Source organism: Mirounga angustirostris, unplaced genomic scaffold (genome assembly GCF_029215605.1).
Source record: "Mirounga angustirostris isolate CCGP_5_RB_7025 unplaced genomic scaffold, mMirAng1.0.hap1 SCAF_1, whole genome shotgun sequence".
NCBI lineage: Eukaryota > Metazoa > Chordata > Mammalia > Carnivora > Phocidae > Mirounga > Mirounga angustirostris.
Genome location: NW_026991709.1, coordinates 7,838,923 through 7,911,011, shown reverse-complemented (window position 1 = coordinate 7,911,011; position 72,089 = coordinate 7,838,923). Strand labels below are relative to the sequence as shown.

The 72,089-nt window shown below is 43.2% G+C and overlaps 1 protein-coding gene and 1 pseudogene across 2 annotated transcripts; both read right to left on the bottom strand.

Moving 5' to 3' along the window:
* Positions 1-25,871: 25,871 nt before the first annotated feature.
* On the bottom strand, positions 25,872-30,242 carry LOC123842814 (splicing factor, proline- and glutamine-rich-like; annotated as a pseudogene). The gene is made up of 3 exons (XR_010407091.1): positions 30,103-30,242; positions 27,655-28,712; positions 25,872-27,608 (listed from the first exon to the last, which is right to left on the bottom strand). The product of XR_010407091.1 is annotated as a splicing factor, proline- and glutamine-rich-like (transcript).
* A 14,904-nt stretch (positions 30,243-45,146) lies between these two features.
* Positions 45,147-47,152, bottom strand: LOC123842168 (RNA-binding protein EWS-like). The gene is given in 3 exon segments (XM_054506741.2): positions 45,147-46,614; positions 46,617-46,976; positions 46,979-47,152. Coding segments are annotated over 3 exon segments (1,824 nt in total). The 5' UTR covers positions 47,133-47,152; the 3' UTR covers positions 45,147-45,304.
* Between the last annotated feature and the right edge of the window lie 24,937 nt (positions 47,153-72,089).

Genomic DNA, 72,089 nt, shown 5'->3' with positions numbered 1-72,089 from the left:
AATCTGGGAGAAGAGGTGGCTGCATTGGATATCTGCAGAGTGTTCCAAAACCCATGATTCCTCCAAATGGTGCAGATGCACACAGACACCAAGCCATCAGTTGGCTCTTTTTGTGACACATCAAGGAGTGAACAAAACGACAGATGATTTAGAAATCCTAACTGGTGAACAGAGCTTGTTATAAGACAACATGAGGAGAAATACTGTGACCTTGTCCTTCACAGAAGGAAGAACAACCTTAACTATTAGTCTGATTTAAAGTTGAGACCTAGAGGTTGAGCTCAGCTCTACCACCCACCAGCTGTGGCTTTCCGAAAGGAGCTGGTGGAGATCTACACAGATAGCTCACTTTGTAGATGGAGCAAATATAGAAGGTCTCCCGGCTGGACCACAGTGGGGTGGGACCACCCGTGCCGGGACTCGAGCCAGTTCGTTCTCCCACCCTGCTGATTCCTCTCACCGGAAGGGCTGGGGAGGCCATAGAGTGGAGTGGAGTTGAAACTCCTGCTTGATTGTGCCCACTGTGATTTTTAGGGTTAAACAGTAGCAGGGCAGTAGTAAACAAAATGCTTTTGAAGGTTAAAAGTGAAAAAGGCAACAAAGTACTTATTGGATCCCATGGAAACTAACACGTAAGATACTGACCCACTAGTTTCTTCCTCTGCCCCATTACCAAACAAAATGAATGTAGTTGGGCTGGCAGCAACCTGTGTTTGAAAAACCAAATTCAAACAGACAAGTGAGCAAGTAGACAGATTATGTTACCTTGATCCTTGAACCAGCCTGGATCTGCGGACTATCCAGCTCTTTCCTCATCTGTGAAATGGGCAGAAAAAAGTATTGCCCTCCTATGGCTTTTGTGAGGTACACAAAGAGAGCTCTTAGAGCATCGCATGGTGCATAACGAGTGCTCATTGTGTGGTTGTTGTTACGAAGTGGAAATCTCTTTGCATCTCTCACACGTACCAGAGCCTCTTACTTAAAGGATTTCTAGCCACACTTTATTCATTTATTACATTTGTTTACGTGTCATGCTGTAAAAGTAGTATTTGCTCTCAGTGAAAAATTTAGAAAACATAAATGTAAAAGAATCATGTATGAGCACTGTTTTTGTTGCATTTTAATCTTTTAAAAATGCATACATTGTTATTTTTATAAAATTGGGATCATACAACTGTTTTGTATGCCTATTTTTAAATTTAATATAATATGTCATGTATCTTATATACATATAGTATATGTAATAAAATTTCTCTAGATCGTTAGGTATCTTTTGAAAACAAGAATGATTTCAAGCACACACAGGGAGAGCGCCGTGTGAGGATACAGGCGGAGATTGGGGTGATGCTTCTACAAGCCAATAGATGCCCAAGATTGCCACCAAACCCCCAGAAGCTGGGAGAGAGAGTGGAACAGATTCTCCCTCACGGCCCTGAGGAGGAACCAACCCTGACGACACCACACTTTGATCTCGACTTGCAGCCTCCAGAACTATTCCAATTCAAGGATAAGAGAACATCCCAAGATGGCTTGAACTCCATCATGATGGGGCTTGCTAAGGGCGGAATGGATGAGGCATTGTCAGTGACTTCAGCTCTCGTCCATCACACATTCACTTTCCAAAGCACACCAACCAAGAAGGCAGATACTAAGTAGGCTTGTTCTTTATCTTCTGTCTTCTTGACAACCGAAACTGTTTTTACAACTAGAAGATCAACCAAGCAAGCAAGCAAGCAAACAAACAAAACCAAGAATGGCCAGAGATCGGGAAGGTAACATCTGGATAATTTGGAAAACTTGATGGGGTTTTTGTGGCAGGGACCAGTTGCATTTGTTTTTACATGGAAAGGTGACTGTATTTTAAATTCCATACCCTCCGTTTTTTCTGCCTCTTCTGATGCGAATTAATAGCCATGTATGGCGTGTTGTCTTTCTGAACTTTTTAGTGTTTTCCATTGGTCTATCCTATAGAGGTTTTGCATATTTTGGGGCAGATTTCTGAATACTTGATATTTTCATTGATAATTGATTTATTTAAATTATTTTACTTTGTTTTTCCTTTTTTAATTTAAATTTAATTAGCCAACAGATAGTACAACATTAGTTTCTGATGTAGAGTTCAATAATTCATCAGTTTCATATAACACCCAGTGCTCATAACATCACATGCCCTACTTAATGCCCACCCCCCATTTACCCCATCACTCCATCCACCTCCAGCAACCCTCAGTTTATTTCCTATAGTTAAGAGTCTGTGATGGTTTTCCTTCTTCTCTGTGACTTCCCATTCAGTTTTCTCTCCCTTCCCCTCTGGTCCTCTGTGTTGTTTCTTATATTCCACATATGAGTGAAACCATACGATAATTGTCTTTCTCTCATTGACTTATTTCGCTTAGCATAATACCCTCCAGTTCCATCCCTGGTGATGTAAATGGTAAGCTATCATCCTTTTTGATGGCGGAGTAATATTCCATGGTGTACAGATACCACATCTTCTTTATCCATTCATCTGTTGGGCATTTGGGCTCTTTCTACAGTTTGGCTATTGTGGGCATTCCTGCAATAAATATTGGGGTGTATGTGCCCCTTCGGATCGCTATATTTGTATCTTTGGGGTAAGTACCTAGTAATGCAATTGCTGAGTCAGAGGGTAGCTCTATTTTTAACTTCTTAAGGAACCTCCATACTGTTTTCCAGATTGGCTGCCCCAGCTTGCATTCCCACCAACAGTGTAGGAGGGTTCCCCTTTCTCTGCATCCTTGCCAACATCTGCCATTTCCTGACTTGTTAATTTTAGCTCTTCTGACTGGTGTGAGGTGGTATCTCATTGAGGTTTTGATTTGGATTTCCCTGATTCTGAGTGATGTGGAGCATTTTTTCATGTGTCTGTTAGCCATTTGTATGTCTTCTTTTGAGAAATGTCTATTCATGTCTTCTGCTGATTTCTTCACTGGATTATTTGGTTTTTTGGGTGCTGAGTTTGACAAGTTCTTTATAGATTTTGGATATTAGCCCTTTATCTGATAAGTTACTTGCAAATATCTCCTTCTATCCCATAGGTTGCCTTTTGGTTTTGCTGACTGTTTCCTTTGCCGTGCAAAAGCTTTTTATCTTGATGGAGTCCCAATACTTCATTTTTGCTTTTGTTTCCCTGCCTTTGGAGATGTGTCTAGCAAGAGTTGCTGCAACCGAGGTCTACGAGATTGTTGCTGTGTTCTCCTCTAAGATTTTGATGGATTCCTGTCTCACATTTAGGTCTCTCGTCCATTTTGAGCTTATCTTTGTGTATGATGTAAGGAAATGGTCCAGTGTCATTCTTCTACATGTGGCTGTCCAATTATCCCAACGTCATTTGTTGAAGAGACTGCTTTTCTTTGGGATTTTCTTTCCTGCTTTGTCGAAAATTAGTTGACAACAGAGTTGAGGGTCCATTTCTGGGTTCTCAATACTGTTCCATTGATCTCTGTCTGTTTTTGTGTCAGTACCATGCTGTCCTGATGATTGCGGCTTTGTAATAGAGCTTGGAGTCCAGAATTGTGATGCCACCAGCTTTGGTTCTCTTTTTCAACATTCCTCTGGCTCTTCTGTATCTTTTCTGGTCCATACAAATTTTGGGATTATTTGCTCCAGCTCTGTGAAAAATGTCAATGGCATTTTGATAGAGATTGCATTGAATGTGTAGATTGCTCTGGGTAGCGTAAGACATTTTAACTAATATGTCTTCTTCAAATCCGTGAACATGTAATATTTTTCCATTTCTTTGTGTCTTCCTCAATTTCTTTCATAAGTGTTCTTTAGTTTTTCGAGTATAGATCCTTTTCCTCTTTGGTTAGGTTTATTCCTAGGTATCTTATGGGTTTTGGTGCAACTGTAAATGGGATCGATTCCTTAATTTTTCCTTCTTCTGTCTCATTGTTAGTGTATAGAAATGCAACTGATTTTTTAAAAAATCATATTGATCACTTTATTTAATATCAATCTATGTTCAGCAAAGGCTGGATAGCAAAACATTTAGGTTTACTTGCAGCTTCCTTTTTTTAAAAAATTATGTTATGTTAATCACCATACATTACATCATCAGTTTTTGATGTAGTGTTCCATGATTCATCGTTTGCGTATAACACCCAGTGCTCCATTCAGTACATGCCCTCTTTAATACCCATCACCAGGCTACCTCATCCCCCCACCCCCTCCCCTCTAGAACTCTCACTTTGTTTCTCAGAGTCCATAGTCTCTCATGGTTCATCTCCCCCTCCGATTTCCCCCCTTCATTTTTCCCTTCCTGCTACCTTCTTCTCCTTCTCCTTCTTTCTCCTTCTCCTTCTCCTTCTTTCTCCTTCTTCCTCTTCTTCTTCTTCTTCTTCTTTTTAACATATAATGTATTATTTGTTTCAGAGGTACAGGTCTGTGATTCAACAGTCTTATACAATTCACAGCGCTCACCATAGCACATACCCAACTGATTTCTGTGCATTGATTTCATATCCTGTCACGTTGCTGAATTCCTATATGAGTTCTAGCAATTTGGCGGTGGAGTCTTTTGGGTTTTCTACACAGAGTATCACGTCATCCGTGGAGAGTGAGTGTTTGACGTCTTCTTTGCCAATTCAGATGCCTTTTATTATTTTGTTGTTGTTGTTGTCTGACTGCTGAGCCTAGGACTTCTAGTACTATGTTGAACAACAGTGGTGAGAGTGGACGTCCCTGCTGTGTTCTTGACCTTAGGGGAAAAGCTCTCAGTTTTTCCCCATTGAGAATGATATTCTCAGTGGTCTTTTCATAGATGGTTTTTATGATACTGAGGTATGTTCCCTCTATCCCTACACTGTGAGGAGTGTTAATCAAGAACGAATGCTGTACTTTGCCAAATGCTTCTGCATCTATTGAGAGGATCATATGGTTCTTATCCTTTCTTTTATTAAAGGGATGCATCAGGTTGATTGATTTGTAGATGATGAACCACCTTTGCATCCCAGGAATAAATTCCACCTGGTTGTGTGAATAATCCTTTTAATGTACTGTTGGATCCTATTGACTAGTATTTTGGTCAGAATTTTTGCACCCATTTTCTTTTTTAAAAAAATTTTTTATTGTTATGTTAATCACCATACATTACATCATTAGTTTTAGATGAAGTGTTCCATGATTCATTGTTTGTGCATAACACCCAGTGTCCATGCAGAACGTGCCCTCTTTAATACCCATCACCAGGCTAACCCATCCTCCCACGCCCCTCCCCCCCAGAACCCTCAGTTTGTTTTTCAGAGTCCATCGTCTCTCATGGTTCGTCTCCCCCTCCGATTTGCCCCCTTCATTCTTCCCCTCCTGCTATCTTCTTCTTCTTCTTTTTTTTTCTTAAGATATATTGCATTATTTGTTTCAGAGGTACAGATCTGTGATTCAACAGTCTTGCATCCATTTTCATCAGGGATGTTGGTCTGAAATTCTTTTCATTGGGGTCTCTGTCTGATTTGGGGATCAAGGTAATGCTGGCCTTATAGAACGAGTTTGGAAGTTTTCCTTCCATTTCTGTCTTTTGAAACTGCTTCAGAAAAATAGGTATTAATTCTTCTTTAAATGTCTGGTCGATCGCTTCTCGGCCTTTTGGCTAAGATCAAGTGTGTAAATGTCTGGTCGAATTCCCTTGTGAGCCCATCGGCACTGGACTCCAGAAAGCTAACTGCACAAACTTGCCTTGCTAACTGAGACTAGACTGTTTCCGGCCCTGGTTTGGCCTGTGCTGTGCCTTCTGCCAGAAAATCCCCTGTATCAGCCAACTTCCCCCACTCCTATCCCATCATCATCTAAGGATCCTTGCTACTCCATGTCTGGCCCCAACATAGAGCTCACATGGAGGCCATGCTGAGTTTCAGCTCCACAACCTGAGGAATCTGAATCGTTCTGTGACAAGGTCTCCAAGGATTCCTATGCTCTTTAAACTGTGAAAGCACCATCGGGAACTCCTGCTCATCGATCAGTATTCAGCTCAGAGGACTCCTCCTCCGGAGAGTCCCCCTGCCCTGCCACCCCACCCCAGCCTGCAGCAGGGACAGGTAGAGAGGCGGGATGGCCCAGCAATGAGAGCACATGCCACCTTCAGGAGCACTTCCAGTCCCCGAGCCTCTCTCTCCTGCTGCCTGTGACTCTGTGGGAGGACACGTAGTATTTGCCGTGGTTCCCACCGGTAGCAGCGTCGGCTCCATCAGGTAGGACGTGCGTCCCCTTGGAAATCCTCCCCCTGCACTCCAGCCCCTCCCGAAGCTGCCCCTGGGGTCCCTGTTGTGGGAGCAGCTGGGAGGTGAGACCACCTGCTCACGAGGGCCGTCAGGGACGGTGGAAACCTGGCGGAAGCCCGAATGGACAGGCCTACTCCACGCCGCACTCCTCAGAAAGCGGGCTCCCCACTGCGTGCAATGGGTCCATGCCTTGCTGACTCTCCTCAGGGCCCCACGCAGAGATTTCTCTAAGGCTTCCTTGAGGACGCCCAGACAACACACAGCGATCTTCCAGAAGGTGGGAGTCTTTCTTCCTGCCTCTCCTCTGACCCCCCAACTGCCCCAACACAGCCCCGATCTGTCCTCCCCCTCTATCTCCATGATGACCACCCCAGTGCCAGCCCCCAGTGCTCCATGCAGACCCCATGAGCCCCCTCCCAGAATCCAGCCCCGTCTCCCCTCCCCTCGTTCCCTTGTCCCCAAAGCCACGCAGATTTGTGCAGAACACACATCACACCCGTGCCCAGCCTCCAGCCCCTGTCTCCAGGTCTACACCCGCCCCGGGTGTCTCTACCCTGCTCGAAGGAGAGCTCTGTGTAGGGGCCCTGCTGCCTGCCCCCTTCCCTCTCACCTGTGCCTGGTTTCCCCAGCCCCGGCAGCACAGCCCTGCCTCGGCCTTTACACTCCTGTGCTCCCTGCCTGGAACATTCTGCCCCCTGCTCTCCCAGACTACCTCCTGTGACCTTCATCTCAGCCTGAACGTCCCCTCTGGGTGTGGGCCCTGACCCCGGTAGCCGTCCCCCTATTCAAAATCTCTGCAGAGCAGAGATGGCTATTCCTTGTCCCCTTGTTCTTGATTCCCTGGCCTTGCCCCTCACTAGGACGGAAGCTCTGGGGGTCCACAGGCCTCACTGGGTTGTTGTTTACATCACTGCACCCCACCAACCAGAACAGCACCAAAGACATCTTAGAAGCTACAGAGATACTCACTACATATGTGGGTGGGAATGAAGGCAAATAACACACACAGGCACACTTTGGATCAAATAGAGTCACGGGTGCGTGTCCTTCTCCAAATTGCTCCCGAACCCCTTTCTGTCTGCTCTGTGCCCAAGGCTTACTCGCCTGCCTGCTCTCCAGGCCCTCTGGGGGCTGCCCTGCACCAGCAGTCCATGGAGGCCCAGGTGGCAGAGGGGGGCACTTTGCAGTGGGACAGCCCCCCACTGGGCTCAGCAGATGCCACTTCCCTGTCTTCCCTCAGGCCGGGGGTGGGACCGCCTCCCCCTGTGGCTGGAGGCTGGGAGCCCCCTCCTTGGTCCTGCCCTCCTCCCTGCTGCAGCTGGGGACTGTCCCCTGGCCTCCTCCTCCGCACCGTGTGGGAGAAGCGCTCCTGCCTGGGATCGTCCCTGGTCCATCAGGCACCCTGTCCTCTGTGCAGAAGATCAAGGAGCCTGTCCTCTCTTTACACATTGCACACACACGTTTTTTCTTTTCAGTAATTTATTTATCTCCAAGCAATTAATAAAATTGTCAATTCTGTTTTTACATTTTCAGGTACTCACAAAGCAACTACAATAGTCTAGATTTGCATCCTGGGGCGTGTGCGTGTGCACGCGTCCACGTGCATGGGAGTGTATGCTTGTCATCGGGAGAAAACTTTGTATTTTGACTGCTTAGAATACATAAGTGTTAAACAATAAATAGTATCTTAAACAAAACAACAAAGATTAAGAAAAAAATCACGGAACAAGGAAGAAATGGTTGCAGATTCTTAAGCTTTCCTATCTATAAATTTAAGATTAAACTCATCCCATGAATTTAGGACTAAAATAAGAATTAAGGACTAAAATATGAATTCATAAAACAACTACAGTGGTCTAGATTTGCATCCTGGGGTGTGTGCGTGTGCACGCGTCCACGTGCATGGGAGTGTATGCTTGTCATCGGGAGAAAACTTTGTATTTTGACTGCGTAAAATTCATAAATGTTAAACAACAAACAGTATTTTAAACAAAACAACAAAGATTAAGAAGAAAAAAAATTGCAGAACAAGGAAGAAATGCTTGCAAATTCCTAAGTTTTCCTATCTATAAATTTAAGACTAAACTAATGCAATGAATTTTGAACTAAAATATGAATTCAGGACTAAAATATGAATTTAGAACTAAAATTTGGATTTACGACTAAAATTTGAATTTAGGACTAAAATATGAATTCAGAACTAAAATATGAACTTAGGACTAAATTGTGAATTTAGGACTAAAATTTGAATTTAAGCTAAAATTTGAATTTAGGACTAAAATTTGAATTTACGACTAAAATATGAGTTTTAGGACTAAAATTTGAATTTAGGACTACACTAACTATTTCATACAGCTTGAGTGAGATGTTGTTTTGTTTAAGTTTTTTTTCTCTCTCTCTTTTTTTAAGGCAATCACATAAATACTGAGTTATTTCTGCGGAACTGTAACCCTAGTCCTAGAGCACAGAAATGGTCTTGTTTGAAAGTCTCTATCTATGTCCACGATAGAGATGTCTTCAGTCCCAGTGGCATTAATTTAAATCCGACCACCATACCGACAGCAGAGAGTTCTAAAGCGTCCGGCGGGGAAGCTGTGTATTCACGACAATGTGGACGAAGCTCTAGCTACACAGTCCGCGATGGGCTTCCACCGCTATCCTGCGGAGAGTCACTGTGGCGTCAGTTCCGAAAGAGGAGCCGTTTCCCTAGAGAGAGAGCCATCAGACGTTCTTCACGGAGCTCCGCGCAGATGCTGGGCCGGGCTTTGGCTGCCCAGAGCCCAGCTGCCCTGAGCCCGGTCACCCTTGCAGGCGACTCCGGCTCCCGGGGCCCTCACGGTGGGCCTTCCATACCCCCTGGGGACCCGATGACCCCAGGGACCCCCTGACACTTCCCAGCCTGCGTGGGCTGTGGGCGGAGCAGCAGGACCAAGAGGGTCCCTCAGGACAGGCCGGCAGCTGGACTCCACACCGGCTAGCATCCGCCTCAAGCGCTCATTCTCTTTCCTTAGCCCCTGGAACTCCCTCTCTCTGGGCGAAGCTCCCACCCAGCTCTTTGTGGCTCTGTCCTGATGGAAGAGGACCAGCTTGCGATAGTAGGAGGTGGTTCTCTCCAGCTCCTTGCCCAGGTCTCGGGCCAACTTCTTGTAGAGGTTGTGAATCTGGCACGTGAAGTTCATCTCTCTGTACGCGTTGGCCAGTTTCTTCTTCATTTCCAAGCACTGAGCTTCCGCTTGAAAGACTTTTCGGCGAAGTTGCAGGATGTATTGGTCCTGTTCATCCAGGGGGTTCTGAAGTTTCAGCTTCAGCGGCTGAATCTCCCTGTCCAGCTGTGAAGTTTCCTTCTGCAAAGAGGCTTCCTGGGTTTGTCGTGTCAGCTCCACGATCTCTTGCCTTTCTGCCCACAGTCGTCTGGCTCTTTGTTGCTGTTCCCCTTTGGGACTTGGAGGGGACCCAGGGCAGCCAGCATCCTCAGGGACGCCCTTCAGATCCACTGCTGCCCGATGGGCGGGCTGATCGCCATTCCCTGCTCCCCTCTTTGGCTGGACTCCCCGGGTCCCGGCACCGGCGTGCTCTGCAGGGAGGTCAGGCGGGGGGACGGCCTGCAGCCCGGGTCCGGCCCTGGACGGGGACTGGCTGGCTTGATCTTTCGGGACCGGCTCCACGCATGCCTTCGACGGCTCCAGCCTTTCTTCCCCCTCCTTCTCCTGCCCTTTCTGCCTCCATCTCGAAACTTCTTGGTTGAGCGGTTCGGGTCCTTCTGGAAAAGGAGTGTTTTCCCTCCGATCCTTCGTTCTTTTCGTCAGAAGCTGTTCTCCGTCCTTCTCTGATGTTCTGAGGATGGGTTTTTCCCCAGGGACCTGGGGCAGGTCGGGAGGCTGGCCCAGTTCCTTCAGTGCCTTCCTCAGAAAGTTGACAGTGTCCCTAAGCACCAGCCTGCCCAGGTCTGTGTTCATTGCCGACAAGCACAGGGCTTGTAACGAGGGAGGACTGGCCACCACCACGGGCGGCCTGAGGGTGGCCTCGGCTTGTGTGGTTGGGCCACTCTCCTCACGGCGGGCTCCACACACTCCGTGGCGGGCAGAGCCCCTGTGGCCCAGCGCCTTCGCGCCTCTTCGAGTGAGTCGTCTCTTCACTAGGAGAACCAGCAGCAGAGTCCATAGGAGCACCGCCAAGGGAAACACGGGGAGACTCAGGCTGTGTCCCCAGCTTCCCGAAATCAGCAGCAGCGCCCCCCACAGCTGCACCAACACCTGGCAAGTGGATCCGGCGGCCGAGGGGGGGCCCTCCATGGCTGCGTCGGGCTCCCCAGCTCTGTCTCCAAGTGCCAGAGTCCTGTGGCCGCAACTGACCACTCAGAAGCCTGTGGAGAGTTCCACCTATGAGGTCAACGGTGCCCGGCAACCAGGGCAGAGCAGTTGGGCCGGGGGAGGGGAGGCCAGCCAGGTTCTTTTAAAAAATTTTTTAATTTTAATTCAATTAGCAAACATATAGTACATCATTAGTTTCAGATGTAGAGTTCAGCTATCATTAGTTGCATATAACACCCAGTGCTCATCACATCAGGTGCCCTCCTAAATGCCCATCACCCATTTATCTAACCCCCAACCCCACATCCCCTCCAGGATCCCTCAGTTTGTTTCCTATAGTTAAGCATCTCTTGGTTTGTCTCCCTCTCTGATTTCTTTCCTTTCAGTTTTCCCTTCCTTTTATGATCGTCTGCACTGTTTCTTATATTCCACCTATGAGTGAAAGCATATGATAATTGTCTTTCTCTGACTGACTTATTTCATTCAGCATAATACCCTCTAGTTGCGTCCACGTTGATGTAAATATTAGTGATAATTTATTTAAATTTCATTTTGAAACTCTTTGTCACTGGTATACAGAAATACCATATGTATCTCTATATCTACACTATATATAGAAATATATCCAAAGAAGACATAGGAATGGCTAACTGACACATGAAAAAATGTTCAACATCATTAGCCATCAGGGAAATTCAAGTCAATACCACATTGAGATACCACCTTATACCAGTTAGAATGGCAAGAATTGACAAGGCAAGAAACAACCAATGTTGGAGAGGATGTGGTGAAAGGGGAACCCTCTTACCCTGTTGGTGGGAATACAAGTTGGTACAGCCACTTTGGAAAACAGTGTGGAGGTTCCTCAAAAAGTTAAAAATACAGCTACCCTAGGACCCAGCAATTGCACTACTGGGTATTTACCCTAAAGACACAGATGTAGTGAAAAGAAGGGCCATATGCACCCCAATGTTCATAGCAGCAATGTCCGCAATAGCCAAACTGTGGAAAGAGCCGAGATGCCCTTCAACAGATGAATGGATAAAGAAGATGTGGTCCATATAGACAATGGAATATCACTCAGCCATCAGAAAGGGTGAATACCCACCGTTTGCATTGACATGGATGGAACTGGAGGGGATTATGCTGATTTAAATAAATGAAGCATAGGAAGACAATTATCATATGGTTTCACTTATTTGTGGAACATAAGGAATAGGATAGAGGAATCCAGGGTGATTAGGAGAGAGAAGGGAAAAATGAAGGGGGGGGCGAATCACAGGGGGAGATGGATCTTGGGAGACTATGGACTCTGTGAAACAAATCGAGGGTTTTAGCGGGGTGAGGGGTGGAGGGATGGGTTAGCCTGGTGATGGGTATGAAGGAGAGCATGTATGCATGGAGCACTGAGTGTTATACGCAAACAATGAATCATGGAACACTACATCAAAAACTAACGAAGTACTGTATGGTGACATAACATAATAAAAAAATAAAAATAGAAGCACACAGACACAAAAAATACACTCACATATATATTTCTAATAAATTTTTAAAGTATTACTAATTCTATTAAATTGTCTATAGACTTATTTGGATTTTTACTTGTATTATTTTATTATCTGTGATTAATGAGGGTTTTGCTTTTTACTGTACCTTTCTTAAAGTTTCATTTCTTTGTATTCCTTTGATATAATGTATCATATCCCATTGCTGAATAGAAATTGTGACAGAAATTGCTAAACAGAAATTGTGCATACTTGTGTTTTTTTTTTTTTTTTTCTGGATCCCAAAGCAAGGTTTTCAATGAAGTGACATTCAGTGTTTCATAGATACACTTATCAGAAAAAAAGATGCTTTCCTCTTTTCCTAATTTCCTGTGAGTTTTTTGTTAAATGACCTGGTACTACATTCATTGATTTTTTTTTTCTGCATCTGCTGAGATGGCTGTACTTTTTAAACTATTAATGTGATTGATTATATTAGTTGATATTCTATTGTTAAACCAAACTGTCATTCCTCAAATAAACCAATTTGTTCATGATGTGTTAAAAAAATTAGCAAGATTTCCATTGTTGAATAACATTCCGGTCTATAGATTAGCGCTTCTCAAATTTGTGTGTGCCTACAAACCCTCTGGATCTTATTAACACAGACTTGCCAACTCACTAGTTTGGGTCTGGTACCTCAGATTCTGCATGTGATTGTGATGCTGGTCCATGGACCACACTTTGAGAAGCAAGACTATAAACACTACATAATTAATGTAAACAAGCACTTAACTGATAGGTACGTCAATTAAAATTTTTTTTTTTTACTTTTTAAAATAATTCTCTGATGAGCCTTGAATTTAAATATTTTCCTCATTTCCTGGATATTGAATTGGTAGGTAAAAGACTCTTAAAACTTATTGTTAAATGCTTCTGATAAAGGATGTGTACATTGTGGTCCCACCTTCAATATTAAGATCTCCTCTACCTGGCAACTGAAAAGCTTCTAGAAACTGACTATGAATCCTTCTGTTTGTAAGTCCCCATGATATTAGTTTTCTACTGATGCATAACAAATGATCACAAACTTATCAGTTTAAAACAACATCCATTTATTAGCTTGCACTCTGTAGGTCAGAGTTCAGTACACCGTGGATAGACTTTCTGTTCAGAGTCTCACAAGGTCAAAATCAAGGTGCTGGCAGGGCTGGGCTCCTAACTGGAGGATCTGGACAGGAATTTGCTTTCAAGCTCCTTCAGGTTGCTGTCAGACTTGATTTCTTGGGACTTTGGGGCTGGGGTCACCATTCCGCTGCTGGTTGCCAGATGGAGACTGTCCTTAACTCCTGTAGGCTACCTGCATTCCTTCTCAGGCAGCCCCCTCTCCATCTTCAAAACAGTCATGATTATTGAGCCCTTCCAACTTGTACTACCAGCTGGAGAACACTCACTGCCTTTAAGGGCTTGTGGGGTTACACTGGGCCACCCCTGGGTAATCCAGGGTGATCATCCAATTTTAAGCTCCACTGTGCCTGGTAATATGACATGATGTTATGACGTGATCATCTCATCATATTCACAGATTCTGGGGAGTAGGAGAAGACATCATTGGAGGGACCCATTTAGAAAGTCTGCCTACTATTCCATCCAAAGAAAAATGTGTTATTTACTCCTCACTTTTCCTGTTTTAAACCAGTTCTAATTCCTCAGTCATAACCTTATGCCTCTGCATTCTAACATTTTCGACCCTGTTTTTGCTTTTGTATTTATCTGACATGTCGGAGTTCATGATGTTCTTAAGGCACTAAGAATAAGAATGGAAACCCAGCAAACAGATTATAAATTAAAAATTGCTTTGATAACCAGGACTGTTACTGCTCTGAACATTTGTTAATAAAGTCTTTCAGCGGGAGCAAATTGATGAGCTTTTGCTTTGAGGTTTAAATTGTTCTACTTAATCTTGAAGGTTCATTAAAATGAAAGTGTATGCGTCGGATGGAAGATCATTTCCCCAGCATGCCCAGGATCTGCTCTGTTCCAGGCAAAGAATACTTCCAGATTTTTGATAACTAAATCCAGAACAGTGAGCTTATTGATGTAATTACCCCCAAATCATCTTAGCACCCAAGGAAACATTGTCTGTTCGGGTTCCGGCCATGCTGTCTTTATCATGAGATGAACCTGTCTCAACATCCCCAACTGGAGGCTGCCTCACCACATGCCACACACTGTAGAAAAATGTTCTTCATCGGTGACAAAGCTTCTTCCAAGTGTAAGAGCATAAAAAATATTTTTGAAGTAATTCTAGTGGTCAATGCATCTGTTTTGGCTCCTAGGAGGGGAGAAGCTTCTCAGTAAAAGGGTGTCTATTTTACCATAACATCACTAAGTCAGAATTATTATTGAAAGAAACTTTGTTCGTTTGGTAGATAAAAAATGGTATTTCAATTTGAGTGAGGCTGAAAATATTTTAGGCTAGTTATTCATTTATGTTTCCAGTTCTGATCCTGTTCTTGTCTGATTTTCACTGAGTAGTAACCACTTCATGGATTCAAAGTATCACCATTTTATCTGTGATATTTCTGATATACATCTTGTTCTTTTAACAGTTTGTTTATTTTTGGACATATGGACAATTCAAACTCTTATGAGATAATTTTTTTTTCTAATTTGAATTCTCTCATCATTTTTTAAAGATTTATTTATTTTATTTGAGAGAGAGAGTGGGGGGGGACGGGCTGAGGGAGAAGGAAAGAGAATCCTAAGCAGACTCCCCGCTAAGCATGGAGCCCAACATGGGGCTCAATCCCATGGCCCTGACATCATGACCTGAGCCGAAATCGAGTCAGACACTTAACAGACTGAACCACTGAGGCACCCTTCTCCTCATTTTATTTCAAGCTCAGAAGTTTACTTTTTTATTTTAAGATCAGATACATTTTTTTCCCCCAGGCTAGTCATTTTTGACTTTTCATGACCAGGAATTTCTTTTGGAGTATAGTGTGAGGTTGGGACTGTACATTTTTTTTCCCTCTAAATACTTAATTACTTATTCTAAACTAGTTCATCAAATAATTATTTTTCTTTCTGCAATGACTTTTCTGCCATATTATATAATATACCGGATTCTCACTTACACATTCAAGGCAATACAAAAGTATAAGTATTTGAGGGAAGATAAAGATGACAAGGATGAGGGGTGCCTGGGTGGCTCAGTTGGTTAAGCATCTGCCTTTGGCTCAGGTCATGATCCCAGGGTCCTGGGATGGAGCCCCACGTTGGGCTCTCTGCTCAGTGGGGAGCCTGCCTCTCCCTCTCCCTTTGCCTGGCACTCTGCCTACTTGTGCTCTCTGTCAAATAAATAAATAAAATCTTAAGAAAAAGATGACAAGGATGTGTTTTGGGAGTAATACCTGGCTCTAGGTTTTAACTGCCTGTTGTTCTCCCCTTGGTCATTGTTGCAAACCCATTCCTGCTCTGTAAACAATGCAAAGCAAAAGCCAGACTCACTGGGTACCTTGGGATTCTGCCCTCATCCTCCTTAAGGCCTGTGTTGGGCTTAGTCAGTGATCTCTGATCAGTGAGTCTGTTTGGGGGGCCTCAGAGCAGTGCTGGGGAAGGGAGAAGGAGGGTTATCTGCTGCAGCCATGAGCTGCCCTCAGTGGTCTTGAGGGATTCCATCCTGCTTACAAACACCCCCAAATCTGTACCAGGAAACCCCGTGGATGAAGAGATTTAGGCCACTTGGCGGGTTTCGCTTACTTGTAGTTGGGGTCTCACATCCATCCCCATGCCCCTCCCCATGCCCCTCCACACCTATTCAAGAACTCCTTTCAGCTATGCACGTTACTCATTTTGAGAAGAGTTCTGATAAATTCACTTGTCTTCATTTCTCTTCTTTCCAGAGAGTTTTGCCTCCAATGCCCTCAGGGATGGGAGGTGCACATGGCTCCCCAGCTGGCCCAGCACCTCACATGGCCCCGTGGAGGACGCAGCTCACCTGGCCAGGTTATATCCCCTCAAAGGTCATACAGCTGCTGGAAACAGGCAGCGCCACGGAAGACAGCAGGAACCCTACGTGAGCCTGGAGCTCACAGCTCTTAAAATAAAAGCTGGATTTAGGAACACCATAAATCAAAACTTTACATTCTCTGTCATTCTTTAATGGGGCAGAACTGTGTTTTCAGAATTTGTGTGACTCCAAGCAGAACAGTTCCTACATTTTGACATCCCAAATCTCTATTAGGGCAATAGAAGTCTTGACATATTCCTCATATGCTCCTGCTTTTTTTTTTCATAGGTGTTTTTGCTTCCAGATTTACTAAATACTAAAGTTGGATTTCCTTGCTTTTAAGTTTGTATTTTTTAAATAATTATAGATCCACAGGAAGTTGTGAAGATAGTGTGAGAGATTCCACGTACCACTCATCCAGGTTCCCTCAATGCTTACATTTTAGGTAACTGCTGTTCAATATCAAATCCAGGAAACTGACATCGGTACTCTGGGTGAAGTTTTTTGTCATCTTTCATATGTGTAGGTTCCTGTAACCACCATCACAGTCAAGGTACAGAACCATTCCATCCACACAGAAACCTCCCTCATGCTATCCCTTTATTGGTATGCCTCATTCCCTTCCCCTGTCTCTAACCCCTCTGAACACTAGTCTATTCTTCACCTCTGTGATCTTGTCATTTCAAGAATGTTATGCAAGTGAAATCATACAGAATATGACCTTTTGAGATTGGCTTTGTTCACTCAGCATCCTGCCCTTGAGATCCATCCAAGTTGCTACATGTATCTGTATTGTACTCCTTTTAATTGCTCAGGAGTGTTCCATGCGGTGGTCATACCACAGTCTATTTAACCATTCATCTATTCGGGGACATTTGGGTGGTTTCCAGTTTTGGGCTATAACAAATAAAACTGTTATGAAAATTCAAGTACAGCCTTTTGTGTGGACATAACTCTTCATTTCTCTGGCATAAATGCCCAGAGGTTCTACTGCTGGGTTGTAGGGGAAGTCTAGGTTGAGATTCTTTAATACACTGCCAAATTATTTCCCAGAATGGTCATACCATTCTATACGCTCACCTGCAGTGTATGACAGATCCAGTTTCTCCATATCCTCACCAGAACCTGGTATTGTCACTGCTTTTTCTTTTGGCTCTTCTGGCAGGTGTGTGGTGATATCTCGTCATGGTCTACTTTGAATTTCTCTGAGAGCTAGTGATATAGAACATTTTTGTCATGTGCTTATTTGCCATCTGCGCAGTATCTTCGGTGAAATGTCTTTTCATGTCTTTTGCCTATTTTCTAATTAGATTGTTCCCCCTTTTTAATGCTGAGTTTTGAGAGTTCTTTATATATTCCTTTGTCATGTATGTGGTTTGCAATTTTTTTCTCACAGACCGCAGCTTGTCTTGCTGTCATTTTAATGGGGCCTTTCACAGAGTAAAAAGTTTGAATTTTAATGTGATTAAATTTATTGATTTGTCCTCTAGACATCAGGTTTAGAACTCTTTGTGTATGAGTAGGTCATGAAGGTTTTGTACTCTTATTCTCTAAAAGTTTTATCATTTCATGTTTTACCTTTAAACCGGTGGTCCATTTTGAGTTAGTTTTTGCATACGGTGTGAGCTTTAGTTGGGGTTAATTTTCCTTTGCCCACAGATACCTGAGTTGCTTCAGCACCATTTGTTGAAAAGACCATCCTTCCCCCCACTTAATTGCTTTTGCAACTGTACCAAAAGTTTTGAGTTTTGCCTCTTAGAGAGCACACAGACCAAATTCAGATATGGTGAAACCATTAGTTCTGTGGTCTGAAATATCCCATCTGGGGACAAGCCATGGCTGGGACTCAGTGGTTGTGTTGTATTTACTCTTGTTGGTGCTCAGTGTGTCAGGGAGAGAACCTAACATCAAGGACAAGTTGTTATCAATACAAGCTGAATACAATGGCAATTTAGCTGAATACAATAGGCAATTTACTGGCAGGCAGAGCGGAGAGAGATAGAGAGAGGAAGAGAGAGAATTACAGTTTGTAGACGGGAGAAAGCCTTCTTACCGAGATGTGCTGGCTGAGAGGCAAGTGGCCTAGGAGGTCGTCAAACAGCCGGCTTGGGAATGCTTGGTAGGTTCAAAGAAATGCTCCTGCATCATGAGCCAGTCTTCAAGATGCAGTTTAAAACCAGTGAGCCTTTTTCTTCCTTAACAATGCTTATACTCCTGATTCGGAAACAGTAGAACTATAGTTCGAAAATGCTTCTCACCCAAAGATCTCCCCAGAGAGGTGACAAAAACAGGTAACTCCAATCTTTATTGCATAATGTATGAACTGATGTCAAAACTCACCAGCAGGATGCAGTTTATTTGCTTGAGTGATGGGACCACGGATTTTCTGGGTAATACGTTGCAGCTATGGTAACATGAACTTCCACTTGGGAAATCACTCCTTCAAATAAGGCTGTAGTGGGTTCCCTTTCTGCTTGACTTCTGCTCCTTTGCATACATACTCTGCTCTGCACTTGGGGACACAGGACCACTTCTTAGGGGCAGTGAAGGGCCTGCTTACTTTCTGTTGAGGGACTTGACAGAGTGTAAAACAGAATGGCTCTTGTGTCCTCTGGGGTCTGGAGCACAGCCAGCTCCATGGCAACCACCACCAACCTCTTGCTCAGACCCAGACTGGATGTTTAAAACAGGCTCTCAGCACTAGTCTACCTGGCTGAGAAATTAAAAATGCTTATGACCTGACAGGTGGTCAATTCAAGGACCCGAGTGCAATTTAATTCCCCAAGAAAGAAAAGCTGGGAAATGAGGGGAAGAATATCCACTGGAGGGGAATACATTTGAAAGACCGTGAAGGAGAAAAGCAAATCATGAAAACAACTGCTTCGTCTGATCCTCGGGGGCCCAGCTCACTGTCATGGGCACACGGACGGGGTCCTGTGCTTGCCTGTCATGGATAATTTGTGAATTCACCCAGGATCTCCAGCAGCTTTTATGTGTTTACCATATTTATTGAGTTCACTCCAAGGGCCTACTAACAGACAGTAGACCATAAGGTGAAGGGATATCAGTGTGAATAGGAAAGACCAAGTTAGACTTCCTTTTTTGTGGTAAAATACACATAACATGAAATTTACCATCTTAACAACTTTTCAGTTACTGTTCAATAGTGTTGAATACATCCACACCATTGTGCAACTGTCATCACCATCCATTTCCAGAGCTTTTCTCCTCTTGTGAAATTAAAACTCCATACCTACGAAGCACTCATGCCCCTATGTCCCCTCTCCCAGATCCCTGGCAACCACTATTATAATTCCTGTCTTTATGGTTTTGACTACTCTAGGGACCTCATATGAATGGAATCATCAGTATTTGTCTATTTGGGCCTGGCTGATTTCACTTAACATAACGTCCTTGAGGCTCATCCACGTTGTAGCAGATGTCAGTACCTCCTTCTCTTTAAAGGCGGAATAATATTCCGTTGTATGTATAGACCACATTTTGCTTATCCATTCATCTGTTGATGGACACTTGGGATGCTTCCGCATTTTTGCTATTGTGAAAAATTCTCCTAAAAATATGGGTGTACAAATATCTGAGACACTATTTTCAATTCTCTTAAGTATAGACCCAGAAAAGGAATTGCTTGGTCACATGGTATTTCTATTTTTAATTTTTTGAGGAACTGCCATACTCTTTTGCATAGTGGCTGCACCATTTCACATTCCTGCCAACAGTTCACGAGGGGTTCAGTTTTCCCACATCTTTGCCAACACTCGTTGTCATGAAAGAAAGAAGCTGCCCAGAAGGTGGGCGCTGTTGTTGCTATTACCTCTTAGCCAATTACCACTATACTATATATATTAGTATATCAATGGTATACATTATACTAGCCTTGTAGATGAGAGAAATATAAAAAGATAGGTCATTTACAAATAAATTAGGGAAGTTAGTTTATATGTGTAATGACTGGTAAATGAATCAATGTCTCCACAGGGAAATTTTCTCTCGGTGTCCTGCAGTGCTTGTCTTCGACATTGTCAACCAACCCTCTGGGCACAGAAATCAATGACATCCAAAATACCGTCACCAGCAAGAAGAATAAGTACAAGTAACAAGCGGGCTAGCCATCTGCCAGGCTTTGTGCTAAGCGTTGCACAGGATGATCTCAATTGATTCCCACAAGAGATAGGTCTTATAATGAACCCATTCTTATATAAGGAAACAGGCAAAGAAATGAAATATGCCCAAGATCACAAAGGGGGAGCCAAAATTTGAACCCCATTTTTCTGATTTCATTGCCTCGTCTTAACTATAGGACTCTGCTATCTTGCAGTGATTCATATTCATGCAGGATTGGAAGATGGGACATCTGTGAGAATCCTGACAATCCCATATGATCAGAGCAGTCCCTATGCAAATATGGAAAGGGGAGAAGATTTTCAGTATCAACAGCTACAAAAAAGATGAGAGGTTGAAATGATAAGCATTTTTCAAGTGAGTCTACTATAAATTGGCTGCTATATATGCTAGACAGCATATGGGAAAGTGTTTTGTAAACTATAAATCACTGCACAATGTTATGTTTACATACATGTTGCATTGTCGATATTGATTCTGCTATAAAACCTAGAAATGGTCTATGGGAAGTGTTTTGTAAATCACAAATCACTACACAACATCACATGTGTACAGGCAGATCTCATTTTGTCAAGCTTCATTTCACTGCAGATATTGTGTTTTGTATAGTTTGAAGGTTTGTGGCAACCCTGCATTGAGCCAAGTCTGTTGGTGCTATTTTTCCAAAAGCATTTGCTCACTTTGTGTCTCTGTGTCACATTTTGCTAATTCTTGTACTATTTCAAACTTTTTCATCATTATTATATTCATTATGGTAATCATTGATGTTACTATGGTAATTGTTTTGGGGCACCACAGACCACACCCGTATAAAGTGGTGAACTTAATATTTAATGTTGTGTGTGTCCTGACTCCTCCAACTAGCCATTCCCCCATCTCTCTCCCTCTCCTTCAGCCTTCTTATTCCCTAAGACACAACAATATTGAAATTGGGCCAATTAAAGACCCTACAATGGCCACTAGTGTTCAGGTGAAAGGAAGAATCACACATCTTTTACTTCTAATCAATAGCTAAAAATAATTAAACTCAGTGAGGAAAGCATGTGGAAAGCTGAAGCCTAAAGCTAGGTCTTTTTGCTTCTATAGGGTTAAGCCAAGTTGTGAATATAGAGGAGAAATTCTTGAAGGAAATGAAAAGTGAACACACAAATAACAAGAAAGAAAAATAGCCTGATTGCTGATATGGAGAAAGTTTGCGTGGTCTGGATAGAAGATCAAACCTACTACATTCCCTTAAGGCAGAGCTCAATCCAGAGCAGGGCTCGATCTCTTTCAATTTCATGAAGTCTGAGTGAGGTGAGGAAGCTGCAGAATCAAAGTCTAAAGCTAGCAGAGGTGGGTTCATGAGGTGTAAGGAAGACAGCTGTGTCCAAAACATAAAAGTGCAAGGTGAGGCAGCAAGTGCAGATATAGAAGCTGCAAAGCAAGTTATCCAGAGATCCAGCTAAGATAGTTCATGAAGATGGCTACACTGAACGACAGATTTTCAGTGGAGACAAAACAGCCTTCTATTGGAAGAGTCATCTAGGAGTTCCATAGCTGGAGAGGAGAAGTCAAAGCCTGGGTTCAAAGCCTCAAAACACAGGCTGACTCTCTGGTTAGGGGCTAAGGCAACTGGTGACGTTAAGTTGAAGCCAATGCATATTGATCATTCCAAAAATCCTAGGGCCCTTAAAAATTTATGCAAAATCTACTCTGCCTGTGCTCTATAAATGGAACAACAAAGCCTAGGTTAGAGCTCAACTGTTTGCAACATGGTTTACTGAATATTTTAAGCCCACTGTTGAGACCTACTAAGGCCCCTGGTCACCCAAGAGCTCTGATGGAGATCGACAACGAGATGAATGTTGTTTTCACATCAGCTAATGCAACATCCATTCTGCAGCCCATGGATCAAGGGGTAATTTCGACTTTCAAGTCTTATTATTTAAGAAATACATTTCATAAGGCAATAGCTGCCATAGATTCTTATGATGGATCCGGGCAAAGTAGACTGAAAAACTTCTGGAAAAGATTTACATTCTAGATGCCATTATGAACATACATGATTCTTGGGAAGAGGTCAAATATCAAAATTCACAGGAATTTGGAGAAAATTGATTCCCACCCTCATGGATGACTTTGAGGGGTTCAAGATTTCAGTAGGGTAAGTCACTGCAGATATGGTAGAACCAGCAAGAGAACTAGAATCAGCAGTGGAGTCTGAAGATTGGGGACTGAATTGCTGCCATCTCATTATAATACTTGACCAGATGAGGAGTCACTTCTTATGGATGAGCAAAGAAAGTGGTTTCCTGAGATGGAATCTACCGTTGGTGGAGGTGCTGTGAAGATTGTTGAAATGACAATGAAGGATTTAGAATATTACATAAAATTAGTTGATAAAGCAGCTGTAGGGATCGAGAGGATGGACTCCAATTTTCAAAGAAATTCTGTGGGTAAAATGCTATCAAACTGTGTGGGCTACAGAGAAATCATTTGTGAAAGGAAGAGTCAATTGATGGGCAAACTTCACTGTTGTGTTGTTTTAAGAAATTGCCACGGCCACCCCAGCTTTCATCAACCACCACCGTGAGCAGTCAGCAGCTGTCAACATTGGAGCCAGACCCTCCACCAGCAAAAAGAGTATGACTTCCTGAAAGCTCAGATGATGGTTGGGATTTTAAATTAAGGTATGTATGTTATTTTTAGACATAAAGCTATTGCACTTAATAGGGTACAGGGTAGTGTAAACATAGCTTGTATATACACTAGGTAACAAAAAAAATTTTATTTGACTTGCTCTGTTGTGGTATATGCTTTACTGTGGTATATGCTTTATTGGGGTGGTCTAGAACTGAATCCGCAATATCTCCAAGGTATTCCTGTACATGCCTGCTCCAGTGATAGATATTCTTAGAAGGAGGAGGAATTTGGACCAATTCTCCTGGTTCTTGGCTAGAGTCCACACCATGTGTTTGGAGCATGGAACTCACAGCTTACTTGCTCAGGCTTAGAGGAAGTGGAACATATTATAAGAGGGTCTTTGGATTAGTGAGGAAACTAAACCCAGATCATATGAAGAAGAATAAAAGACTCACTGAGGCTGATATCTGCTTTCACACAGCTAGAGCTTCCTCAAGGAAAGAAAATCAGGCTGTTACCCGTGACCGCAGAGTTAGAGCCAGAATTAATGGGTGCAGGATGGAGGTGGATTTTGCTCCACAGAAGGGGGAATGAAGAGCCTGGCCTTGCCCTAGTCAGAAAGGGCAGTATGAGAGGCACAATGTTCAGCCATAGGCTGGATGAGTAAGTGGCAGAGGGTGGTTGAGGGTGATGGCACATAGACCCTTGAAGTCCACTGCCAAACTTAGAGCCTTTGTTGGCTATTGGGCAAACCCACCCAATTAACTAGTTTATCTGAAGCTTTGTCGATTCATCGATGAAATCTCAATCCCTAACTCAAAAGACACATTCTTATATATTTTTAGACAAGTAAACTCTTGTAATATAATCTTAGATATCTCCAAGGTATGTCCTAAGTTGATAGGTGAAGCCAGGTAACTGCAGACCTTGAGTGGCCTGTGATGATCTGTAAGTGTTTCTCTAGAATCTCTTCACAGACTATAATTAGACTGGAAAGTCACTGGCCCTTACTTCCAGAGCCTTCTGAGAAGACTGTACACTTTCTAGATCAATTTCTGTGGTCTGCTGATGTCAGAGTCAAGCCAGCCAGTGGAACTGCCATGAACTCTCTCCTTTTTCACTTTGGGGAATGGTGGTAGCAGTGGTTGTTACTGTAATCAGAATGTTGAAGACACAAGGGACAATTTCACTGGTTTTCCCTGTACCTCTTCAACTTTGCTTGTTTCCCCTTGCCCTTGGAGGAAAACTCAGGCCATTGCATATTTCTGGTCAATCTGAGGTATTAAAAAACCCCACAGTCATTTTTAGTCCAGTGTCAATTTTGTACTTAGAAGGATGAGTCCCATGTAAGAGTCTCTGTGTCCACCCTCCATTCAAGGTTCAGGTTTTTATGTAGGGGGTCTTAGTGAGCAGGAAATTTTCAAACTGGGAGGCGAGGGGGTTGGATGGATTCTCTTCTCTAGGATTCTCCTTCCTCATTTCTGAAACATTTGGCATGGCCCCCCCTGGACCATGGAGAGTGAGGAGAGAAGAGTGATTAAGGAGGTAGGAATAATCATCCTCACCAGGTGCTGCTGGAGGCTGGCAACATGCCCTCTGGGCCTGTGCAATTTGTGCAAAGCTAGTGCCTTTCTCTAGCAAGCTGCTTTGTTCAGAGATTGCTTCTTGTGGAGCAATTCCCTTGGTGCAGGTGCAGTCCATTCCTTCTTAGGGCTCATCACGGACTCTTCCCGTAGACCCCAGGAGCCCTCAGTTCCTGTGATCTCCTTCTGCCAATGGCAGTTTGCCAAGGCATCCCAACCAAACAGCATCATGGTCTTCTGCAGAGGCAGATGGACCCTACCTGAAGTTTGTTTCAAAATGTTCAGACTGATGGTGCCACACACATACTGAGAGACTATGGAAAGGTGTAGAGCTCATGTAATGGAGGTCTTTGGGCAGCAGGGCAGGCCTCTTGAGTAGCCCCAAGTGGCTTGAGAGAGTAAGGGAAGGAGACCAACCAGGGCTTTTAACATGGGGGCAAGTGTTCCCACCAGCAGAGGAAGTCCCCAGCCTTTCTAGGAGCATGTTCACACAAGGGTACAGGGGGAAGAGGAGGGTGAGGACTGAGAGCCATCAATATTCAGACGGGAAACATGGAGTCAGTTTCCTCATTACAAACAGGCTCTGCATCAGCTCATCCTGGTCCAAATCAGTGTACAGGATTCCCTCATGCACACATCTTTCCTCCTTGAACTTGGTGGGTAAGTCATGGTAGTGTGGATCTTTATTTATTTAAGAGTTATTTATTTATTTATTTATTTAGAAAGTGTGAGCAGGGGGAGGGGCAGAGGGAAAGGGAGAGAGAGAATCTCAAGCAGACTCCTCACTGAACATAGAGCCTGACCCGGGGCTTGATCTCATGACCTGAGCTGAAATCACGGGTTGGATGCTTAACCAACTGAGCCACTCAGGCGCCCCTAAAAGAAAGTCTTTTTATTAAGAGTTTACAGAAATCCAGATTAAGAAAAGCTGGAAGCTGAACATGAGTTGGTGACCTTCCAGAATGATTCAGGTCTCAGGCAATGAAGAAGTAAGAAAGGAAACCAGGCTGTGGATTCAAAATATGTTGTGGAGGTAGGTTACCCACATCTTCTTAGATTTCTCACTACCCAGGGCTTCTTGGCTTTCCTCCATCTGTTGTCAATCAGTTCAAATTTTGTGTTTATATGATGAGAAACAGAAATATATGCAGTGTAGAAAGAGCTTTGGAGAGTTGGTGGACTGTGCTATTTGTCCCAATAAAAGGTTTTCTGAAGATGGTAACTAGGCAGGACCCACAGTATGATCAGGATTGCATGACTGAGCTGGGAGTGAGTAGCTCATTTTGTATGCCTCCATCCTTATCTGCCAGCTCCCATAAAAAATGTCCTCTCCCAACTCCATTATTCCCATCTTCTGCTGGACTGATTTTTACCTTTATTCTCAACACCTTCATTTGTTTTGTCTTGCAAGCTTAATTAAAGTTTAAGGTGGGCAGACATTACTGGAGACAGAGTGATCTCTTTTTTTTTTTTCATGTTTAACAATCTTTAATTCAAATGTGAAAGTTCAATACAAGCCATTTGTAGGGCTTGGGACTTGTTCTTTTAAAAACAAGAATGGAGGAATGCAACAGAATGAGCTTTCCACTTTTTCTTCAGAAACTTTCAAGGAAAGGATAGATCATAGGGCCATAAAGAGCCATTTAGTCATACCCACTTTCTCCCCCTACCAATAGTCTTTCACCCATTCCATAATCTTAATACACATTCCTGAAGGAAGATTTACAGTTCAGCTTGCTTACATAACCATTTAAAAATACTTAGCACCAGCTTGCTTCCTCTAATGCCAAACAAATCAAATCATGAAACTACTTCAATATGCATTTCTTCTTTTCAAAACAAGGGGGTACTTATTTGTAGAAAGCAATACTTAGCCTACAGATCCATTCCCCAGAAATGGCATGTGCCATTCGAAGGCCTAGACACGCTCAGGCTTTCAAAGTGGAATACCTGGCCTAATGTGCATAGAAGCATGAATGGCGAAGTTGAAGATCAATATTATAACTATTTTTTCTATTTATTTGCAGCACAGAAAAAAAAAATGGCACACTTTGGAAATTCAGTGGCACAAGGTACTCTGCCATAACTTGAGGGACATTATACAGTTAAAAAAAAAAAAAAGGAAATAAAAAGGAAAAAAATCCCCCTGTTTGAAACACTGCATTACATAACTTTACCTGCCCAAACAGACCATTTACAAATATTAGGTCAATAAACTGCTAACATCCATAAAAAGGTAGCTTTCTTACTAAAATGCAAGAATTTAAAAGATTGGTATCTAAACAAGAAAAGACAAAAACAAACTGGAATGAAAACCTAGACATCACATCTAAAATCGGGGCTTTTTGTTTGGGGCTTCATACTTTTCTCTCCCTCTACCATATCCTGCTGGAGTTCCAGGCCCCATTCCTCTAGGACCCTGTCCACCCACAGGTCCCGCACCTCCCTGCCCAAAGCGCTCAGTACGCATGTCGCTTCCCATCATGGAACCACTCATGGTTGCTGGTGGGATTCCAGGATTAGCTTCATAACCTATGCCCACCACCCCACCCAGAGGTGGAAATTTCTGGCCTCCTGAACCTTAGGGATCTCCCATGTTCATTGCTCCTCCACCACCCATTCTCATGTCTCTTTCTCTTGGATCCATGCAGCCCATCCGGCTATAACTTTCCTCTCTTTGGCGTCTCATTTGCTCTTCCATTTCACGCTGACGAATCATCATCTCTTCTTCCCTTCTACGTCGTTCTTCTTCTTGCCTTGGTTGCATCTCTTTACGTTTCTGCATTTCTTGATTGTGAAGTTCTTCCATGCATCTTCATTCTTGCTGACGTCTCATCAGATCTTGACGCAAAAGATTTGCCTGATGCTCATGATAGGCATCTTCCATTTCACTTTCCAATTTGTCTTTTGCATCTTTCATGTTTTTTTCAACTTGTTCCCTTTGCTGTTTTTCCATTTCATCCAGGGATTTCCATCGCGGAGAGTATTCGTACTGAAATGTGCCATGCTGGGCAAAACGAGGAGGCGTTTCTCTCTCCTGTTGATACATTGGATTCTTCTGTGCAAGTTTTTCAGGAAGGCCATCTTCATCATCTAGTTGTTCAAGTGGTTCCACAATGACTGGACGAGGAGTTGTTGTCAGGAAGAAACACCTTCGCTGCATCTTTCAAAGGCTTTTCTTGCTGCTGGTTTAGAAGCCAATTCCACAATGCCTTTCCCTGTAGATCCACAATGCCTTTCCCTGTAGATCCACAATGCTTTTCCCTGTAGATCTGCCCCGATCATCCACAATCACAGCAGCCCTTTCAATAGGACCCAGTTGGCTAAAGGCTTCTTCCAACGGTTCACTGGAAACACAAGGTGAAAGATTTCGAAGGGAGAGGGCAGCGGCTTGTGTGGCAAAGCGAGCCCGAAGCTGCCTACCTCTCCTGGGTGTATCAGCAAGTGCAGCTTTGGCAGTTTCAGCCAATGCCCAGATTCAAGTTTAATGAGCCCAAATCCTTGGCCTTGGTCGATAAAAGCTGCTCCTGGTTCTCATATTTCGCAGACAGTCTTTTGAATTCCTCCTCTGTGGTGCCAGCAGGTGGATTCCCAACAAACAGCCGCCCGCGCTGCGTGGAGGTTTTCTCTCCAGGCCTCCCCGAGAGAGACGAGGTGGCGTCCAACCCCCCGGAGTCGCTGAGCTTCTCGTCTGTCGCTGCGGCCGCCGGCCCGCCGGCTGGGGGCCCCGCTGGTGCTGCCGGGGGGCGGGCGGGTGGCGCTGCCGGCCTCCGCGGGGCTCCCCGCCGCCAGGAGCGCTGCGGCCCGGCCCGCCGCCCGGCTTCGGCCCGCCGCCCGGCTTCGGGCGCCTGGCATTCTGCCGCCTTTCGGGCCTCGGGGCCCGGGCCCCCTGCGGGGGGAGGTGGCGGGCCCCCGGCCTGAGGCGGGGTGCTGGGGACCCCGCTGCTCGGCGGCGCCCAGGTGACAGCGGGCGGCGGGGGCGGGGTGGGGCCAGGCCCCGTCGGGGCGCCCGAGGTCGGAGGAGTAGCAGGCGGTGCGGAGCCCGAGGCCGGCGGGGCGCTGCCCACTCCGGCCGCCGGGCCGGGGCCCGAGGAACGACGGGCTTGGGCGAGGCCTGGGGCGGCGGCGGGATCGGGGGCGCGGGGCCACCCTGGCCCGGGCCGGGACCCACGGGTCCGCGCTTCTGATTGAGGCCCGCGCCGGGTGGCGGGGAGCGAAGTCGCGGAGGCCGCCGCGGGTCCCGAGACAGGTCTGTGATCACGGGGCGGTCGAGGCAGACCCGGGGAAGACGCTCGGGGACCCTGGAGGCCCCCTTGCTTCACACGAGGTGGCGGGTGGCACAGGCCAGAGTGATCTCTTTTTAATGACATGTTGCAGTTGGAACCCAGCCTCTTAGGAAGTGCAAACCTGGGAGGAATTTGGTCTGACTCCTTCCACTTGGTGGGGTGACTCCAGGGCCAATTTAGATTTTGCTGAAATTATAGGAACATTTTAGAAAACTTATGCTTTCCATGCGCAAGTGCAAAGGATGCACACAAATACGAGCATCAGGATGAGGGAGTCCTTGACCATCTGCGTTCCCCCAAAGAAGCATCCATCTCTGGGAATATAATGGATATTGTTGAAGATGGAATGCTGGTAACTGTGTTGGGGAAAGGTCTGGGAACTTCTTTTTTTTAAGATTTTATTTATTTATTGAGATAGAGTGGGGAGGGGGTGCTGAGGGAGAGGGAGAGAGAATCCCATGCAGACTCCACACTGAGCTCAGAGCCCTGCAGGGTTCAGTCTCATGACCCTGAGATCATGACCTGAGCTGAAATCAGGAGCTGGAGGCTTAACTGCCCCAGGTCTGGGAACTTCTGATTATTTTCAAACACAATGACTTAGAACATGACAGTTTTTTTCTTTGTCATTTTTATTACAGTAGACATTGTGTAATGAAGTTTTCACTGTAGAGAAATTAGAAAACATTAAAGTATCAAAATAACATGCCCCAATTCTACCACTCATCAATGACCATTATAAGTCATTTGGTTTCTATTTCTATGCAATTAGTTAAAATAGGATCACATTCTGCACTTTTTCATCTGTTTAGTTCACTGATGAAAATATCATAGGACAGTCTTTTTAAAATAATTAATAATTCCATATTTATCAACCGAGCACCTATTATGTACTCAGCATGTGAGATACTGGGCACAGAATGGGGGGACAGATGTGCTCTCCCCAAACTTAGTTTAGCAGAGGAGATAGTCATTCATGAAGGACCATGCCGTATGTTGTGACAAACTGTGATCATTATGTGCAGGAAGCACAGAGGGTATGATAAGAGGCTGGTGTAATTGGGAGGGTCAAAGAGGTTCCCTGTGAGGAAGGGAATGTTGTGGGACAGCGAGCTGGTCAAGACAGTGGTAATCCCCCACTTATCTTCACACCTCCGGTGCTGTGTCACCGACCTTGCTACAGTCTCAGTAGAGTTAGAAAGCCCCCTTCTCTCTCTCCTGCTCCCTTTACTCCTCTTTATTGAGGGAGGAGCCTTGAGATCCATGAGTCGGGCTCCAAGCCTTCTTCACTGTGCGGTCCAGACTCCCTGTTCATGTGCCCCTGAATCTCTGTCCTATTATGCATTCTTCTCTTTTAGACATAGCTCCAGTGTCAGGTCCTTTTTCAACAGGGGAGAGGAGAGGGGTTTTCTGCTCTCATTACCACTTGCAGGAGGCTACGATAAGCTTCTTCAATAAAATATGTGGTATAATAGTGAGGCCCTTTGATTGCAGGTGAGAGGAACATTCTTCCAACAGAGCCAGAGTCAGATTCATGCAGCAGTGACCAGCTGACTCTGCCATGTTAGCCTAATCTCGTAAGTGAGAGGTGGGCTTGGTTTCAGGCCCTCCAGTGCATGTCTGAATAGCACTTTTGGGGAAACCTGGCTCATTCTCTTACTAGATGTGTAACTTGAGCAGGTTGATGAAACTTTGCCAATCTCAGTTTTCTCACTGATGAAGTAGAGATGCTGACTCTGTTGTTGGTTTCTGTTGTTTTGTCTGCTAGGTGTCTCTTTCTCTGGGGAATGGTCCAACGCCATCTGGTGCTGGAGGGGCTGCCGTTCACCAGCCCCACATCTCTGTCCACAGGGCTGGACATGGAACTCAGACCTGGCCAACAATAGTGACGCACTCTCTTGACCACAGAGAGCAGCTGAAAGCTGGGAAAGTGACTTGAGTGAGGTCAATTGGAATCCTTCTCTGGGGTCTTATTTATTCTAACGACAGAGGCCAACCCTGTCTTTCTCCTTGCATCAAGAACTAAAGGGAGCTGCTGAAGCCATGTTTCCTATTACATAGGGGAAACCCTGTCTGGAGTAGGAGAGAATAAACCAAAGAGAGCCAAACGTAAGTGGGGGGAGGAGAGGGAAGAGAGGGGGAGGGGTACCAGGGTCATATCACTCCAGGAGAGACCCTCTCCCTTGTCATCATTCCCAAGGCCACAATTACCTCCAGACTTCCCTCTTAATGTGTTTCTTCAAATTTTCTTTTTTGTTGGTATTAGTTTTGGTTGGGTTTCTAGCACTGGAAACTAGAACTAAAGAAAGTCCTGGCTAGATAAAATATCTGCTTTATAGAGTTGTGAGCATTAAATTAATTGCTGTATTTGTTAAGTGCTTAATTAGCACAGTATCTGAAGAACGGCAAGGACTTAACAACTTATGGTTAATAGTATTGGTGGGACTTGTCTTCTTCCTTGAACCTGAGCAGTAAAGTGTCATCTGTGGCTTTCAGCAGCATCAGCATCATCTGGGAGCCTGTTAGAAATGCTAAATCTTGGTCCTTGTATGTGATCTTCTCAATCAGAATGTGCATTTGGCAAGGTCCACACCTGACTTGTCTACAAAATACACTCTAGAAAGCACTGGCCTGGTCATGGTGATGACTTTTTAGATATACCACCAAAGGTGTGATCCATGTAATAAAGAATCAATAAGCTGGACTTTATTAAATTGAGAACTTCAGTCTGTGAAAGGTAGTATCAGGTTAGAAGACAAGCCACAGACTGGGGAGAAGATATTTGCAAAGACATATCTGACTGTTATCCAAAACATACAAAGAACCCTTGGAGTAAAAAAGACAAGAAATAACAAGTGTTGGCAAGGATAGGGAGAAAAAGGAACCCTCGTGCACTGCTGGTGGGAAAGCAAGCTGGTGCAGCCACAGTGCAGAACAGTATGAAAGCTCCTCAAAAAATTAAAAATAGAATTGTCATATGATCAAAATTTTTTGCCATAAATTCCACTACTCGGTATTTACCCAAAGAAAATTAAAACACTAATTCAAAAAGATATATGTACCCCTGTGTTTACTGCAGCATTGTTTACAATAACCAAGATATGGAAACAACCCAATAGATGAAAGGATAAAGAAGATGTGGTGCATATATACAATGGAATATTACTCAGCCATAAAAAAAGAATGAGATCTTGTCACTTACACAACATGGATGGACCTAGAGGGTATTTGCTAAGTGAAATAAGTCAGACAAAGACAAATACCATATGATTTTATTCATGTGTATTTTGATTTAAGAAACAAAACAAACAGAAAAAAGAGACAAACAAACAAACAAACAAACGAAAACCAGACTCTTAAATACAAAGAATAAACTGATGGTTGCCAGACGTGAGGTTTGTGTGCTTGTGGGGGCGATGGGCAAAATAGATAAAGGGGATTAATAGCACACTTACTGTGAGGAGCACTGAACAATGTACAGAATTGTTGAATCAATATATTGTACACCTCAGACTAATATAACACTGTACTTCCATTAAAAAACTTTTTAAAATAAAAAAATGACATTCTTTTCTGGAAAAAAATGACATCTTGCTCTCTTTTATGTACATACATATGTGTGTATGTATATATGTATATATATATATACATACACACATGTATATTTCAAAAATGAAAAAATTTTAAAGTTCAACAATAAGAAAACAAATGACTTGATTAAAAAATGGGGCCAAAGATCTTAACAGATATTTCACCAAAGTAAATCTGCAGATGGCAAATATGTATATGAAAAGATGCTCCACATCATATGCCTTCAGGGAAATGGAAGTTAAGACAATAGTGAAAGGGAGCACCTGCGTGGCTCAGTCAACTGAGTGAGTGACTTCGGCTCAAGTCATGATCTTGGGGTCCTGGGATGGAGCCCCACATTGGGCTTCCCACTCAGCAGGGAGTCTGCTTGTCCCTGTATCCCCTCTTCCCCCTCCCCTCACTCATGCCCTCTCTCTCTCAAAAAATAAATAGAATCTTAAAAAAAAAGACAATAGTGAGATACCACTATATGCTTATTAGAATGACAGAACGCTGTCAACACCAAATGCTGTTGAGGATGTGGAGTAAGAGGAACTCTCACTCTTTGGGGTGGGAATGCGAAATGATATAGCCACTCTGGAAGACAGTTGGTGGTGATTCTTTTGTTGTTCGTTTTGTTTTTATAACACTAAACATACTGTTACTATAGGATCCAGCATTCTTTTTTTAAATTAACATATAATGTATTATTTGTTTCAGGGGTACAGGTCTGTGGTTCATCAGTCTTACACGATTCACAGTGTTCACCATAGCACATACCCTCCCCAATGTCCATCACCCAGCCGCCCCATCCCTCCCACCCCCCTCCACTCCAGCAACCCTCAGTTTGTTTCCTGAGATTAAGAGTCTCTTTTGGTATGTCTCCCTCTCTGGTTTCATCTTGTTTCATTTTTCCCTCCCTTCCCCTATGAGCCTCTGTCTTGTTTCTCAAATTCCTCATATCAGTGAGATCGTACGATAATTGTCATTCTCTAATTGACTTATTTGGCTTAGCATAATATGCTCTAGTTCCATCCACATTGTTACAAATGGCAAGATTTCATTTTTTGATGGCTGCATAATATTACATTGTATATACATCACAAATCTTCTTTATCCATTCATCTGTTGATGGACATCTAGGCTCTTTCCATAGTTTGGCTATTGTGGACATTCCTGCTATAAACATTGAGGTGCATGTGCCCCTTCGGATCACTACATTTGTATCTTTGGGGTAAATACCTAGTAGTGCAATTGCTGGGTCAATACGGTAGCTCTCTTTTCAACTTTTTTTTTCCATGCAGAACATGCCCTCTTTAATACCCATCACCAGGCTAACCCATCCCCTCACTTCCTCCCCTCTAGAACCCTCAGTTTGTTTCTCAGAGTCCATAGTCTCTCATGGTTCGTCTCCCACTCTGATTTTCCCCCCTTCATTCTTCTCCTCCTGCTATCTTCTTCTTCTCTCTCTTTTTTTTTTAAACATGTAATGTATTATTTGTTTCAGAGGTACAGGTCTGTGATTCAACACTCTTACACAATTCACAGTGCTCACCATACTACTTACCCTCCCCAGTGTCTATCATCCAGCCACCCCATCCCTCCCACCGCCCACCACTCCAGCAACCCTCAGTTTATTTCCTGAGATTAAGAATTCGTCATATCAGTGAGGTCATATGATACATGTCTTTCCCTGAATGACTTATTTCGCTCAGCATAATAAGCTCCAGTTCCATCCACATCGTAGCAAATGGCAAGATTTCATTCTTTTTGATGGCTGCATAATATTCCATTGTGTGTGTGTGTGTGTATATATATATATATATATATATCCATACCACATCTTCTTTATCCATTCATCTGTCAATGGACATCTTGGCTCTTTCCAGTTTGACTATTGTGGACATTGCTGCTATAAACATTGGGGTGCACGTACCCCTTCGGATCCCTACATTTGTATCTTTGGGGTAAATAACCAGTAGTGCAATTGCTGGGTCCTAGGGTAGCTCTATTTTCAACTTTTTGAGGAACCTCCATACTGTTTTCCAGAGTGGCTGCACCAGCTTGCATTCCCACCAACAGTGTAGGAGGGTTCCCCTTTCTCCGCATCCCCGCCAACATCTGTCATTTCCTGACTTGTTAATTTTAGCCATTCTGACTGGTGTGAGGTGATATCTCATTGAGGTTTTGATTTGGATTTCCCTGATGCCGAGTGATGTTGAGCACTTTTTCATGAGTCTGTTGGCCATTTGGATGTCTTCTTTGCAGAAATGTCTGTTCATGTCTTCTGATTGATAAACCCCTGGCCAGACTTAATCGAAAAGAAAAAAGAAAGGACCCAAATATATAAAATCATGAATGAAAGAGGAGAGATCACAACCAACACTAAGAAATACAAACAATTATAGGATCCAGAATTCTTGTTCCTTGGTAATTATCCAAAGGAGTTGACGACTTCGGTCTACAAAGACCTATACATGGATGTTTATAGCAGCTTTATTTATAATCACCAACACTTGGAAGCAACCAAGATGTCCTTCAGGAGGGGAATGGATTAGTAAGCTGGGCTACATCCAGACAATGGAATATTATTCAGCATTAAAAAGAAGTGAGCAGGGGTGCCTGGCTGGCTCAGTTGGTTAAGCGACTGCCTTCAGCTCAGGTCATGATCCTGGAGTCCCGGGATCGAGTCCCACATCGGGCTCCTTGCTCAGCAGGGAGTCTGCTTCTCCCTCTGACCCTCTTCCCTCTCATGCTCTCTATCTCTCATTCTCTCTCTCTCAATTAAATAAATAAAATCTTTAAAAAAAAAAAAAAGAAGTGAGCCATCAAGCCATGCAAACAGACAGAGGAAACTTCAATGCATATTGATAAGTGAAAGAAGCCAACCTGAAAAAGCCATATACTTTATGATTCCTAATATGCGGCACTGTGGGAAAGGCAAATCTATGGCGACAGTAAAAAGATCAGTGGCTGCCAGGGGTTAGCGGAGTGGGGAGAGATGGAGAGGTGGAGCACAGAGGATTTTTAGGGTGCTAAAAAATACCCTGTAAGATACTAAATGATGGATACATGTCATTACACATTTTGTAAAACCCATAAAATGTACAACACCAAGAGTGAACTCTAATGTAAACTATAGACTTGGGGAGATTATGATGTTTCAATGTGGATTCATCAATTGTAACAAATATACCGTTCTGGAGGGGCTTGTGGATACTGGGAAAATCTGTGCATGTGTGGGAGCAGGAGGTAGGTGGGAAATCTCTGTTTTGCTGTGAACTCAAAAGTTCTCTAAAAAAATGAAGTTTTAAAAGAAAGCACTGTGTGGACACCAGAAGCACAAGAAACAAAAGTAAAACCAGACAAATTAGACCAAAATCAAACTTCCGTGCATCAAAGGACACATTCCACAGAATGAAACGCAATCTAAGTATGAAACAAAATATCTACAAATCATATGCCTGATAATATATAAATGACTACAACCCAACAACAAAAAGACTCCAAATAACCCAGTTAAAGGATAGGCAAAGGATTTGAACAGACATTTCTCCAAAGATGATATACAAATGGCAATAAGCACATGAAAAGATGCTGATATCACTGAACATAAAGAAAATGCAAATCCAAACAACAATGAGGTATCACCTCGAACTCAATAGGATGGCTACTATCAAGACGAAACAAAACACAACAAACCCCAGAGAATAATGAATGTTGGAGATGATGTGGTAAAATTGGAAGCCCTGGACAAGGTTGGTGGGAATGTAAAATGGTGAAGCGTCTGTGGGAAACTGTCTGTCAGATCTTCAAAAAATTAAACAGAGTTACCATAGGATCTAGCAATTCTACTTTTAAATAAGTACTTAAATGAACTGAACACAGGAACGCAAATAGATGTGTGTCCACGTGTGTTTATGGCAGCACTATTCACAATAGGCAAGAGATAGAAGCAACCATGGATGGATGAATGAATGGATAAACAAAATGTGGTCTATCCATATAATGGAATGTTATTCAGCCTAAAAAGGAAGGAAGTGCTGACATATGATTGAGTGGATGAACCTTGATGACATGGTGCCGAATGAAATAAGCCCGTCACCAAAGGACAAATACTGATTCCACGCAAATGAGGTACTAGAATAATCAAATCATAGAGACAGAAAGTAGAGTGGTGGTTGCCAGGGGTGAGGGGAGGGGGTTAGAGTGAGGAGTTGCTGTTTAATTGGTACAGTTTTAGTTTTACAAGTTGAAAAATTTCTGGAGATTGGTTGCACAACAGTGTGAATATACTTAACACTACTGAATTGTACATTTAGAAATGGTTAAGATGGTGAATTTTATGTTCAGCATTTTTTACCCCTTAAAAGTCAGACCAAGGGCAAAAATAAAAACTAAAGAGCATTGGCCTGGTTGACTGGCAATTCTCTGATGGAAGGGTATGAGGCAAAGAGATGTCACAAGCGATTGTCCTACTAACTCCAAACAGAGACACTAAGATGTGTGCCCCAGAAGTCAGGAAGTCAGTGAGGTAGGACAAAGGTTTCACAACAAGTGGAAAGAGTTGGCAGTGAGAATATCACTAGCAAAGAATTTCTGACTAGCAGCCTTCGTCTGTCGCCTGGCTTTCACGGAACTCCAAAAAGACTGTGCATAGTTGAAGTTTGACTTGGCTCTTCCATAACTGTTGCCTTGCTCTTTGTAGTAAATCTAGTCGGAATTCTTTTCTAACCTAATAAGGGCAAGTTAGTTTCTGGACCGAATGTAGCCCTCAGAATACAGAAGGGCCTTGTTCTGGAAAAATTCATTTCTAGACCAGTGGAGTGAAAGTTTGAACTGATTTGTAATTTGAAAACAATCCTAGAAATGGTCTTTAAGTTATCGGTTCTTATTATACAGATCTTAGGAAAGTATCAATGTTCTGAAAGTTCTCAACACCAGCTTCATTCACAGCCAGTGGCTGCTTTTAATAGATAGAATTTTCTGTGGTTCAGTCAAAGAGATTAGAAAAAGAATTCCAGACCTGAGACTCTTCCTTCCTTCCAGGATTCTGGTCAATGTAGTATATACACAAAGGGTGCTTTCCAAATGGAGACCAAAATATTATATTAAGGGCTAGACAAGTGCCTGGAGCCCACTCAAATGTGTGGCTTCTGGGAAACTTTGATGAGGACACAGGTTTAACCTGTGCTTAGAGTAGGGGTTTTGGGGGAGACTGGAAAATGGCTCCCTAAGAGACATCTGTGTCCTGATTTCTGGAACCTGTGAATGGGACCTTATATGGCAGAAAAACGTCCTTGCAGATGCCATTAAATTAAGGATCCTGAGACAGGCAGATTCGCCTGGATTATCCAGGAAGGTCCTAAATGCCATCACATGCATTCTCTATAAGAAGGAGGTAGAGCAAGGTTGGACGAGTCACAGAGGAGAAGGTGACCTGAAGACAGGGCCGAGAGAGAGATTCAAAGATGCTGGCCTTGTAATTGCTGTGATGTGGCCACAAGTCAGGGAATGCTGACGGCCGCCAGAGGGTGGAAGAAGCTAGGAACAGACTCTCCCCTAAAACCCCTGGCGCACAGCCCTGCTGACAGCTTGATTATGGCCCAGTGGATCCTGATTTCAGACTTCTGGCCTCCAGAACTGAGAGAATAATTTCAGTTGTTTTGAGCCATCCAGTTTGAAACAAAAATGAATACATTTGTAACTGTTGAAACTAAATAAGGTCCCTATGCTGTGTGGATCCATCCTCGGCACTCTGGTGCACACGCCTGGATACAGGCATTGCCAGAAGGTTAGCTTCAAGGAGACAGGAGCGAGGGCAACAGGCAAACAGAAGGCCTCCTCGGCATGAGGAGAAGAACCCTGCCTTTGAGGCACCGTGACTCTGCCCACTAGTGAATACGGCTCTATGAACTCCATATTTCCACTCCAGCTCCCTTGGGGAGGGACGAGCCAGTAGAGCAGAAAAGTAACAAGGGACTGAAATTGTTGCTTACAAAACAACCCATCCCTGCCCCACCGCCTCCCATGTACACATTACGGGGAAAGGGAGCTTGGGCCACAAGTGGTGCTCCTTCTCCGCCTCCACCCCCCATTTCCGCAGCTGAGCTCATCTCCCCTTTTCCCTCTCTACCCCCTCAACTTACTCAGCCATCCATGCCCCATTTCAGTGCATGGCATCATGCCATGTCCTATACACACCAGGAAAAGTGGACCACACTTGATGCCCCCTTTTCCATCATACCCCCATATCCAACTGGAAATTTAAGCTTTTTTATCCTCCACTAAAAATCCTTGGGAAAGAATCTCCTTTTTCCATTATTTTGTCCTCTTTTGCAGGAGACTCACAATACCCAAATCTGATCCATTATTGCCCCCATGGAACCCCTTTAGTGGCTTCCTGTTATGTTTAGCATAAAGTTCTAGCTTGTTACAGTTTAAACTTGCTTTCTTTTGAGATTCCCCACTCCTCTTAATTTTACTCTGCCCTTCACTCTAAACTGTGACTATGGCCACAAAGATGCTGTATGTCCTGACCACAGAAGTAGTTTCATGGCTCTGAGTCTAGTGTCCTTTCTGCTGTGTGATCTTCCCTGGCTCCCCACCAGAATTAGGAGAACAAAGCCCAGCCCTTTGATGGTGTTTCTCTCTGACCCGGGAAGAGGAAACCTGATCAGAGGGCTCCTGGGAGGACAAGTCATCCTGGACATTGCCGATCAGCATCTTTGTCATTTCCAGCAAGAGTCTCAGAATCAATATACTTGTTCCAAAAGTTTTCAGATCACCTCCTAAACTGAGCTGATTCCCATCCTTGGTATTCTTCTAGAATGTATACATTCACTTCTTGTTTAAGGAAACTTGGTTTACTTTTTTCTTTAATAAGTTTAGAAGATGCCAATCTTTGCACTTAATGATTTTTTTGTGGTAAATTAAGGGAAACAACTCTAACTCTACTCCATATCTAGACTACTACCTCCTTCTGATCCTTCTGCTTCTTTCTTTCAGTGTGTGAGCTTCTGCAGGGCAGCCTTCTCAGCCCCACCCAAGCGTGTCACTCAGTGCTTCCATCCCTGCTGGAGTGTGTACAGTTGTGCAAAGACTGCCTGATGGTGTAGTAGATCTCTTAGAAAATAGTGTATTCTCATGTCAAAACAGGTCTTATGATATGCAGCTGTTGATTAAGTATCACAACTTTGAATTGTTTGAGCATTTGCCCAGAAGTGACTGAGCAGCCTGGAAGAGTCAAGATTATTTTGTCTCTGCTACCAGAAGAAATGGGGGCTCATGAATATGTTGAGTTCAGCTGTGGAGGAATATATGCTGCATCTCTGCACAGGTAAATTTTAACCTTGGGCAGAAGACCTGTCCCCTTGAGAGCAATTGGTTCCCCCACCTAAACAGACAACATTTTTGCTTCAGGTCAAGCTCCTGGCCTGGGTCTAAACTATTACTTCTTGGAAAGCAAGTTTGGTTTTACCCAAAGGAAAAGTCTATTTTGTGTGGTGGGATCTATAGTCCATTCCATGTATGCCCCATGGAAGAAAGTCCTCTGTATCCTGCTTTTCCTGCTGTTGGTTGGTTGGCACTTATCACCTGCTATCTCTAGGTCAGGGGTGCCCTCCAGTCACAGCAGCTCCTGTTAATGGATAATATAGGAACATTTGCACACTATATGCCAATATGGTGGCCATTTTAATGGATAAACCAATAGAACTGAAAATTTAAGTCTTCTCTGCACTTTGTACAGGACTTACCACTTTATGCATGCTCTGTAAATGTAGGAGAAGAGATGATGATAATGAAAAAGTCCTGGAGAGTCATAGTTATAAGTTCTGAACAGGTCTGCTCCAGCAAAAGGGTCTGCTCAAGCTTTCTTAGCCTGTCTCCTATTTAGGATCATGCTGTGCAAACAGACACTTAATCAGATGGAAGAGAAGACTGCTTGCCCTCTTTACAAGGTGGAGGGGGCTGCAGCCACCGTAAATAACATCAACTGAATGTCTGCAGTGACCTCACTTCTAACAGAGAAGTCCTGGAGATCTTTCGGTCCAGCTTCATGAAACTGAGACAGCTAGCCTGGTAACTCTGAGAAAAACTGCCATGTGCTTTGGGTGCACCTTTTGGGCTCTGTCCATCCTGGGTCCTGCCTAAGGGAATGAAACAACCTTCCTCTGCCCGACCAGAACTCTCAAATAGTACCTTGATTTGCTTGTGGCAATTCACTGGAATTGTAGTCACATGCCCTGTCCATTCCAACATAGTTCTTCCTCCAGCTAAGACCAATAGCTGTGGGAAGGAATAGCAGCTGAGGGCCACTCCCTTTTGAAACATTTTCCATCCACTCGCAAACCCCCTACATCTGTGCCTTGATCACACTCCTGGAACCTGGTTTTCCTTGTGGCAATTAAGTCCGTTGATCTCCTGATTCTATTTTCAATATCCTCCTCTGCCCCAACACCTAGGATAGTGCTTCCATCCATGCAAACAATAGTTATCTACCAAAGTTCCTCGTTTCCTACTCATTTATGCTCAGAAATATGACTCACGGAAGGAGTACAAAACTAATTGGGAAAAAATGGAAAAAATCCAATTAGGCATGAGAAAATAAAGGAGTGAAGCCATGTAAGCTAATAAGAGAAAAAACAGCTATGATGATGAGACTGAATTGAAAGCATAGATAGAGTGGGGGGCGACACACCCAGGAAGTGATCAAAAAAGGCAAGGAACTTAGGTGGAGTTTAACATGAACATGAGTCATTAACAAATGGAGCAACTGGTTTTGTTTTGTGAGATGAAAGTTCCAACCAGTTTAGTCCACCAATTGATTTTGTTTTGTTTCGGTTTTCCTCCCCATAGAATTACTTGGTTGTTAGATTCCTCTTTCCTCATTAAATTGCCTGATTTAATTTAAAGATATAATGAATCCCTCTTAAAGACAGATGGGGCAGAGCAGAGAATTGTCCTGGAAACATGACGGAATTTTCACAGGTTGGGTGGCAGATGGACTGTCATCAGCGTAAACAGAGAGGAGAAGGTTAACAAGGAACATCTGGTTCATCTGTAACTCCAGTTCATCTGTAAACTGATGAACCAGAGTGTTCCCTGGAATGAAAGACTCCTTATCCTGGGATTACACCTTTCTGTGAGAATTAAGCTACCCATTGAGTCTGATTACACAAGAAACAGAAAATAAAGAAACAGAGAGTAGACAGAGAAGGAGAATCCAGGGAACCAAGTCTTCCCAGCCTGATGGCCAACTCCTGCTTCCAATAGCTGCTTCCTTCTGCAGACGTGTTTTGCCACTGGTCTCCCCAGTGCCATCTTGGGTCCCTCGGTAGCCTGATGTGGAGGTCATACAGGGTCCCTCCCAAGGCCAGGAAAGGCCAACATTTACTGAGATACTTTACATACAGCCTACAAATCCTTATACATGAGGAAACAGAAGGTGACAGAAGTTCAGTCATTTCCCCAAGTTCTGCTCAGTGGTGGAGTTGTGCTTTGAGGTCATCTGAAGCCCAAGCCTACACTGCTTCCACTGAGCCATGCTGTCTCGTTCACAAGATAACATGTTTTTCCCCCCAAACCTTATTCAGACTGTGTAGTTGCATTAGGAAAACAAGCCTACCAAATAATGCAGGGTCACATTGTACTAAGACGTCCTTTGGCTTGTACTTTGAGAGAGAACTCAGGTTTGCTGACTTTTCCCTGGATCATTTTCTGAGTTTTAAGGCAAACATCTTGAAGGGTATTTCATGTAGACCCTATGTCTCCTTCAAAAGTCATTCCACAACCTTTGTTGAGTACCTACTAAGACCAGTTTCCATGTGAAGTATCTGGAGATGATAAGACCACATCCCTGCCTATCGGATGTTCAAGATCAAGTGAAGGAGACAGTCATGGGCAGTGAGCTATATATAACCTGATGCATGCAGTGGTATAGGCTGAGCACCAGAGCTGAGAAAGAGCCTCATACCTTCAACAACTATTTACTGGGTGCCTACTATGCCTCTCTATTTCTCTCTCCTCTCTGTCTTGTGCATGCCTAAGCATGTTATTTCCAAGAATTGGATATGGGGGTACAGTGGGTACCTGCTGTCTTTTCCTGTCCCCCTTTTCCCATTGTTTTGCTGGCACCACACCATTTTTTCTTCTAGGGAACTGTTCTTTCTCCACTCCCTATCCATGTGACTCTAAGTGTGGCTTGACCCACTTCCTGATGTGGAGACACAAGCATGTTCCATATTCCTGTCCAGAGATAGATTTGGGAATGGGTGTGTGATCCAAATCAGACTAGATCAGAGTTATCCCAGGACATTCATTGGACCTGTGGAGAAAGAACACTCTCTGCTGTGGTTGCTAAGCAGGTGGGGTGCATACCCGAATATGCAGGCTCCCCAGCAGAGAGCCTCATCTAGAATGAAGCTGACCTAGAGCAAAGACAAAAGAAAGGCTGAGATGGACTGGACCTGGGTGGTCATCTTGCATTCTGGGCCCAGCCATGTGTGGGCAGATGTGTGGACTTGCAGATGTGTGATCCCCCAAACCTCCAGCACAATTTTCACACCAGCTCATCAGGAAGAGTTGAGTAGCTGTTAATCACATGATACTCTCTGACTTTCATCTGCTGTTGTTCTTGGTAAATAACATCTTTGGGAAGCCCATTGGAGGAAGGGTGTCTGGCAGGGTAGGATCCAGGTGTGCTTGGGTTCCTGGTCATAATCTCAATCATGATACTGTCAAACGTCATCAATACTCTCAGCAGAGGCCATGCAATCATTTCCCCACTTGTATTCAGATAGGATTTAAGTTCTCTAAGAGCTTTTGTCAACAACATCAATGGTTATTTGTAGGGTCATGTCATTGGCTTTCTTATCCATGAAACTGTTAACTAACTGTGGCTACAAAACCTGAAAAAGGTGTGAAATGGAAACACCCAAACCTCTGTCTCCCATGATGTTTCTATACAACCAATTACTTGCAATCATCACAAAGGACTTTAACTTGAAATAAAACACCCTTTCCTTTATTCCTTAAAAAGTATGGTGACAGATGTGACAGGCTTGTGGTGAACACAGCATAACATATGGAGAAGTTGAATCACTATGATGTACACCTGAAACTAATGCAACATTATGTCAACTCTACTCAAATAAAAAAACCTTTTTTTTTTTTTTTTAAAGTACAGATACCAGGGTGCCTGGGTGGCTCAGTCAATTGAGTATCTGACTCTTGGTTTTGGCTTAGGTCATGATCTCAGGTTTGTGAGATCGAGCCCCCTGTCGGGATCTGCACTCAGTGGGGAGTCTGCTTGAGATTCTCTCTTTCCCTCTCCCTCTGCCCCTCACCCTGTTCATGCTCTCTCTCTCTCTTAAATAAATAAATAAATAAATCTTAAAAAAAAAATAAAGTACAGATACTATAGTCAGGCCTTTCTACTTATATAAAGTGCTAGTTGAACACCCCCCAGCTATTAAAATGACCAAATCAAACCCAAACTAACAGTCACATATCTGGCAAGAATGTGGAGCAACAGGAACTCTCGGTCATTGCTAGTGGTAATGCGAAATCCACTTTGGATTTTGGTTTGGCAGTTCTTACAAAGTTAAATACAGACCTACCATATGATCAAGTAATCACACTTGGGGGTTGAAAACATGTTCACACCCAAACCGGCACATTGAATGTTGATAGCAGTTCTATTCACAATTTCCCAAACTGGTAGCAACCAAAATGTCCTTCAAGATGTGGTTGGATAGCTGTGGGTCATCCATACAATTGAATATTATTCAGAAGCCACAGATATGGAGAAAACTTAATGCATATTGCTAAGTGGAAACGCCAGTTTGGAAATGTTACATAGTGAATGAGTCCAACTATATGACACTCTGGATAAGGCAAAAGTATAAAAACTATAAAAAGATCAATGACTGCTGGAGGTTTGAGGGTGAGGGACAGGGAGGGAGGAGTAGGTTGTGCACAGATTTTCATGGCTTTAGTGAAACTATTATTTATGACAGTGTGACCATGCATTTGTGGACAACTACAACGGTAAAACACCAAGTGTGAACCATAGTATAAACTAGAAACTTTAATCAACTGTAACAAATGTACCACACTAATACAATGTATTAATTAATACTAGGGGATACTATAAAGGGAGGATTTTTATGGGAACTCTCTGTACTCTCTACTCAGTGTTTTGTTCTGTAAATCTAAAACTGTTTTAAAAATGAGGAATTAACTTTAAAAATGTTATTGATAACTCAAACAATTTATTCAATAATTCAGAATGTTGATGAAAGTCTTGCAATAAAATGCAAAACAATAATTTAGGTGTGTGATGTGATTTGAAATATTAAATTTTATAACAAGTAATAAGCAATCAGATTAAAAGCTTTATAAATAGATTAGTATTTCCAAATACACATGCAGTTAAATTTGCTGAAAAATATGTTTCCCAATTTCTAGTCTCTTATGCAGCTCTAAACACAATTGCAGAGAATTGTGTCAATCAGAAATTAACTTTGAATATTGAAAAGAACAAAAATGTTATGGCACAGCTAACATTTTAGTGTGAAAATCTGTATGTACATGGCAAAAATCAATGCATGCATTGATAAACACATATTTTGTAAGTAAAAAATAAAATAAAATAAAGCATTAGTTAAGGAAATAAGCTTATTAACTCTCTACTCCATTCACATAGCATACAAAATATTAAACATTGTACAAAAGAAACTTAAACACCCATCTAAACGTTCAAACCACCCATCAAACGTTCGACCATGCTTTGGTGCTCCTGGCTACAAAATGTCATTTAAAATAAAAATGACAATACATATGGAAACATATTTCTTTCTTTCTTTTTTTTTTTTTTTTTACCATTAACTTGTTTTAATGTTTCTTCACAAATGGTGAAAAATACTAAAGTACAGACAAGGAATAATCATAATGTTGTGGCCAACATTATAAATATGGAATTATAAATTTAAACATTTTCTGGTTTAAAAAATAAATCTGGTAGTCAATGAAGCTCTGCGGGGTCTCCGCGTCTAGTAGGGCCAGTCTCTGCGTTCCTGACGGTGCTCGCCTTTATCCATTTTTCCAGGTCCTCCGCACCTGCCTCTTCTTCCTCCCATCTGTTCCATCAAAGGTCCAGGGGGCCCACCAGGGCCGCCCCGTCTTCCTCCACCAAAGCCACCTCGGTCCATGCCCCGGCCACCACGGAAGCCCCCTCTGTCTCCACCACGGCCACCTCTGAACATACCACCGGGACCACTGCGGTCCATGAGGCCGCCTCTTCCGCCCTGCATGCCACCAGGGCCGCCTCTGCCATGGTCACCACCCGGGGGTGGAAAGGGTGGTGGAAGGAAGCCTTCAGGCTTTGGGGCCTTACACTGGTTGCATTCTGTTCTCCAGGCGAAGTTCTGGTTTCCACACCCCGGATTGGGGCACTGCCAGTCTCCAGCTCGGTGCTGGACATTTCCTTCTCCGGATGGGTTCCCTCGGGAACCCCGAGGCCCTCTTGGGGGAAAGCCACCTCTGTCTCCTCCACGGCCTCCCATACGACCCATGGGGCCCCCAGGACCTCCTGGGCCCCCTGGACCTCCACGAAGTGGCGGCGGCATCCTTCTGCCCTCACGGGGAGGCATACCACCCCACATGCTGTTCATCGGAGGCTTCTTCCGAGCAAGAGAAACCTTAAGTTTGCTCCCTTGAAAATCTTTCCCATCAAACCACTCCACAGCAGCCTTGGCAGTTGGTGGGTCTTCATAGGACACTGGAGCATCACCTTTGGGCTTTCCTGTTTCCTTGTCCAAGTAGATATGGATCATGGGTTGTCCGGTTCTCTTGTTCATCGTAACAACTCCACACTGCTTAAAGAAGTCTGCCAGATCATCTAGAGTCACATTGTCATTTAAGCCTTGCACGTAAATTGCACTGTTGTCAGAGTCTTCATCTGGATCTACAGGTGGGCCTAGATCAAGATCTGGTCCTTCGTCCATGGGTCCACCAGGCTTACTGAAGCCACCTCGCTCTCCAGCGCCCATTCCACCGCGTCCTCCTCCCCGCCCACCTCTGCTCATGCCTCCACGATCCAATCCCCCTCTTCCCCTGCCCCGGTTATCAGGGCCACTCATGCTCCAGTTTTCTCCTGGTCCGGAAAATCCTCCAGACTGCTGCCCATAGCTGCTTTGTTGACCATAGCTACTCTGCTGTCCATAGCTGCTCGGCTGCCCATAGGGGTTCTGCTGAGAGTCACTGCTCTGATCATAACTGGTCGGCTGTGTAGAGGAGTAGCTGGTAGGAGGATAAGATGGTGGTGCTGTGACTGGCTGCATGGGGTAGCTCCCAGGTACCTGGGGTAACTGTAGTTGCTCTGTCCCTATCCTAGGCTGGGCTGGTTGTGACCCCCTGTGCTAGATTGAGGTTGACTAGTCTCAGCGGGTTTGTTACCATCCTGCGGTCTTGCAGGTGCGGTGGCTGCTGGCGGCTGCCCATAGGCTGGGTAAGCAGGCTGAGGGCCATAAGCAGACTGAGCTGCACAGGAGGCCTGGGTGGTAGTGGCCGTAGCCGTGGTCGTTCCGTGAGCACCAGTGCTGTCCCCCTGGACAGGCTGACTGTATGCCTGGGGGGCAGCTGGAGCAGTATAACCAGCAGGAAGCTGTCCATGAGAAGCTGCAGAGGCGGTCTGCCCATAGGTCGCAGTGGTCTGAGCCTGCTGTAGCTGACATCAGTGGGCTGTCCATAGGTGCCGTAACTTTGCTGCCCATATGCCTGGGTGGTCTGTGCGTATCCTTGAGTGGGCTGGGCGGTGTATGCACTGTATCCCTGCTGGGCTGCCGCTTGGCTGTAGGTACTGTAATCCGTGGACGCCATTTTCTCTCCTTCCTTCTCGTTCTCTCTGGAAACATATTTCTAGTAAGATTTTTCAGTTGTGATGGCATAAATCCTCCTGCTGTAAATTATACCACACTTTGCCTGCAGGTGTAAAGAAATCATCACTGCCCTGGAAATGACTCTAGATTTAATTTTTGTATTTCTATGTGAACTCCTGAGGGGGACATATATTTCTTCAAGAATGAGAACATTTCCCTGTGCAAGCTCTCCCTTCCCCAGGCTCTGTGCAATATTCTGTGCCCCATGGCAGGAATAATGCTTAACCATTAGCATCGTAAACCGCTTAAAGGACAAGGTGTGGGTGATTTGAAAGCTATAGCAAGTGGAACTGAGCAAATTAGGCCTGTCCCTGTTGTTTCATCTTTATTTATTAATGGCAATAATTCTGTCCTAATCTTTTGTACAGCACTTTATCCATTATGTGGCGTGTAAAGCTCTTTAAATGATTTTCATTGATGTCTTCCTTCTTCTGCACAGGCGAAAGGTTCAGATGGCTCTAATTCCTTAGTGTGAGGCCATGAGATCAGCAGATTCTTGTGGTTCCTGATGTTAAGGGGTCTGTAGAGACTCATCCTCTCCTCCCCAAAACAAGAACTTATAACTGATGAAGTAAGCCATAAACAGATCAAAGCAGACAAAAGTAATGTCATTTTAAAGTTTTCAGGCATTGAGGATGGTGACCTTAATTTTGTTGAAAGTATGAGCATGATTCAAGACAAAACATGCCAGTCAGAAGAAGTGGGGCCAGTCACCCCTGTAAGCCATGAAAAGTCAAGTCAGTAGAGGATATGGGCACTGCTCATCCAAGCTCTGCGGCCTGGGGAGGAACCAGCGGGGTTTCCAGTTGTCTGGTCCCACTGCCCTAGCCATAGCTTTTGAGGGGATGGATAAAAGGGAGGAGAGCTGATGGACTCATTGGTAAGACCATTTCTACTAAGCATTTCTCTCCTCCCCTCCCTGGTCCATTGCCATGGTCACCTAGCAACCTTCTGATTATGAGGTGGCTTTTCATGTGCATGTTCTAACTATAGGAAGAAATGGTTTGGCCATATACATTTTGAATTTTAGTATTCTTCTGATATAATTTCTTACTTTTAAAACAATTTTATTGTGGTAAATATACACATATTATTTACAACTTTAACCGCTTCTATGTGTAACAGTTCAGTGGCATTAGGCATAGTCACAGTGTTGAGTTACTATCACTAACTACTATCCATTTCTAGAACTTTCTTATCAGCTCAAACAGAAACTCGGTCCCCATTAAATACCAACTTCCCATTTCCTCTCCTCTTAGCCCCTGACAAGGACTACTCTTTGTTTCTCTGAATTTACCTATTCTAGATACCCCAAATAAGTGGAAAATGAGTATTTGTCCCTTTATCTGTCTTCTTTCATTTGGCATAATGTTTTCACCCGTGTTGTAGTGTGCATCAGAGTTTTATTCCTTTTTTTAAAAAGGTTTTTAAAGATTAATTAATTAATCTTTAAAAAAAGACTATTTATTTGACACAGAGAGCGAGAACACAAGCAGGAGTGGCAGGCAGAGGAAGAGGGAGAAGCAGGCTCCCCACTGAGCAGGGAGCCCCACATAGGGCTTGATCCCAGGACCCCAGGATCATGACCTGAGCTGAAGGCAGACGCTTAACTGACTGAACCACCCAGGCACCCCTAAATTAATCTATTTGAGAGAGAGAGAGAGAGAGGGAGGAGCAGAGGGAGAGGGAAAAGCAGATTCCCCCTGAGCAGGGAGCGCAACACAGGGCTCATTCCCAGGACCCCGAGGTCATGACCTAAGCCAAAGGCAGATGTTTAACCAACTGAGCCACCCAGGTGCCCCTAGAGTTTTATTCCTTTTTAGGGATGAATTATATTCTATTGTAGCTATACTACGTTTTGTTCACTCATTAATCTGTTGATGGGCATTTGGGTTGTTTCCACCTTGTGAATAATGCTGCTGTGAACAGGGGTGAACATGTATTTGAGTCCCTGGTTTCTATTTGTTTGGGTGTATACTTACAAGTGGAATTGCTAGATCCCATGGTAATTCCATATTTAACTTTTGAGAAACTGCCAAAATGTCCTCCATAGTGGCTGTGCCATTTTGCATTCCTACCAATAATGCAGAAGGATACCAATTTCTACATATCTACACCAACACTTGTTCTTTCCTTTTCTTTTTTTTGGGGGGAGGGCAATAGCCATTCTAATGCATGTGAAGTGGCATCTGATTCTGGTTTTGACTTGTATTTCATGAATGATTCCTGATCGTGAGCATCTTTTCATGTGCTTATTGGCCATTTGTGTATCCTTTTTGGGGAAATGTCTACTCAAGCCCTTTGCCCACTTTTTGAAATTGGGTCAAATGATGTAATTTCATAATGTAAATTTGTGTAAGTTCTTCTTTGGTTATCTAATTCCTGGGCAACCTGGTGTCGGGAGAGACTGTGTTGGTCATGTTGACGCCAGAAGCTGGGCATAGCAGTTATTTCTATTATGAATTAAAATTTCCTTGTGCTTTATACTACAGTTTTCTGAGCCTGGCTAATGTGACTTCATGCCTAGGACATGGCTTTGCTCTTGAGGTGCTGGCAAATCAAGATTCCGAATGTGTGAGGCAGAGGTCTAAACCCAGATCATTGTTTATTCACCACTGTGATGAAAACACCCCCTGAGGTTTTGGGGAGAGAGCTATTGGCTCTCCTTGTTTTCTGGGTTTATCTAAAAGCTGCACTATCTAGTATAGTACCCACTAGCCACATGTGGCTTTAAAACTAGCCTTTAAAATTAAATTGAAATTAATTAAAATTAGATAAAATGAAAAAGTCATTCCTATAGTCTCACCAGCCATCTTTCAAACACTTGGTAGCCACACATGGCCAGTGTCTACTGTATTGAACAATACTGATATGGAATTTCCCCCATCATCTCAGAAAGTGCTATTGCACGATGATGATTTAGGAATTCACGCATTTAAAAATGAGCATTGGAAACGGATAAGTAAAACAATCATAATAATAAAAAATGACTGGAGCAGTAAGGAAAATGTTAGAACAGAATTGAAATAGATAGTATAACTACTAGGAAAGAGTCCACTAGTATTCTCTTATAGAATCATTTGTAAAAATGAGCTTAATTACCAGCAATGTCCGCAATAGCCAAACTGTGGAAAGAGCCAAGATGTCCATCGACAGATGAATGGATAAAGAAGATTGTGGTATATATACACAATGGAATATTATGCAGCCATCAAAAGGAATGAGATCTTGCCATTTGCAACGATGTGGATGGAACTGGAGGGTATTATGCTGAGCGAAATAAGTCAATCAGAGAAAGACATGTATCATATGACCTCACTGATATGAGGAATTCTTTTTTTTTAATTTTTTTTATTTTATTTTACTTTTTTTATTCTTATGTTAATCCCCATACATTACATCATTAGTTTTAGATGAAGTGTTCCATGATTCATTGTTTGTGCATAACACCCAGTGCTCCATGCAGAATGTGCCCTCCTCAATACCCACCACCAGGCTAACCCATCCTCCCACCCCCCTCCCCTCTAGAACCCTGTTTGTTTTTCAGAGTCCATTGTCTCTCATGGTTCATCTACCCCTCCGATTTCCCCTGCTTCATTCTTCCCCTCCCACTACCTTCTTCTTCTTTTTTTTTTTTCTTAACATATATTGCATTATTTGTTTCAGAGGTACAGATCTGAGATTCAACAGTCTTGCACAATTCACAGCGCTTACCAGAGCACATACCCTCCCCAGTGTCTATCACCCAGTCACCCCATCCCTCCCACCCACCCCCCACTCCAGCAACCCTCAGTTTGTTTCCTACAATTAAGAATTCCTCATATCAGTGAGATCATATGATATATGTCTTTCTCTGTTTGACTTATTTCACTCAACATAATACCCTCCAGTTCCATCCACGTCGTTGCAAATGGCAAGATCTCATTCCTTTTGATGGCTGCATAATATTCCATTGCATGATATGAGGAATTCTTAATCTCAGGAAACAAACTGAGGGTTGCTGGAGTGGAGGGGGGTGGGAGGGATAAGGGTGGCTGGGTGATGGACATTGGGGAGGGTATGTGCTATGGTGAGCGCTGTGAATTGTGCAAGACTGTTGAATCACAGATCTGTACCTCTGAAACAAATAATGCAATATATCTTGAGAAAAAAAAAGAAGAAGATAGCAGGAGGGGAAGAATGAAGGGGGGGAAATCGGAGGGGGAGACGAACCATGAGAGACGATGGACTCTGAGAAACAAACTGAGGGTTCTAGAGGGGAGGGTGGTGGGAGGATGGGTTAGCCTGGTGATGGGTATTGAGGAGGGCACGTTCTGCATGGAGCACTGGGTGTTATGCACAAACAATGAATCATGGAACGCTACATCTAAAACTAATGATGTAATGTATGGTGATTAACATAACAATAAAAAATTTTAAAAATGAGCTTAATTACTAGTGTCATTGGCATCGGGTCAATGTGAGCACTGAGTAAAGATTAACAGCCTAGCACGTAGTAAGCATCATATAAGCATGTGACGAGCACAGAAATGCACTGTTCAGATCTCTTGGTCGCGGGAGTGCAGTTGAATGGGTTATGCACACTGAGGCCAAGCTTCTTGTGGACCACCGCCAGCCAATAGCAGAGTGTGGCAGGGTGTTAGTGCCCCAGGGGGCTTTGACTTGTGGACTCCCCAGTGGTCTGGTCCAAACCTTTTGGAACTGCGATGCACTCCAAAACTCTTCCTTATCCAATCCATCCGCCTTCCTTCTCTCTTTCCACAGGTGTCAAACCTACAGCATGGTCTGAAGGCTGTCCCATCTCCATCTCCTCCTATTCTTTCCCCCAAGACACCTTTTGCATGTCTAATCTTGTCTTAGCATTGGCTATGTGGCAGACCCGAACTGAAGAAAATGCCTGCTTCTGTGAGCATTACTTTCTAGGGGACATATCTTCATCTTTTGCCACATGAAGCTTTCAAGCATCCTTCTTACATTAAAATGCCCACATCAGCTGAGCAAGCACTGTTTCTTCCATTTCTTTGGAGACCTTCACAGTGGGAAGCTCTTCTGAGCTCCCAGCTCTGACAGCACAGGCTGGTCGCACATCTTTCTGGGGTCCTCCAGAGGCGACTCTAATTTGGAGCTCTTGGAAGGGATGTTGTCTTCTGTGTTACATTCAGGTCTCTGAGACACATTCAAAATCCAGATATTGCCCATCAGTTTTGCTGTTGGGCATAGGTTACCTACTTTCAATTGCTTTATGCAAGAACACTCTATACCTTTAAGCCATCAGTTTCATGGAAAAAGCTGGAGATGCTACTTTTCCCCTAGCTTCAGAACCTTCCATTAACCTTACTGTCTTCTTTCCCAGCTTGGTCAAAACCCAAAATGGAGCCCTTCTGAGCACTGCACCTGAGCTCCCGTTTTGGATTTGTTGCCCAATCAATGCTCAGGCCTTTCCTTCTGTAGAATTTTACCTCTTCGGGTGTTCCCTTTCATCTTCCAGGGCCATGTCTATCCAGAGTGTTGCCATTATTTTCCTGCGCAATGCCCAACATACATACCAGGGTTTCCCATGACCTGAAACAACCTACAGGTTCTGCAAGGTAAACAGGCATTTGTAGCAGATCCTGGTGCCCCACCAATAGCCCCTTGGGTCCTACCACTGTAGCAGCCTGGCTTCCAACTGCCAACATCTGCATCTTTGCCAGAGGGTTTCTTCTTGCCCCTAAGCTCTCTGTCTACGTGTGCTGTAGGCCAGACAGCCTGAGGAGGAGTTCATGCTTCAGTTTCTTCACTGCAGGAACCCTGCTGGTGACTTGCTCAATGACACCTTGTTGGCTGCCTGCTCTTCCCTGTTTCACTGCTCATTCTCCTCTTTGTTTCCTCTGATCATTTCCCAATAAACACCTTGTAATAGAATATCAGGGGAACCCAAGCAAAGATAGTGTTCTATTAAGAAGACAATTATCATATGATCTCACTGATGAGGAATTTGAGAAACAAGACAGAGATCATAGGGGAAGAGAGGGAAAAAAATGAAACAGGATAAAACCGGAGAGGGAGACAAACCATAAGAGACTCTTAATCTCAGGAAACAAACTGAGGGTTGCTGGAGTGGAGGGGGGTGGGAGGGATGGGGTGGCTGGGGGATGGACATTGGGGAGGGTATGTGCTATGGTGAGTGCTGTGAATTGTGTAAGACTGATGAGTCACAGACCTGTACCCCTGAAACAAATAATACATTATGTTAATAAAAAAATAATAATAAAAAAAGAAAAGATGTCCCATGGCCAAATAGGTTTAGGAACTTCTGGGCTCAACAAAAGTAAATATGAATTCCTAAATGCAAGACTTCAAAACGAATCTGATCTATTAATTTGCTTAGTGAATCTCCAAGGGTGGGAAGTAGACAGACTAACCAAAGTTATTTGGTAATGTGTTAGTGTTAGTTAGACACAGCGCATGCATGCACGGGCATCTATGATGTAGCTTAAGAAGAGCTACAATGTGATAACTGAACAAAATGTTTGGGAAGAGCATGGTTTTGGAGATATTTTGGTTCCATTTTCTAATACAATTTTACTCGAAATGTATAAGACTCATTAATTCCAAGGCACACAAATACTAAAAGCATAAACATATTTTCAAGAAGCAGTGGACAAGTTAATGAGCACTGCTTCCTGTGCATTATGGGTCACCATGAAACCTAAGCACCCAGGGAATGGACCGGAAGGCAAGCCGGCCTGGACTGGCATACTCATGGAGCAGTCAATAACAGTCTTGCCCAATGCTTAATTAAGAAGTTCTGATTGTTCTCCAAATATGAGAAAATGCATTTGGAGATTCATGCTGGTGGTTCTGCCCTCCCAATTAATCTAGTTACAAATAGGTCCTTAGCCAATTCACTTTTTCATTATTGAGGGGACAAATCATAACAGAGCGTGAACTAGAACTAATTTAGCATGGTAAATACTTGGAAACTGAAGTGGAGAAGAAATTAGGTTCATTTAAACCCCCAGAGCAAATGTATTTCCTGTTTCAAGGCCCTTGCCTTTCCTGGGGGCCAAAAGGGGGCAACTTGTTTAGTATCCAAGGTGAGCCTCAGCATAGGTCTGACATTCTACCGCCTCTGGGGGTGTTTCAGGATGGTCTCCCAGAATCTGCCTCCACCCCTGATGCCCCAATCAAGAGAGCAAACTGTTGGATCTACAGGTCAAATTTAACCTTCAACGATTATTTATTGGGGGACCAGTATATGTGTTTGTGTGTGTTTCTCTCTCCCTTCCAGTCTTCCTCCTGCTATCCTTCCCTCTCTCTTTCTTCCCCTCTCCCACCCCACATCTCTCAGTCTCTCTTCTGAGAGAGCAACCTCCCCCAAATCATACCTAAAAGCCAAATTAAATAAGCATATATATTTAAACTTAATAAGTGGATTTAAAACTCACTGAACTTCTTCATGTAAAATATATTTTTTTTAAAAATCTTTCCAATTTTATTTTCTCTGCAGATATTAGAATTTTTATAAATCACACATTTGCATCATTTTAAACAACATTTGTAAACATCCATTTTTGAAATGCTTTTTCTGTAAGTAGTCTCCTTCCTTCCTTCCCTCCTTCCTTGCTTCCTTCCCTCCTTGCTTCCTTCCTTCCTCTTTGTTTCTTTTACTTTTTTTTTTAATCTCTACCACAAAAGTAGATTGGGAAAGAAATTTTCTATTTCTATCCCTCTCAACACATAAGGAAATGCAGATTCAGAGCAACAGTTCTTTTCATAGTTTGCCCTTTGAACATGGTCATATGTTGCTGTGTAGGTTGTGCTGGTGGGAGTGGGAATGGAGGGCTTTTTCTTTTCTCTCTTTTTTTCAGTTTACTTTCAGTTTTATCTTTTATTTTCCCCCTTCTCATTCTTATGGGTTTAATTCTTATTTATAAAAATATATTGAACATTAACATGTTACTAGAAGTCAAAAGTATACCTCAAGTTAAATTAGGGATGTGCTACTCCCTTCTAAGTGCCTTCCTCCCATGTCCTCTATACTTTGTGAGCAATCAGCCTTCCTATTTTCCAGTTAACCCTCCTGGGTTTCTTTCTGAATTGTCATTAAAGCATCACCTTCATTTTCAAGGGGAGCATTAACTCTTTCTTTTCAACCCATATGCTAAGTAGTATACCGTTGTCAGTTATCTGGAACACTTGTCACTTTGATGCAGGATCATAGAGCCCAGTGGTCAAGAAAGAATTCTTGAGACATGTTACTGTGCAAAAAGGTTTTTTATGATAGCACAGGGACAGGACATGTGGGCAGAGAGAGCTGCATGGAGATTGTGAGGAGTGACTGATTGTATACTTTTCAGCTTGTGGAGGGAGGGGAAAGGAGGGATAAAGTAAGTTTCCAAGGAATTTTGAAGAAAGGCTTTCAGGAACTTGAGATGCTAGTTGCTGTTAAGATAAGGTTATTTTGGTCTCCAGCAAAACATCAGCATTAAGACAGCCATGAGTTCCTTGAGGAAAGTCACATGTTGCATGTGTCAGGGATCTATGCATGGGCTGCAAGCTGTAAGGAGATGCTAATTTAAACTACATTTCTCTTGCCCTTGTTTTCCTTGTCATTCCCCCCTCTGAACAATTTTGACCTTTAAATCTTTAAGGTTGTTAAATGTGGAAGGTCTCATCTTCTGTAGCTTCCTCCTGCATAGAGATGTCCCTACCTATGGGTCAACATTGGTCAGTCAGGGAACATACAGGGGAAGGCGGAGGCAGCTGAGTCCAATGTGGACAGCAAAGGAGTATCTCTGGTAAGGACTAGCTGTTGACGTGAAGTTACTGTAGTGATGGAGTCTTGGCACCAAGTGGAGAAATATCAGAAAAAGCAACCTATTAGGATTAGGATGGCTCTAAGAATGAGAAGTCCAACAAGAGACCCTTAAGAGTTGACCATAGTCCTCCCAGGAACCAGGAACTTAACCAGTCCTTGAAAGAGAGGGGAGGATTCTGTAGAGCCTCAATTTGGGTATTCATATCTTTTAATAGCCCTGTGACATGTTTGTGGTAATCTGAAGTACATACACAACACTCTGTTTAAATAAAGCATAGGTTCCTCCTTGAGCTGCAGTCATGATATCAAGGGCCATTCAGTTTTGGAGGGCCATCTTTTGAATTTGTGGGTGACTACAAGTTGGGTCTGGCTAAAGGTAGCCACTGTATGTTTGGTGAAACCTCTATTTGCAAGTTTATATCAACACAAGTGGCTCCTGGGGCAAATATGGCTAAGGGATAAAACCATCAAGAAACCCTTCGATTGAAGTCTAACTTTCACAATACCCTAATTATGAGGAATCACTGGCATGTAGGAGAAGACTTGTCTGGGGATATGGGAGTCCCAAACTGCATCATCCAATCCAATCCTAAGGAAAGTAGAGCCATCCATTACCTCCACAAGTCCATAGTTAACCCCACAGAGTGGGGTACGCTCTGGCTTTTAAGGAGCAATTTTGTCAAGGTGACCAATTGGTCAAGGTGTTAGCTGAGTTATACAATTATTGGGGAATCCATCCCATTTTCCAGCTGTTCAAGTAATCCTATGCCCATGGGGTCCTATTATTCGCAAAGAATAACAAGGAAGAAGACTGTTTATGCATGAGCTATTGTAGCAATTTCTCTGAAGTTTACCTCAAGTTGTCTAGTTTAGGCAAACAACAAACATTTAAAGACAATCAGAACTAGAATTTAACATCTTCAAAGATGTGGTATTGAAACATAATTTTTCTCTCCCAAAATCACCCTTGTTTTCAGAGACAGCAAAGTCAAGACTAATTCATTTGAAAAGCAAGTTTAATTTTAATAAACTTGGCCCAATTATTTACATAAGCTCAGCAAGAATAGTGATTGATCATACAGATCTTTTAAAATCTGCTTTGCTGGAACTTTTTATAAGGAATCTAGGTTGAACTTTTACTAGTCTCTAAAGGCCAGAAGCCAAGCCAAATAATTGCCACCAGACATGCCTGCAATACCTGTAGATTTGGGTGAATTCCTCTCCTCAAGGTCCCCAAAATATCCTGAGGTTCCTGCACCTGCCAGGAAGTGACATTCTTTACTCACCTGGTAAGGCTGCTAGGAACTCAGCAAGCAAGATAGCAGGCCAACATTTCCAAGGGGCTTTATTGGCTCCAGAAAGTCAACCTTAGTTCCTCAAAGCTGTCTGGTCATATTTGAGTCTATGCATGTTTCTTTCAAATATGACATTCTAGTCAAAGTCTTGGTAAAATAACCAATGTTCACAATAGTGTCCCGTTACAAAGAGAACAGATTCTTATTGAACTTATGCAAACAATTATAACTGCCTTGAAAGAAAGAATACTCACTGAGAGTTTCTGAATTTTAGAGGGTTCAGGTAGAGAGAAAAATTAAATGCTTCAATTTGTTTACAAAGGGATATTTTATCTTATTTCTGTATATCATGGATATCTTAAGAGAAAGTTTCCTTAATCTGGAAGAACAAACATTAGAGAACCTGCAATGTTTTAAGCAAGAGTCACAAAACTATAATCATCTTCAATTCATTTAATTCCATGTTCCTAATTCTTGTTCCATTTGAAGACAGCTTTTAGTTGGTTGTGGAAATTCTTGCCAATTTTAGTTTTATGGTTTTAAAGATATCAAAAACCTGCGTTTGTTAAAAAAGTCCTTTCTATGAATCTCTTTGAAGATGAAACTCATTTTGTAAATGACAAACGACTATAATGCAATTGACAAGGAAATTCAGTTATTTCTGTAACATATAACACTTCAATAATCAGATCAAGTGATGACCTCATTTCAAAACATATTAAAGCTTCAGGAATTTCAAATATATACATACATATATGTGTGTATGTGTATATATATATATATATATATATATATACATGAGCAGTTATAGCATTTACCCAAGCAATACAACCCAAGGCTAATCATTATTTGTTGGACAGTGTTTTCCAAGTAAATTAACATACCAAATAAACAAACCTAGTTGGTCAAAAAGACTTCATTTACAACTCAAATCTTGGAGAAGTCTGTAAAAACCTCAGAAAGTTTTAAAGCACATGCCTAAATAGGATTATGGATCATTTTTTTAAATTAAGTTAATCACCATACATTACATCATTAGTTTTTGATGGAGTGTTCCATGATTCATTGTTTGCGTATAACACCCAGTGCTCCATTCAGTATGTGCCCTCTTTAGTACCCATCATCAGGCTAACCCATCCCCCCACCCCCCTCCCCTCTAGAACCCTCAGTTTGTTTCTCAGAGTCCATCGTCTCTCATGGTTCGTCTTCCCCTCAGATTTCCTCCCCTTCATTTTTCCCTACCTGCTATCTTCTTTTTTTTTTTTTAACATATAATGTATTATTTATTTCAGAGGTACAGGTCTGTGATTCAACAGTCTTGCACAATTCACAGTGCTCACCATAGTACATACCCTCCCCAATGTCTATCACCCAGCCACCCCACCCCTCCCACCTCCCACTACTCCAGCAACCCTCAGTTTGTTTCCTGAGATTAAGAATTCCTCATATCAGTGAGGTCATATGATACATGTCTTTCTCTGATTGACTTATTTCTCTCAGCATAATAGCCTCCAGTTCCATCCACGTCATTGCAAATGGCAAGATTTCATTCCTTTTGATGGCTGTATTCCATATATACATTCCATTATATATATATACCACATCTTCTTTATCCATTCATCTGTTGATGGACATCTTGGCTCTTTCCACAGTTTGGCTATTGTGGACATTACTGCTATAAACATCAGGGTGCACATACCCCTTCGGATCCCTACTTTTGTATCTTTGGGGTAAATACCCAGTAGTGCAATTGCTGGGTCATATGGTAGTTCTATTTTCAACTTTTTGAGGAACCTCCATACTGTTTTCCAGAGTGGCTGCACCAGCTTGCATTCCCACCAACAGTGTAGGAGGGTTCCCCTTTCTCCTCATCCCCGCCAATATCTGTTGTTTCCTGACTTGTTAAGTTTAGCCATTCTGACTGGTGTGAGGTGATATCTCATTGGGGTTTTGATTTGGATTTCCCTGATGCCGAGCGATGTTGAGCACTTTTTCATGTGTCTGTTGGCCATTTGGATGTCTTCTTTGGAAAAATGTCTGTTCATGTCTTCTGCCCATTTCTTGATTGGATCATTTGTTCTTTGGGTATTGAGTTTAATAAGTTCTTTACAGATTTTGGATATTAGCCCTTTATCTGATATGTCATTTGCAAATAACTTCTCCCATTCTGTCGGTTGTCTTTTGGTTTTGTTGACTGTTTCTTTTACTGTGCAAAAGCTTTTTATCTTGATGAGGTCCCAATAGTTCATTTTTGCCCTTGCTTCTCTTGCCTTTGGCGATGTTTCTAGGAAGAAGCTGCTGCAGCTGAGGTCGAAGAGGTTGCTGCCTGTGCTCTCCTTTAGGATTTTGATGGACTCCTGTCTCACATTTAGGTCTTTCAACCATGTTGAGTCTGTTTTTGTGTGTGGTGTAAGGAAATGGTCCAGTTTCATTCTTCTGCATGTGGTTGTAGGATTATGGATCATTTGAAAACTTAAAACTTAATTATTTATTTAACGTTGGTGGCGATAAGAGATTCCAAAGGCAAATATGTAGGGTTATATAGTCAGCAAAACTTAGCTTCTTTAATATTGAGAAATTTTAACTATTTTAAGTAATTAAAGACTTGGTAAAGACAAAACAGAGAACTAACTTGGGTTTCCTGGGCAGACAAAAGAGAAAGAAGCTTTTGTTTACGTTTTCTTATTAAGAGGAGACCAATAAACCAAGAAAACTTTTGTCTTTTTTTTTTAAGAGAGCGAAGCAGAATTTCAATCTTATACCAATGTACTTCTAAAATTCATTCATTTCAACCTTCATCCATCCGAATGCACATAAAATTCCTTTCCAAAGATTTCCCTGTATAAACCTTGTACAACTTTTTTTAATTCATTCAGATTTTGACCTAAGCCTTTCCCCCCACCAGTGTTAATTACATTTAGCAGAATTTTAGCTCTTAGAGACCTTAGTCTCCAGTGAAAACTATTAACTGATTGTGAATGGTCTTTTACACCAGAATTCTTTAGATCTGAAATTTATAAATACATTTTATAATTTAAAAAAATGTTTTCCTCTAGTAAAATCTTCTAATAAAGCACAAAGCGTATTTGCCAACAGACCCAAGTATCCTCAGCTTCTCTGCAATTAGGAAGCCAAAAGCAGGATAAACCTTATATTTAGCAATCAATGCTTCAGTATCTTATCTCATTTGGAAAAGACTTAGATGTCTAATGAATTCAATCCAATGTATCATCTAAGCAAAACTTAAAGTTTCAGGTTACCAAAGACTTTGAAAGCTATTTTAACAGTGACCCATGAAAACTCTGAGACACAATTAACCATCATTTTAAGTCATCTTTTTGCTGACAAATTGCAACAGAGATCATGAGTTTCTTTGACCATCAACAAACCTTGGTAGAATAAAACTTTCATATTTAATGCTGACAACTCTAAGGACATGTCTATCTTAATTAAACTTATATTAGTTAAAATACTGAATATGTTCCGCCTGGGCCCACTTAAAAGTCAATCAATTTGTTCTCCATTGTCAGTTTGTACCAGGGGCACTGGTGGGGAAATCTGAAGTGGGAGGTATAGTCCAAGAGGGTGCTCTTTGCTCCTTGACAGCGAGGGGAGGAGCAGAAGCCAAGATGCTGGAGGCCCCCAGGATGGTATAGGAGCCAGTTATGCAGGCTGCCCCCAAGGCAGTGCAGAAACAGGAAGAGGGGGAGGGGAAGGCAGAAGAGGTGAGGTGCCCCCTGAAGGTTGGAGGTGGGTACCAGCCCAGAGAGCAGAGAAAGAGATCTCGGGGTCCTAAAGCTCATCATCTTGGACAGACGAAAAGACTTTGTTTTTGTTTTTGTTTTCCACCAACAAGTGGAAATATACAGTCCATACAGTCCATGTCAGGTGGCTAAGACAGGAAACTTCCCTGAAATAAAAGGAGTTTCAGCAGCTGTTTGGGAATTTTCCTTAAGGGCCCTGTCCCAAGGGAGGCTAATCAGAGAGAGTTGGCTCCAATTATCATAGCCATTAACCTGGAAAATGAATGAGGGAGAAGCCCCCACGTACAGCTAGAGTAACCTGGGTCTATTAGGAGGAGCAGCGAGAGAGAGTGTCAGCATCCCCTTTGTCAGGGATGGCCTGTGTTTTCTTCAGCAACCCGGGTTTGTTTGGAGGAGGGCTGTTTAGGCAATCATCCAATATATCAGGAGGGAGTTTATCAGCCTGGTTAGTGGCCAAACACATTCTGCAAGAGTAAGGGTCACCCTTAGATTGGGGTCCTGATTTAGGGCCGTTCAAGGCTGGACATAGGGTGCCTCGTCCATTTGCTTTGTTTCCTGCAGAAGACGTCTAACTGATAGGTCAGACTGAAGCGTAATGACCCATTAATGGGCCAGTTTTCCTCGTCTCCTAAGGAGTACTGAGGCCATGCAATGTTATAGAAGATCAGTTTTGTTTTTTAATTTTGCAATCTGAATTGGTTCCAGTAGGTTAAAAGGCATGCCAAGGGAGAGTCCTTAAGAACTGAAAAGCCTAGAGAAGGTCCATTACCAAAAATCCTCCTGATTCCCAGGTGGTATCCTATGCAGGATTATGTCGGAGGTTCCAGATGCCAGAATGACTGGAGGCGTCCCTTGAATGAAATTGCTAATCACCATCCTACTGTATAGACCCCACAGAAGGGTTGCTCCCATTCCCCCACTCCCCATTGCCTCCTAGACTACAAATGGTTGCCAGTGAATGGACCGAAGTACCATGCTGTGCTGTGAAGAACCCGCCATTTTTAACCCACAGAAAACACCAGGAAGGTTTTACAAGGGGAAATTACTTAATTTTATAGCTTAAATAGTCAGTAGGGGACACTGATAAAAAAAAAATAGTAAAGATAGAAATCCACCATGATCTAAGGAACTTTCAACACATATGGTCCTTATAGCCAACTTCCCTAGGAAACGACCCGGTTGGGTTTTAATTCAGTCCAATACTGGTTTTGGCCAATTGCGAGAGTTCCGAGTGGAAGTCCTGCAGCCAGAAGCTGCTAGACAAGGGATGGGAAGGGGATCACATTAGACCAATGAGGAGGAAACCTCACAGGGGAGTCTTAGGATTGGCAGCCTTTTTAGTCACTTAGGTGGCTGTCCTGAGCCCAAGACAGACAACTTTGTAGAAGAATAGGAATGAAGAGAGGACATCAAGTTTCTCAGTCTTATTACCATTCCGGCCAGGGTACTAACTTCCAGCCAAAAGATAGGGTTTCTCGTCCTCCTGGAGGAGCCACAGGCTAGAGGATCAGAGCCTCAACAATCCACATGAAAGTGTTTCAGTAATACCGTACTGCTTGAAAAGTCCCTGAAATGAAAGAAAGGGAAGAGAGTAACTCACCAAGTCAGATGACGGAAGATGCAGAACCCCCCACACCAGGGCCACCAAAATATGAGGCGGGATCCTCAAACCCAACAGTCTAGAAAGAATTCTTGAGACATGTTACAGTACAGAAAGGTGTTTTTATTATGGCCCGGGGACAGGATCCGTGGGCAGAGAGAGCTGCACAGCGATTGTGAGGAGTGACTGATTATATACTTTTAAGCTTGTGGAGGGAGGGGAAAAGAGGGTTAGAGTAAGTTTCCAAGGAATTTTGAAGAAAGGTTTTCAGGGCCTTGAGATGCTAGCTGCTGTTAGATAAGGTTACTTTTGGGGGCGCCTGGGTGGCTCAGTCGGTTAAGCATCTGCCTTCAGCTCAGGTCATGATCTCAGGGCCCTGCGTTGGGCTCCCTGCTCAGCGGAGAGCCTGTTTCTCTCTCTCCCTCTGCCTGCAGCTCTGCCTATTTGTGCTCTCTCTCTCTCTGTCAAATAAAGAAATAAAATCTTAAAAAAAAAAAAAAGATAAGGTTACTTTTGGTCTCCAGCAAAACATCAGCATTAAGAGAGCCATGAGTTCCTTGAGGAAGGTCACATGCTGCATGTCTCAGGGATCTATCCGTGGGCTGCAAGCTGTAAGGAGATTTTAATTTAAGCTACATTTCTCTTGCCTTTGTTTTCCTCATCAACTTCATAAAGAAAACACAGTTGATTTGTTTTTAATTTTGACCACCCTCTGAAATATTTTATCATAAAATAGCCATTGGAAATCTATCAGAAAGAACAATTTTCCTGGTCATTCCAGACTCATCACAACGTGTTCTACAGATTCTGCTACGTTGTTTTTTTTTTTTTAAGATTTTATTTATTTATTCATGACAGACAGGGAGAGAGAGAGAGAGGCAGAGGCAGAGAGAAGCAGGCTCCCTGCGGAGCAGGGAGCCCGATGCGGGACTCGATCCCAGGACCCCAGGATCATGACCTGAGCCGAAAGCAGACGCTTAACCATCTGAGCCACCCAGGTGCCCAGATTTGCTACTTTTGACAGGTTGTGGCAGATAGACTTGAAGATGGACCCTATGAGACCCTGGCCTTCCGGTGCACACTCCCCTGTGCGTTCCCTCCCCTGGAGTGTGGGCAGGAGCTTGACTTGCTTCCAACCAATAGCATATGGCAAAGGCGATGGGCTGTCCAGTCCATGATGATACTACGTAAGACTGTAACTTCTGTCCGGCTAAAGCCCATCTCTGCTGACTTTCCCTTGCTGGTCTGGAGTTGAGCTGGCGTGTGGAGAGGCCCTTGCCAGGACTGGAGGGCCGCCTTCGCTGGCAGCCAGCAAGGAGCTGAGGCCCTCAGTCGCAAGGCCAGTGAAAAGCTGAACCCTGCCAACCACGGACCCTTCCCTGGCTGGACCTCAGAGGAGAGCGGGCCCCCACTTTCCCCTTGATTGCAGCCTTGAGGGAGACACGGATACATCAGACCTGGCTAAGCTGTGCCTGGACTCTTGACTCCAGAAACTATGAGATAATGCATGTGTGCTGTTTTAAGCCAATAAATCTGTGGTAACTTGTTATGCAGCAATCAGATGACAAATGCCCAGGTTCTGCCTTTATTTTTTTTTTAATTTTATTTATTTATTTGAGACAGAGAGAATGAGAGAGAGAGAGAGAGCACATGAGAGGGGGGAGGGTCAGAGGGAGAAGCAGGCTCCCCGCCGAGCAGGGAGCCCGATGTGGGACTCGATCCCGGGACTCCAGGATCATGACCTGAGCCGAAGGCAGTCGCTTAACCAACTGAGCCACCCAGATGCCCCAGGTTCTGCCTTTATAAATGCAGCCAGCCCTTGCAGCTGTAGCTCGATTTTGAAGACGGCAGTGCCTGAATCTCACGGGTGAATTTTACAGCTACCTCCATGATCCGCACCTACATACTGTTATTACAATTCTGGTCAAGGCAGCCTCTCCATCAGGGGCTCCACCACACTGTTTCTCCATCAGACGTTTTTATTTTAAAAATTGCTCTTATGCAAATATCTTCCCCAACAAATCTTTCAGTTGGTGACTCTTTAAAAAACAATGTCATTTATCCTACATCTACTTACTGGAAAAGAATCTAGCAGATACATAAGCTGAGGTATTGGAAATGTCCGTGCTCTCACCCAACTGTATAACTAATATTCCCCATCACATAATTTATTCTAACACTTTTATCTTTATAATTTAGTGATGTGCCTAAGTCCCTCCCAGATCTGCTGGCAAAGGAAAGTGGTTTAATTTGTTGATATATATTGGTTCCTGTGTATCAGTGTAGCCATTTTTTCCTCAAGAGGATGAATGAGTATTTCCTTAATGAGGGTTTTGCTACTGAGACTTCAAAGGAACTTCTAAATAATTATCATTAATCTTAGTGGGATTTTTGAGGTATTGGGTATCCAGTAACTTTAAACACAATGAAGAAAAAATTAGGCAGTTGCCTTTAAGTTCTGGTTTTTAACTCTTAGATTTTTAGTTTTTCAGTGTTTTGCTAATTGTGATGGCATTAATAATTACCAGCTCAAGGCTCAATTATACACTTAGATGAGTGGCACTATTAAAAAAAAGTAGATTTATATCCATGTTGCAAATCCAGTAACTCCTGTCTGGTCTCTCTGCTTCCATCCCCACTCCCCTTTGTCAATTTTTAGCCAGAGGATCATTTTTTTAAAAAATTTTTAAAGTTTTATTTATTTATTTGAGAGGGGACAGGGATGGGGCAGAGGGAGAGAGAATCCTGAAGCAGACTCTCTGCTGAGCGCAGAGCCAGACATGGGGCTCCTCCCCAGGACCATGATCATGACCCGAGCTGAAATCAATAGTCAGCTGCTTAACCAAGTGAGCCACCCAGGCGCCCCATTCAGCGAGAGGATCATTTAAAAACACACCCAGTCACATCTTTGTACAGACAGCCTGGTGCCTCTCATCCTGTTCTGGGTAAAAAGCACAAGTCCTTACAGACCCCACATGACCTTCACCCTCATCTGCCCCGATGCTTGGACCTCATCACCCCGGTCCCTTTCCCTTCTCACTCACTTCTCCCCACCTGACAGGTCTCCCAAATTGAGTGAAGCAAGCGTGCACCCTGGCCTTTGTAATTGATCTTTCCCTTTGTAAGATAACTTCCTCACTTCCCTTAGGGTCTGCTCGCCTGTCTCCTTGGCAGAGAGGCCTCCCCCAGCCCCATACCTACGCTCATAACCATTCCCCAGACTCTCCCATCCCCCCCACTCTATTTTCCCTCTAGTGTGTCTCTCACTTAGTGCTTTATATACATGCTTGTTGTCTCTATGTGAGAGTAGCACTGTTTTGTCCCTGTCACACCCAGACTGTGTATGGCTTAGAGAGGGCGCTCAATCAATATTTATTAAATACAGGAATACATTCAAGTAGCCTTCTTGATAACATTGATTTTTTTCCAATGGTTTTCATCTCAACTTGGATTAGGCTGTCATTGTTTTTATCTTGTAATGGGGTGACAAAGAGGTTATGCCAGGAATAGACATGTTAGCAGTCATCATGCTGTGGTTCTCCTGTGATTGCATTTTTAGTATCTTTTTTTCTTTTTAAGATTGGTTTTGGGGCGCCTGGGTGGCTCAGTTGATTAGGCGACTGCCTTCGGCTCAGGTCATGATCCTGGAGTCCCGGGATCGAGTCCCGCACCAGGCTCCCTGCTCAGCAGGGAGTCTGCTTCTCCCTCTGACCCTCCTCCCTCTCATGCTCTCTGTCTCTCATTCTCTCTCGCAAATAAATAAAATCTTATTTAAAAAAAAAAAAAAAGATTGGTTTTGAAGACAGTCACTCATTTTGTGAGGGAGACTTTAGTTTCAATGAGATAATATGGTCCCTGTCTTCATCCAGCTGGCTATGTATAAATGCAGTATGGTGTGACATATGGGATTAAAGTAATGAAAGGGGCGTGCCTGGGTGGCTCGGTCGGTTAAGCGTCCTACTCTTGGTGTCTGCTCAGGTCTTGATCCCGGGGTCATGAGTTCGAGCCCTGCATTGGGCTCCATCCTGGGCGTGGAGCCTACTTTAAAAATAAATAAATAAATAAAGGGAATGAGAGAAGGAAGGCCTTCAGTGTTTCAGCACAACACACTTGCTCCCTTAGGATATCTTGCCTAGTGCTTGTGACACTTGAGAATCTGGCTTCCACTCAGAAGGCAGGGAGGTAGGCTACATCATGGTAACAGGTCTTGGTGGCTTCACATGATGAAAACTTGCTTCTCACTCTCTGGAAAGACTACTGTGGGTCAGGCAGACCTTCTCTGTGCTACTTCTCTGCCTCTAGGGTCACTGTGGTGGTCAAGAGGAGGCTGTGGTCAGGCCTCTGTGGCCAGTCCTGTCGGCCAGATGCTAGACACACGACTCCCATGTGACTGCAAGGGAGGCTGGGAGTTACAGAGGGGCTCAGGGGTATTTGGTGAGATTAAAGATATCTGCCATAGTTTCAATCCATATATATGAAATATTCATAAAGTATAATTTTTTCCAGTACAAAAATATAAATAGTTCCATTGAAAACTTTAATAGAAATTGTGTGTGTCTACCATGCTCTGGAACCCACGGCTAAAACGGTAATGGCAGAAAACCCATATTTAACCAAAATGTGATGTGTCATCTTGTTTTGTCATTTCCTTCTTGGTCCTAAGATAGAAGAGAAAAACATCTAGTTAATGATGGTGTCTTTTAAGAGATTCTCTGGATAATCAAGAGCTGTTGCCACGTCCACGTAAATGTGCTTGTCACCTGTGTCTCCATCAGTAGGCTGGTCAATAATGTTAGCTAGGAGATTAACAAAAAAAGGGGAAGAAGGCGAAGGACATGCCCATGTTTATGTTTTGATTAGGCTTCGTTTCAAGATCCGTTCTGCAAATTATAGATAGGAATGATTGCTAGAAGATTCTATTTGGGATGATTCTGCCTACTAGGGGCAAGGAAGAAGGACTAAAAACATTCCTTCTTCTCAAGGAAACAGAAAACAACAGACCAGAACTATTTGCTGAGTATGTGCTGAGTAAGTGCTAAGTGGATGTTCTGGGTCCATTACAGGCAGCCCCAGTCAAAAGAGAAGGTGGTCAGTGGTGGACTGGGTGGGAAACAGGCAGAGCTGTAGGCAGCAGGTCATGAAAATGGGAGCAATACTTTCTGGTGAAAAGGGTCAAGGAAGGTGACTTGCACAGTGTGGGCCTCCTGGATCTGCAAGAGCAGACCACCCCACCCCCTCAGTGCCAACCTCACCCATGGGTGCTTTCTCTTTCTCTTTCACTTAACTTCTTAGGGTCACAGCTTTTGTGATGTGATCACTTCCATACACCACCTCCCCAAATGTGCCTGTACCCTAACACGAGAATTGGCCTCCAACCCCCAAGGGGGCTCACATCCCCAGTTTTGGACAACTTCTCCCATAAGCCCTATTGCCCTGAGGAAGGTTTGGTGGCTTCCAAGGCTTGGCAAAACTCCCTTCTGAGAAAGGGAGCATGGCCATTGTGTCTGAGTGCTGATTTACCCTCCCAGAGTGGGTCCAGGTGACTCGATCCTGATGGTGTTCAGAGATGCACTTCTCTACATAAGCTTCTGGAAGAGTGTGCTTCCATGAGCTGGGTGTGTGCTGTCAGCCTCTTCCCAGGATGGACAGTGAGGTCAATAGAACCATCTGTGATCCCACGAGCCAGATGTGTCCCTGTCTTTTCTGCATTGGAGATGTGGCTGGTCCAATAGCAACAACCATCACAAAATCCTCACCTCACCCCAGTAAAACGTGAGACCCATCCATAGCGTTTCAACCTTGGTTGTCACCTAACAGTCACTACTCTGGTTATTTATTGGTGGACTGCCTTCTCCGGCTCCTAATTGTATCATATGGCCATGCTGTCAGTCTTTGTATTTCCTACCTACCGACTCCTCCGGTTTCTGATAACTCTGAATATCTCCTAGTCTGTGTATTCTCAGTCCAGGTGGGCTGCTACCTCCCACCCTCTGCTGATGGCATCTTTCCTCTTTCTACTGGCCAGGTTGGCCTTTTTAAACACTGCTTGGTGTTAATGAACTGTAATTGAGCAAAGTTATAGTTAGCAGGGAGAGGGGAAGAAGGAATTCCTCCAGGGCTGCCTATCTCAGACTCCTACCTAAAGGAAAACATCGGGACTTAAGGGCTCCTGCACAATGGCTTACTAACATTCTGACCACAGACATCATTTTATATATCTGAAACCCAAAATTTTTCATCTATGTTTGTGGATAATAGAGCCTGTCCTGTCCCCATATGGTTGTTATGAGAGTGAGAGTGAGTCCACGATGAATGCAAAGGACTGAAAGTGTAAGCTAATGTCATCACTCTACTACTGAGAAGGTCCTGGTGCTGGCTTTTAGTCCCTTCATTTAAAAATGTACTTATTATATTATTTACACACAACTTGCATTTATTATTTTTAAAAAGTCCCTGTCCCTTTTCTGTGTCTCCTGAAAGCATAATAGTCAATGGACCTTCGAGTTACACTTTGTTGTTGTAACCAAAGAATTGTACATCAGCTACTTGTCTTCCAGCTATTAAGGTAACCCAAAACTATTCGCCTGGCACTCTTGAGCATTTCCAGTCATTCTTCTACTCCACTCATCTGCAGTATTAAAGGTGCTTCCAGCGGAGCACACTGGGATGGAGGGGCATCTGCAGATGTCAAGGTTAGGGGAGAGGTTAGAGGCAGCTGTCAGGATGAGTTTATGCATGAACATACCAGCTTTTTGCAGAAGCATGCTCTTCATACTGAAAATAAATGCCACTGGGTACAGAATCACATGTGTTTATGAGATATTAATATTGATCTTTGCATATCAAATAAAAATGGCCGAACAGGCAGTTTAATGTAGTGGAATGACTATTGATTCTTACCACTCAGGGAAGTATATTTGTTTCGTCTTTGGGATTCATTCTTCTAAACTAATGTGCATGTAGAAGAGGGAAATGTGAATTCAGCATTTAGCATAAGAGACAATCTTGAGCATTTATTAAGCTACTATGTCTGGTGAGCTAAGGGAATCTATCTTTATTCAACATCTCTGTTTGTAAAACAGCAGTGCTTACCCCACACAAATGTCTTGGAGCTCTACTCTAAATGACAAAAATCAGTAAGAAAATTCATTGCTAGATTTCTCCTCAATTACCATGCCAGGCGCTTGATTCTTCACTGGGCAGCAGAAGGGGCTTATCTCAGAGGAAGTTGTGGGGAGGGGAGGGGATGAAATTTAAAATACATTCCAACTTAACTGTCACTCCCAACAACCATTTTGAAACTTATGAAAACGACTCGTTTTGCATATGTGCCAAGGTAAGAAAAGTCAAGTCAAGTTGGCCATAGTGTTCAGTAAGTCTTTACAGATTAATAATTGGAGTTAGCCTCAAAAGGGAGAGAATGGAGTAAGAGTCTAAGACCCAATAGTTTCAGGTGCCCATCTAATGATCGCCCACGGTAACATTCCCTTTCCTATCTGCTCAGATAACACTGAAGCACTTGATCTGCTGCAAAAGGAGGTCCAAGGGTGATTTGAAGTCCTGGGTGGGGTCCTCAGGCCCAGAAATCAGGCCTCCAGGCCACTTAGACTTATTTGCCTGTTTTGTCCAATGTCAAACATTGTAAAGCCTTGATTTAAGAAATTCCTGATTTAGAAAACATGTTTTGGATGTAGAGGAAATACATTGATTTTTTTTTAACAAAGATCATTAAATTATTATTTATTAATCAAATGCATATTCTGTTTAAGAGGGTGTGCCACGCCCTCTGAGAAATGTGGTACCTTATACTTTTTATTCAATAAGTTTCTATTTGCCTGATAACTCAGGATATGGTTATAGGAATAAAAATTATAGATGGAAAATAGTTAACAATAGTCAGTACTTGGCATTGAATCTCTTTCCCAGATTAACACCTGGTTCTTTCATTCTTTAATTTATTCTTAACTTAGTTATACCATTTTTTAAAATTTAAATTCAATTAATTAACATAAAATGTATTATTAGTTTCAGAAGTAGAGTTCACTGATTCATCACTCTTATATAATACCCAGTGCTCATTACATCACATGCCCTCCTTAATGCCCATCACCCAGTTACCCCATCCCCACACCTCCCTCCCCTCCAGCAACTCTCAGTTTGTTTCCTGGGATTAAGAGTCTCTTATGGTTTATCTCCCTCTCTGATTATGTCTTCTTTTATTTTTTCCTCTCTTCCTGTATGACCCTCTGTTTTGTTTCTGAAATTCCACATATGAGTGAGATCATATGATAATTTCTTTCTCTGACTGACTTATTTCACTTTGCAAATACCCTCTAATTCCATCCACATCTTTGCAAATGGCAAGATTTCATTTTTTTGATGGCTGAGTAGTATTCCATTGTATATATATACCGTATCTTCTTTATCTATTCACCTTTTGATGGACATCTGGGCTCTTTCCATAGTTTGGCTATTGTGGACATAGCTGCTATGAACATTGGGGTGCAGGTGCCCCTTCAGATCACTGTATTTGTATCCTTGGGGTAAATATCCAGTAGTGCAATTTCTGGGTCATAAGGTAGCTCTATTTTCAACTGTTTGAGGAAGCTCCATACTGTTTTCCAGAGTGGTGGCACCAGATTGTATTCCCACCAACAGTGTAAGAGAGTTCCCCTTTACACGCATCCTTACCAACATCTGTCATTTCCTGACTTGTTAATTTTAGCCGTTCTGACTGAGGTGAGGTAGATCTCATTGTGTTTTTTTTTCTCTTTTTTTTTATTATGTTATGTCAATCCCCATACATTACATCATTAGTTTTTGATGTAGTGTTCCATGATTCATTGTTTGCATATAACACCCAGTGCTCCATGCAGAACATGCCCTCTTTAATACCCATCACCAGGCTAACCCGTCCTCCCACCCCCCTCCCCTCTAGAACCCTCAGTTTGTTTTTCAGAGTCCATAGCCTTTCATGGTTCATCTCCCCCTCTGATTTCCCCCCCTTCATTCTTCCCCCCCTGCTATCTTCTTCTCCTTCTTCTTCTTCTTCTTCTTCTTCTTCTTCTTCTTTTAACATGTAATGTATTATTTGCTTCAGAGGTACAGATCTGTGATTCAACAGTCTTGCACACTTCACAGCACTCACCATAGTACATACCCTCCCCAATGTCTATCTCCCAGCCACCCCATCCCTCCCACCACCCACCACTCCAGCAACCCTCAGTTTGTTTCCTGAGATTAAGAATTCCTCATATCAGTGAGGTCATATGATACATGTCTTTCTCTGATTGACTTATTTCTCTCAGCATAATACCCTCCAGTTCCATCCATGTCGTTGTAAATGGCAAGATTTCATTCTTTTTGATGGCTGCATAGTATTCCATTGTATATATATACCACATCTTCTTTATCCATTCATCTGTTGATGGACATC